Source organism: Miscanthus floridulus, chromosome 9 (assembly GCF_019320115.1).
Source record: "Miscanthus floridulus cultivar M001 chromosome 9, ASM1932011v1, whole genome shotgun sequence".
NCBI lineage: Eukaryota > Viridiplantae > Streptophyta > Magnoliopsida > Poales > Poaceae > Miscanthus > Miscanthus floridulus.
Genome location: NC_089588.1, coordinates 1,457,832 through 1,529,920, shown reverse-complemented (window position 1 = coordinate 1,529,920; position 72,089 = coordinate 1,457,832). Strand labels below are relative to the sequence as shown.

At 46.8% G+C, this 72,089-nt stretch overlaps 1 long non-coding RNA gene and 2 pseudogenes across 1 annotated transcript; 2 read left to right on the top strand and 1 right to left on the bottom strand.

Annotated features, from left to right (window-relative positions):
• The first annotated feature begins 24,656 nt into the window (after positions 1 to 24,656).
• LOC136483266 (uncharacterized) lies at positions 24,657 to 51,590 on the top strand. Its single transcript, XR_010765388.1, has 3 exons — positions 24,657 to 24,826; positions 24,937 to 25,023; positions 51,406 to 51,590. It is a non-coding gene; the product is annotated as an uncharacterized lncRNA (long non-coding RNA).
• Positions 38,345 to 38,812, bottom strand: LOC136483265 (secreted RxLR effector protein 161-like; annotated as a pseudogene).
• Positions 51,591 to 53,260: 1,670 nt separating the features above from the next.
• LOC136483264 (soluble inorganic pyrophosphatase-like) lies at positions 53,261 to 57,334 on the top strand (annotated as a pseudogene).
• The last annotated feature ends 14,755 nt before the right edge of the window (positions 57,335 to 72,089 follow it).

Here is a 72,089-nt window from a genome sequence, read left to right as displayed (position 1 = left end):
GAGTACATATTCAAAAAAGAAAGAACGATCACTACAAGCTGAACTGCAGTAAAATTAGCAAGAGATGATGTAACACATGACAGCAAGTGAAGGCAACTTGAGTAACGATGAGTGACACAGCCCAGGTCTAACCACAAATTGATGACTTGACACAGCCCATATGATGGTCATGGGCACAAATTGTTTAGCCCAAAACGAACCAAACTTTGTTTTTGGTCTTGGTCCAAAAAATTCTCAGGTCTAGAACGGAGAGTATAGAATATTCAATAAAAAGTACATCCACAAGCATACCTGATGACACAATTACGATAAAGGACCACCACACTAACCACACAATTCAGCACTAGCCCCACAATAATGCTCGAACCACCTAAACCACATGCTGCTGGGCCAACGGCATGGAGGCACAGGCTCCAAAAAGCCCTCGCCACTAAACGAAAAAAAGAAACAAGAACAGAGGTCCCATCCAAGGAAAACATGCAGTAGATATGTTTTCACCTAGGTCACTAAGAATCAGAGCAAACATTTCGGCACAAAGGCTCACACATTTTCCCCGTTAAGATCAGAAACTAGTCTAGTAGTGATGAGGCTAAGTGTTTTTGCTGAACCTGCTCCAAAGAACTAGTTCATTGTGACAACATACAAAAGTTATAGCAAATGTGTTTCACCTTGGTTACTGAAAATGAGACCAAACATTTCAGAACAAAGGCTCACACATTTTTCCCTATTAAGAAACTAGTCTAGTAGTGATTAGCCTAACAGTTTTTGCTAAAACTGGACTCTTAGCAAGGTCCCTAAACTTTGAAAACACACCCTTTCTCAACAGAACTCTTTGTATAATCTTAGAAGTAAGCACAATGACTTGACGTAAAACTTCTATCTACCTTGTATTCACTTATACTTATTATATGATATATTTGTAGTCTGCTGGTCTTCCATGGGCTTTGGCTAAAGGACAGGACACATTTACTCCAATTAGCGCAGTGGTAAGCAATAGTTTTTCTCATGTTCTGTGAAATCGAATTAAGCATTGTTGAGACATTAACAGATATTTTTCTTATTTGTAATATTACATACATGTTTCGTATTGACCACCACAACCATCCGTGCTCGCAAACATATGGGGGAAAACAAGCAATGGCCATCACACGGTGAAATAGAACTGAAGACAAGAAGAAGGTTAAGGGACGGAACAAACCTGAGCCGAGGGCCGGCACGCGGGGGAGGACGCCGGGGGCCGGGCGCGGGACGCCGGGGGTCGGCACGACGCGTGGGGGCGGGCGTCGGGGACCGGGTGCGGGTGTCGGCGTGCGAGGGCGGGCGTCGGGGGCCGAGCGCGGGACGCCGGGGGTCGGCGCGCGGGAGAGGGCGCCGGGGGCCGGGCGCGGGACGCCGGGGGTCGGCGCGCGGGGGAGGGCGCCGGGGGCCGGGCGCGGGACGCGCGGGGGTCGGCACGCGGGGGAGGGCGCCGGGGGCCGGGCGCGGGACGCCGAGGGTCGGCGCGCGGGGGCAGGCGCCGGGGACCGGGTGCGGGTGTCGGCGGGCACGGGACCAGCGGCGGAAACCCTAGGCAGCCTGACGGCGTCGGAGGAAGAAGACAGCGCCCAGACGATGACTCCCGTGCGCTTCCCTCCTATTTATACTAGGTACCATTTGTAGGGGCGGTTCCTGATCCAGCCGCCCCTACAAATGAATTTTTAGGGGCGGTTCCTGATCCAACCGCCCCTACAAATATTTTTTTTAAAAATTATAAATTCTATATTTTTTTATATCATAAAAACACAAAGTAATATAAAAAAATTGTGTATATACACAAATATAATATTTTTTTATTATTCTATATATGAAGAAATATATATATAAACAATTGTAGTCAAAACAATATAGAAAACAAAAAAAAACAAAAATTAAAAATTTGAATTTTAAAACTTCGAATACAATTTTATGATGTTAAATGAAATAAAATGAAAACATTGTAAATATAAAAGTTGTATAACTCATCAACATGTACAACTTTTATTTTGGTCATCTTGTCATGTGACTTTGTTTGAACGATTCAAATTTTGAAATTCAAATAATTTCAACTTGAAACAATATTTTGAAAGAGTAAATGATTTCACATGAAAAACTCATGAATACCAAAGTTGTAGAACTCATCAATATGTACAACTTTTATTTTGATCATATTTTCATTTGACAAAATTTGAACAGTTCAACAACTAGCTAGCCCGCTGTAACGACTTTCCCTTTGACACCTTTTCGTTCCCATGGCATTATGTCTTTGGGGAGGTTCTTTTCCACAACACTGATCTTCTTAGGAAAGTCTGTGAATAGTGGCATCTCATCGTATTTATTGTAAGCTTCAACATCATCCACGCCATCAACTCCAATAATGTGTTGTTTTCCGGAGGCAACCACGTGCTTTGTCTTCTTCTTCGGGGGGAGGTTACTTTGTGGGTCAGACATATAGAAAACTTGTGCGACACGTGAAGCGAGCACCCAAGGGTCATCTTGGTAGCCTAGATTCTCGAGGTCCAGGACTCTCAATCCTTGTACTTCATATGTTTGCTTGCATGGCATAAGTTCCATATGTATAATATGCTAGTTGTAGATTTGAATGATGAAATGCAAACTAGCATGTATAGGATATCTAGTGATTTCACTTCCAAATATTTCTTAGTAGTATTGAGCTAATCATGATGCTAAGGATGGTATATTGGTGCACTCCTATTGGTATCACGCTTCAAAGGTCCATCTTTTATACCTTAGCATCATATGGTAGACATTGACTCCTACATTTCCTATCTAAGCATATGTGCAAGCTTCAATCCAAACTCTTAGCACATATGTAGGGGGAACAATTGCTACCACCTAGGGTTCATGAAACTTGTCCATATCCCTTTACACATAGTAAATATGCTTGGGCAAGTAACATGGATTCAATTGAATTTCAATTCATATCTTTGTATAAGGGTTGTCATCAATTACCAAAAAGGGGGAGATTGAAAGCTCTAGTTTGGTTTAGGTGAATTGATGAAACCCTAAGTGCTAACCTAGTTTATCAAGTGATCATGACATAGGTAGCACACTTCAAGTAGAAGAAGCTAATGAAGATCATAGCATGACAATGGTGAAGGCATGGCGATGATCAAGGGCTTAAACTTGAAATGAAGAAAGAGAAACAAAAAGCTCAAGGCAAAGGTATAAACCATAGGAGCTATTTTGTTTTAAGTGATCAAGACACTTAGAGAGTGTGATCACATTTAGGTTTGATAGCCATACTATTAAGAGGGGTGAAACTCGTATCGGAATGCGGTTATCAAAGTGCCACTAGATGCTCTAACTCATTGCATATGCATTTAGGATCTAGTGGAGTGCTAACACCCTTGAAAATATTTGTGAAAATATGCTAACACATGTGCACAAGGTGTTTGCAGGGTTGAGATGGGTTTGGGTCCCTCTCTCCCCCGCCCCTCAGCTTCGCCTCTATCGTCTCCCCCACCCGACAAAGAATTTCCTCATCGGAAAGGGCGGAGGAGGACATCCGGGTGCCCTCAATGGGCTCACCCAGCTTCATCTCGAACAGCCGCCGCCGCCGAGCCATCAGCAGCAGCACCCTCCGGCGGTGGAAGGCGGCCACGACCACAGCCACGGTGAGGCCATGGCCCCGCAGCCTCGCTAGCCCCTCTAGGAGCGACTCCAGCTTGGGCTGGTCGACCTTCGGGACACCCCACTTCCATTTCTCCGGGCAACTCCCCACAATCCGCCTAGTGTAGGGGGGAAGCCTTCCGTCGTCGTTGCGGCGGTAAAACCAACTCGTGTACCACCGGCGGTTGGAGGACGCGAGTTGGGCTAGGATGTAGAGGTGCAGGCGGTCCTGACGCACTTGGAGAGTGCAGCCTCCGGCCCTGAAAGGTCCTAATGGCTAGAGGGGGGGTGAATAGCCTAATAAAATTTCTACAACAACACTTAACAAAGTGGTTAGACAATTATGAGGCGAAGCGAGTGTTGCGCTAGCCTACTTAAAATGCGAGCCACCTACCACAATTCTGGTTTAGATAGTGTCAATTCACACAATAGCAAAGACACTATTCTATGTTAGTGTGCTCTCAAAGACTAACTAAAGAGCCACACCAACCAAGCAAGCAAGCTCTCACAACTAGCTACACTAAAGAGCTTGTCAACTAGTTTGCGACAAAGTAAAGAGAGTGATTAGGATAGTTATACCGCCGTGTAGATGAAGTACCAATCAATCACAAAGATGAATAACAATGATGACCAATCACCTCGGAATCAATGATGAACACAATGATTTTTACCGAGGTTCACTTGCTTGCCAGCAAGCTAGTCCTCGTTGTGGCGATTCACTCACTTGGAGGTTCATGCGCTAATTGGCTTCACACGCCAAACCCTCAATAGCGTGCCGCACAACCAACACAAGATGAGGATCACACAAGCCACGAGCAATCCACTAGAGTACCTTTTGGCGCTCCGCCGGGGAAAGGTCAAGAACCCCTCACAATCACCATGATCGGAGCCGGAGACAATCACCACCTCCGCTCGACGATCCTCGCTGCTCCAAGCCGTCTAGGTGGCGGCAACCACCAAGAGTAACAAGCGAAACCCGCAGCGAAACACGATCACTAAGTGCCTCTAGATGCAATCACTCAAGCAATGCACTTGGATCACTCCCAATCTCACTATGATGATGAATCAATGATGTAGATGAGTGGGAGGGCTTTGGCTTAGCTCACAAGGTTGCTATGTCAATGAAAATGGCTAAAGATGTGAGCCACAGCCGGCCATTGGGCCATAAATAGAGCCCCAATCAAATAGAGCCGTTATACCCCTTCACTGGGCAAAACGCGCTCTGACCGGACGCTCCGGTCATACTGACCGGACGCTGGCCCTCAACGTCCGATCGCCCGATGGACGCCACGCGTCACCAGCTTCAAACGCTGTTCGTCAGATTCCAACGGCTACGAAGCTGACCAGACGCTCCGGTCAAAACTGACCGGACGCTGAAGCCCCAGCGTCCGGTCGTTTCCAGTAAGCTCCTCGAGGCATGTTTTTTCGACCGGACGCGTCCGGTCCACCTTGACCGGACGCAGACTAGCGTCCGGTGCTCAACCCTACCCACTGTGCCGTCTGACAGCTCGACCGGACGCAGCCTTTCAGCGTCCGGTCGCTGAGTGACCCAGCGTCCGGTCAGTAGACCGACGCTAGCATCATTTCGACCAACTCCATTTCAACTCTAACTTCTTCACCCTTGCTCAAATGTGCCAATCACCAAGAATTTTGCATCTGGCGCAATAGAAAATAGACATTTCATTTTTCCAAAAGCGTCGGTGGGATTCGGCGCTTTTGGAAAAATGAAATGTCTATTTTCTATTGCGCCGGATGCAAAATTCTTGGTGATTGGCACATTTGAGCAAGGGTGAAGAAGTTAGAGTTGAAATAGAGTTGGTCGAAATGATGCTGGCGTCGGTCTACTGACCGGACGCTGGGTCACTCAGCGACCGGACGCTGAAAGGCTGCGTCCGGTCGAGCTGTCAGACGGCACAGTGGGTAGGGTTGAGCACCGGACGCTGGTCTGCGTCCGGTCAAGGTGGACCGGACGCGTCCGGTCGAAAAAACATGCCTCGGGAAGCTTACTGGAAACGACCGGACGCTGGGGCTTCAGCGTCCGGTCAGTTTTGACCGGAGCGTCCGGTCAGCTTCGTAGCCGTTGGAATCTGACGAACAGCGTTTGAAGCTGGTGACGCGTGGTGTCCATCGGGCGATCGGACGTTGAGGGCCAGCGTCCGGTCAGTATGACCGGAGCGTCCGGTCAGAGCGCGTTTTGCCCAGTGAAGGGGTATAACGGCTCTATTTGATTGGGGCTCTATTTATGGCCCAATGGCCGGCTGTGGCTCACATCTTTAGCCATTTTCATTGACATAGCAACCTTGTGAGCTAAGCCAAAGCCCTCCCACTCATCTACATCATTGATTCATCATCATAGTGAGATTGGGAGTGATCCAAGTGCATTGCTTGAGTGATTGCATCTAGAGGCACTTAGTGATCGTGTTTCGCTGCGGGTTTCGCTTGTTACTCTTGGTGGTTGCCGCCACCTAGACGGCTTGGAGCAGCGAGGATCGTCGAGCGGAGGTGGTGATTGTCTCCGGCTCCGATCATGGTGATTGTGAGGGGTTCTTGACCTTTCCCCGGCGGAGCGCCAAAAGGTACTCTAGTGGATTGCTCGTGGCTTGTGTGATCCTCATCTTGTGTTGGTTGTGCGGCACGCTATTGAGGGTTTGGCGTGTGAAGCCAATTAGCGCATGAACCTCCAAGTGAGTGAATCGCCACAACGAGGACTAGCTTGCTGGCAAGCAAGTGAACCTCGGTAAAAATCATTGTGTTCATCATTGATTCCGAGGTGATTGGTCATCATTGTTATTCATCTTTGTGATTGATTGGTACTTCATCTACACGGCGGTATAACTATCCTAATCACTCTCTTTACTTTGTCGCAAACTAGTTGACAAGCTCTTTAGTGTAGCTAGTTGTGAGAGCTTGCTTGCTTGGTTGGTGTGGCTCTTTAGTTAGTCTTTGAGAGCACACTAACATAGAATAGTGTCTTTGCTATTGTGTGAATTGACACTATCTAAACCAGAATTGTGGTAGGTGGCTCGCATTTTAAGTAGGCTAGCGCAACACTCGCTTCGCCTCATAATTGTCTAACCACTTTGTTAAGTGTTGTTGTAGAAATTTTATTAGGCTATTCACCCCCCCTCTAGCCATTAGGACCTTTCAGGGCCGGAGGCTGCACTCTCCAAGTGCGTCAGGACCGCCTGCACCTCTACATCCCAGCCCAACTCGCGTCCTCCAACCACCGGTGGTACACGAGTTGGTTTTACCTCCGCAACGACGACGGAGGGCTTCCCCCCTACACTAGGCGGATTGTGGGGAGTTGCCCGGAGAAATGGAAGTGGGGTGTCCCGAAGGTCGACCAGCCCAAGCTGGAGTCGCTCCTGGAGGGGCTAGCGAGGCTACGGGGCCATGGCCTCACCGTGGCTGTGGTCGTGGCCGCCTTCCACCGCCGGAGGGTGCTGCCGCTGATGGCTCGGCGGCGGCGGCTGTTCGAGATGAAGCTGGGTGAGCCCATTGAGGGCACCCGGATGTCCTCCTCCACCCTTTCCGACGAGGAAATTCTTCGTCGAGTGGGGGAGACGGTAGAGGCGAAGCTGAGGGGCGGCAACTTGACCCCTATCGCGATGCGGCCGTCGCGGGGGTTCCTATCGCTGGTAAGTCGTGTGCCGCTGTAGCCTCTGAGCCTCCTCGGTCTCCCCTTACCCCTTGTTTCCTTATGTGCGTTTGTTGTTCCTTCAGGGGATGAGGGACGTGCGCTCCTCTCCGCCGCCCGTTCCCGAGGACGCGGGGCGGCGGGCGATCAACCGCGCTCACGCCGATGCGCAGAAGAGGCGAAAGGACGCCAAGGCGGCGAAGCGCATGAAGCACATCCTCACGCGTGAGGAGCTAGATAAGCGCCGCCGTCAACAACGGAAGGATGGTCTCCCGTTGGAGGAATCCCCGTCGATGTCGTTGTCGACGGAGGCCTCGGACAGGAACGACAAGGGCGAGGTCCCCTGGACCACCTTCCTGACGTTGGGGAGGTGGCGCCCGGGGTGTCGGCAAGCAACCCGGCACCCCCGGGAGGGGGAGGAGAAGCGGACCCGGGGCCGGCGGTTGCCCGCTCCAGGGCCGAGGCCGACACGCCCGAGGCGCGGGCGTTAGGCAAACGCGCCGTCAGCCCGGTAGGCTCGGCGGTCGTGGTGGAGCAGGTGGCGGTGGAGGCGATGCCACCGCCCCTGCAGAGGACCGAAGGGGCGCCGGGGTCCGCTGAGGACCGACTGGCGCTGATGGATGCGGAGGCAACGCCTCTGCCGCCGCCTCCGCCGTTGCGGATGAGGTTTGCCGTGGCGAAGCGGTTGCCGCCCCGTTCAAAGTAAGTGTATTTTTGGCAGGGTCATAGTGCCTTCCATTCGCTTTTTTGGTCTCGCGCTGACCCTATAGGTTAATTTTCCTTAGTGGGAAGCGGCCTACGGACGACCTTCCCTTGGCGCCCCTTAAGGCGCTTAAGGCGAGCCCCGACTCCTCCGCCCACTGGGTGGCGGAGTCACAAGCCGCCATCCACCGCGGCGCGGCATCGGCGAGGGTCGACCTGAAAGGACCGGCCGCCCAAGGAGGGGCTGCCGAGGCGGCCCCTACACCGATGAGAGAGGGATCGCTCCCATCCCGTGGGGGCGAGGCTCACGAGTCGGATGGGGCCAGCGTGCCCTTGGTTGCCGAGGCCCCCGGGGTCTCTGAGGCTAAGGCGACGGAGGGCAGGGCGCCCCAGACTACCGAGACCGCAGTGGCCGCGGCCGGTGTCTCTGCGTCCTCCGAGGCCACGGTGGCGGAGGCTGGAGCCCCCGAGGCCGTCGAGGCCATAATTACGGAGGCCGGAGCCCCCGAGATCACCAAGGCCGTCGTAATGGCGGCAGGGCCGTCCGTCCAGGAGGTGGAGATGAAGGCGGCGGAGGCCTCGGTGGCGCCCTTGGCTCAGGGGCCGCCGTTGTTGCGAGAGAGTGCCCGGGAGGCGGAGGTCTACCCGATCTCTTCCGACGATACCTCCCGGGCGCGGGAGGTGGTCGACGCCGAGGATGCTAGTGCCGTGGAACAGCCAACGCCGATCTTAGACGAGGGAAGTTCGGCCCTCGTGCGGGCGTGACCCGAGCCTTGCGGGTGGGACCACCCGCGGGTACTGTGGCTGAGCCGGGACGACCCTGAGGGGGAGCCTCTGTTCGCCCTCGAGGACGCAGCCGAGGGCTGGCGCTGGGGCACCTTCGAGCAATACCGCCAGCTAGCGGAGCGGTTGCTACGGACGGCCTTGTCCGTGGTGGCCGACGAACTGCCCGGAGTCGCCCAAGTTCGCGTTTTCCTTTCTCGCGTGACGTCATTCTTTTCTCGGTTTTGTCGCAATCGACGACCTCTGTTCTGTTTCCTCAGGAGCTCGAGACCCGGTCCCTCGGGAAGTTAGTCTTTCTCCGGCGGGAGAGAGGCATCTGGGACCAGCTTCAGCGGCAGAAGGGCCTTCTTGCCGATGCTAACGAGCTTCTGTCGGCGCGAAGCGCGGAGGTGGAGGACCTCTGCCTTCGCTGTGCCGACGCGAAGGTCGAGGCGGCCACGGCCCAGACGCAGCTCGCCCCTTTGGCAGCGCGGGTCAAGGAGCTGGAGGAGGAGCTCACCCGCGCGGTCAGTGATCGGGATGCCTTTAGGTCCTGGGCCGAAGAAGCGATGGCCTCAGGCAAGGCCCTTGCCGGGCAGCTGGGGGCAGAGGAGAGTGCACACCGGCTAACAAAAAGCGCTCTGAATGAGGCCCTTGCTGCGGTTGAGGCCTCGCAAATCGAGGCTGTGGTTTTGAAGGGGACGGTCGAGGGTGAGTTCCAGTCCCCTTGTTTTGTTTCCTTTTCCTCATGTTCGCTCCCTGACTTCCTTGTATGACGCAGAGCTGGGAAGTGAAGCTTCCAGGGCGGCCGAGGCCTCTCGGGTCGAGGCCCAGTGGTTGAAGGAGAAGGGCGAGGCCTGTTAGGCCGAGACCCAACGCTAGGAGCAGAAGGCCAAGGGTGAGTTCCGTGGGCTTCCGTCCCTAACTTAGGTTGTTCTTTCTCTCGCTCGACCTCATTCCATTTTCCATGGTGCAGAGTCAGAGGCAGAGATTATTCGGGCCGCCGAGGCTTCCAGCGTGGTGCAGACGGTGCTCGAGACCGAGATCGGGGAGCACGAGGCGCTGAAACGTGCTGCCCTTTCCGCCTGCGAGGCCTTGGAGGTCGAGGGGGTTCAGTCAGGCAGCTCCCTTGGGAGCCGCTTGATTGCGCTGAGCAGCCAGATGCGCGAGCGGCTCCGAGGGGCGCTGCACATGGGTGTCAAGCGAGCGTTGGCCGTCATCTCCTCTCACTACCTTGGCGTCGACCTCCCGGCCATCAGTGATGGCTATGTTCTGCCTAATGATGACGACGAGGCCGACGCGGCGGTCACAAAGCTGATGGAGGCGGCGGAAGGCCCTGGCACGGCGCTGGCGACGCTCTTCGAAGAGGAGGTGGTTCCTCCCCTACCATCTGCCGGTGCCAAAGGCCCTGAGCCTTGATCTGGGCCCCGGGGGCTATGTAAAAATAGAATAGGGGTTATTTTTTGTATCGTAACGCTTGTGGCCATCGAGGCCTTTATTTTTGAAGTATCTGTGTTTCTTAGTTGTTTTTCTTATGTTTTCGAGCCTCTGCCCTCTGTTGCTCCTGATCGGGTTTCGTTTGCAAAACACCCCCTTGGGGCCTAAGCCGTCCCTTGAGCGAGAGGTAGTGAGGGAGTGCCGTAGCCCGGAGGCGTAGGCCGTCTCGCGACTCTACCGGCCTCTTGCTTAGGAAACAGACCTTGGTCCGAGGAGTTTTTACAACTGATTCGTCAGAGCCTGCTAGGGACTTAGCGTAGGAATTTTTGCGAAAAACAACTGAAGAATGGTGCGTGGGACCTAGGGGACACCTAGGGGGGTCCCCTATCTAGCCCCCAAGGGAGGCTTGGTTCTGCCGAGGCAGAACCGAGTCTCTCTTGCTGTGTTACTGTATTGCTGAGGCCTACGATGGGCTCGGGGGGTTTCTCGAAAAGTTAGATCAACTAAAGAACGCTTTTATTGTATTTCGAGAAATGACATATACAATGCTTGGAAATTTAGGGATAAAAGCGACGTAGCTGTTCTATGTTCCCAGCGTTGGTGAAGACTTCGCCTTCTCGTTGGCCAGCTTGTAGGTCCCGGGCTTCAGCACTTGGGCGATGATGTACGGTCCTTCCCATGGCGGGGTCAGCTTGTGGTGACCCTTGTTGCCCTATGCTAGCCTCAACACCAGGTCGCCTACCTTCAAGTCTTGGCCTCGGACGCGTCGGGCCTGATAGCGCTACAGGCTCTGCTGGTATTTGGCCGAGTGTAGTAGCGCGACGTCTCGGGCTTCCTCCAGTTGATCAAGGGCATCCTCTCGGGTGGTGCGGTTACTTTGTTCGTTATAGGCTTGTAGCCTCGGGGAACTATATTCCAAGTCGGTGGGGAGGATGGCCTCGGCCCCATAGACTAGGAAGAAAGGCGTGAATCCCGTGGCTCGGCTTGGAGTGTTCCTCAGGCTCTAGATGACCAACGGGAGTTCGGCGAGCCATTTCTTGCCAAACTTTTTCAACCGGTTGTGAATCCTTGGCTTGAGGCCTTGTAGCATCATGCCGTTGGCACGCTCTACTTGGCCGTTGGTCCTTGGGTGTCCTACGGCCGACCAGGCCACACGGATGTGGTGGTCGTCGCAAAACGTCAGGAACTTTTTGCTGGTGAACTGCGTCCCATTGTCGGTGATGATGGTGTTGGGGACCCCAAACCTGTGTATAATGTCAGTGAAGAACAGCACCGCCTGCTCGAATTTGATTCGATTGATCGGACGAGCCTTGATCCATTTGGAGAACTTGTCAATTGATACCAATAGATGGGTGAAGCCCCCGGGGGCCTTCTGCAGAGGCCCGACCATGTCGAGCCCCCACACGGTGAACAGCCACGTGATGGGGATGGTTTGCAGGGCCAGGGCCGGGAGATGTGTCTGCCGGGCATAGTACTGGCATCCTTCGCAAGAGCGTACTAGCTTGGTAGCGTCGGCGACTGCCGTCGGCCAGTAGAACCCCTGGTGGAAAGCGTTCCCTACGAGCGTCCGAGGCGCCGCATGGTGCCCGCAGGCGCCTGCGTGTAAGTCCAAAAGCAGGGCTTGGCCCGCCTCGGCACTGATACACTATTGGAGGACACCTGAGGGACTTCACCTGTACAATTCATCATTGTAGAGGGCATAGGTCTTGGCTCGGCGCACAAGCCGTCGCGCTTCGGTTCTGTCGTCAGGAAGCTCCCCCCGATCAAGCCAATCGAGGAACGGGACTCGCCAATCCGCGTCCTGATCAGTCTGCGAAGGCTCGGCGTTGACTTCCATGACCTCGGGCTCGGTCGAGGGGGTCTCGGCAGTAGAGGGGGCGTCGAGCTTTGCCGTGGGTTCCACAGGTGGGCCCTCCTCTGTTGCCGAGGCATAGCCAATGGAAGGTTTGTGGAGGTCTCTGGCGAAGACGTTCGGGGGGACCGGGGCCCGCGCCGAGGCCATCTTTGCCAGCTCATCGGTGGCCTCGTTGTATTTCCGCGTGACGTGGTTTAGTTTGAGGCCGTCGAACTTGTCTTCTAGGCGACGTACCAATTTGCAGTAAGCCTCCATTTTGGGGTCGAGACAATTTGACTCCTTCATCACCTGATCTATGACGAGCCTCGAATCGCCTCGGACGTCAAGGCGCCGTGCCCCAAGTTCGATGGCGACTTGCAAGCCGTTGATGAGGGCCTCGTACTCTGCCGCGTTGTTGGAGGCGGCGAAATGGAGCCGCACCATGTAGCGCATGTGTACTCCGAGGGGCGAGATGAAGAGCAAACCCGCGCCTGCCCCGGTCTTCATCAGGGATCCGTCGAAGTACATGGTCCAGCACTCCGTCTGAATTTGAGTAGGTGGCAGTTGGGTATCTGTCCATTCAGCCATGAAATCGACCAAGACCTGAGACTTGATCGCTTTTCGTGGCGCAAAGGTCTAGGTTTCCCCCATAAGCTCGACAGCCCATTTGGCTATCCTGCCCGAGGCCTCCCGGTTATGAACTATCTCGCCCAGGGGGAAAGATGATACCACAGTCACTGGGTGCGACTCGAAGTAGTGACGCAGTTTGCGCCGGGCCAGGACCACGGCGTAGACCAGCTTCTGGATGTGGGGGTAGCGTGCTTTGGTCTCGGAGAGCACCTCGCTGATGAAATAAACAGGTCGTTGGGTGGGCAGAGTGTGCCCCTCTTCCTGCCTCTCTACCACTACGGCAGCGCTGACCACTTGGGTCGTTGCGGCGACGTAGAGTAAGAGGGTCTCGTCCATGGCCGGGGGTATTAGGACGGGAGGATTCGTGAGCAGTGCTTTGAGTCTGTCGAGGGCTTCTTCGGCCTCGGGAGTCCAAGAAAAACGCTCGGATTTTCTCAAGAGTCGGTACAGAGGCAAACCTTTTTCGCCGAGGCGCGAGATGAAGCGGCTCAGGGCCGCAAGGCATCCCATGACCCTCTATACTCCCTTGAGGTCCCTGATTGGTCCCATGCCGGTTATGGCCGAGACCTTCTCTGGGTTGGCTTCAATGCCGCGTTTTGAGACTATGAATCCTAAGAGCATGCCTCGGGAGACCCCGAACACACACTTCTCGGGATTGAGCTTGATGCCCTTCTCTCTAAGGCATTTGAAGGTTATCCTCAAGTCATCGACGAGACCCTCGGCCTTTCTGGTCTTGACCATGATGTCGTCTACGTAGGCCTCGACGGTCCGTCCCAATGTTGTCGCCAAAGACCTGGGTCATGCACCGCTGGTACGTGGCACCTGCGTTTCTGAGGCCGAAAGGGCATCGTCACGTAGCAGTACATGCCGAATGGTGTGATGAAAGAAGTCGCGAGCTGGTCGGACTCTTTCATCTTAATTTGATGGTAACCAGAATACGCATCAAGGAAAGACAGGGTCTCGCACCCTGCAGTGGAATCAACTGATTTGATCGATTCAAGGTAATGGAAAGGGGACTTTGGACAGGCTTTGTTCAAACCGGTGTAGTCTACGCACATCCTCCATTTCCCATTTTTCTTCTTGACTAACACTGGGGTTAGCCAACCACTCTGGGTGGGACACTTCCTTGATGAACCCGGCCGCCAAGAGTTTCTGTATCTCCTCACCGATGGCCCTACGCTTTTCCTCGTCGAAGCGGCGCAGGCGTTGCTTCGCAGGTCTAGATCCAGGCCCGGATGTCCAGGGCATGCTCGGTGACCTCCCTTGGTATGCCCGGCATGTCCGAGGGACTCTATGCGAATATGTCGGCGTTCGCACGGAGAAAGTCGACGAGCACGGCTTCCTATTTGAGGTCGAGGGTGGCGCTGATCCTCATCGCTCGGTCATCGGGGCAGGCGGGGTCGACCGGGATGAGTTTGATGGTTTCCACGGGCTCGAACGCCCCCGCACGACGCTTGGAGTCAGGCACCTCGCCACTGAGTTGGTCGAGGTGGGCGATGAGGGTCTCGGCCTCCGCAAGAGCCTCGGCGTACTCGATGCATTCAACGTCGCAGTCGTATGCATGTTCGTACGTGGACTCAATCGTGATGACACCGCTAGGGCCTGGCATCTTGAGCTTGAGGTAGGTATAGTTGGGCACTGCCATGAACTTGGCATAGCACGGCCGCCCCAGGATGGCGTGGTAGGCTCCCCCGAACCCGACTACCTCGAAGGTGAGGACTTCCTTGCGGTAGTTGGAGGGGGTGCCGAAGCAGACAGGAAGGTCGATGCGCCCGAGGGGTCGCGTGCGCTTCCCTGGCACGATGCCGTGGAAGGGTGCGACGTCGCCTCAGAGCCTCGACCGGTTGATCTCCAAGAGCTCTAGGGTGTTGGCGTAGAGGATGTTGAGGCCGCTGCCTCCGTCCATCAACACCTTGGAGAGTCGGGTGTTGCCGATGATCGGGTCGACAACCAGTGGGTACTGCCCGGGATTCGGAACATGGTCAGGGTGGTCATCTCGATTGAAGGTGATCGCCTCTCGAGACCAGTCGAGGTACTGGGGGGTGGCCACCTTGACCGAGAAGACTTCTCGGCGTTCCCTCTTGCGCTGCCGCGCCGTAAGGCATGCCGAGGGCCCACCGAAGATCATGAAGGCGTTACGTACCTCGAGGAACCCGTCGTCCTTGTCCTCGTCCCGGTCGTCGGCGCCCTTCTGCTTGGCGTCGTCGTCGGGGAGCCCGAGCCTGGCGTAGTAACGCCGCAACATGGTGCAATCCTCGAGAGCGTGCTTGACCGGGCCCTGGTGGTAAGGGCAGGATTTCTTGAGCATGTCGTCGAAGGGCCTAGGGCCTTTGAAGCCTTGGGGGTTCTTGCATTCTGCGGCCGTAACCAGATCAGCCTCCAGGACCTCCTGCTTCCCTAGGTGCCCCTTTTTCTTTCTCTTGGGGAGGTGGGAGGCTGAGGCCTCGGGGGCCTCATCCCTCCGCTTACCCTTGGTGTCGGTGTCGAGGAAGATGGCTCCAACAGCCTCTTCACCCGAGGCGAGGCTGGTGGCAATGTCGAGGAGCGCGGCACGTTCTGACCTAACTCTCGAACCAAGTCTCGACAAGTGGTGCCGGAGAGGAAAGCCTGGACGATCTCCGAGTCGCCGACACTGGGCAACTCGGTGCACTATTTGGAGAAGCGCCGGATGAAGTCTCGGAGAGACTCGTCCGGCTTCTGGCGACAGCTCTTAAGATCCCAGGAGTTCCCAGGGCGCACGTATGTGCCCAGGAAGTTCCCGACGAAGACCCTAACCAAGTCGCGCCAGTCGTGGATTTGCGAGGGAGGAAGGTGCTCGAGCCAGGCTCGCGCTGAGTCTAACAAGAGTAAGGGGATGTTGCGGATGATGAGCAGGTCATCGTCCGCGCCACCTAACTGACAGGCCAGGCGGTAATCGGCAAGCCAGAGTTCAGGGTTGGTCTCACCGCTGTACTTCGCGAGATTAGCTGGTTGCCGAAACTGGGCGGGGAAAAGAGCAGCGCGGATGGCCCTGCTGAAGACCCGAGGGCCTGGCGGTTCAGGGGAAGGACTGCGGTCCTCCCCGCTGTCGTAGCGACCGCCTCGGTGTGGGTGGTAGCCCCGAGCGGGCCCCTCATTGTCGTGGCGTCATCGCCTGCTGACCACCTCATGGTCTCCCTGTACCTCGCGTCGATTGCCGAGGCGGTCCAGAAGCATGGGGACCCTGTGGGCTATCGGCGCTCGGTCGGGCTCGGGACGAGCTGGGGCTTCCCTGTCTTGCCGAGGCGGTGCCGTGGGCAGGTTCAAGGCGGTGCCGTGGGCAGGTTCGAGGCGCCCCCGTGTCATCTGGAGGCGGAACTCTCGGCCTGCTGAACCGCGGCGGCCTCTAGGAGATCCCGGAGCTCGCCGCGGACCCGCCGCCCCTCCGTAGTAGAAGGCTCGGGCATTGCGCGGACCAGCATTGCCACAGCCGCGACGTTCTGGCTTGCGCGATTGAAGACTGGGGGTTGCTCACTCCCTTCGTCATCATGGATGCGGTGATGCACATCGCGGGCCCTCCGTCGGGCTCCCCCGCCTTCGCCATGACCTCGCTGTTCCTGTTCGAGAGAGTCTCGAAGCTGCTGCAGAAGGAGTTGGTCTTGTTCGACCTTGGCCTGGAGCTCACGGAGCTGTTCTAGGTCTGGGCGCTGAGGTCGCGCAAGAGCGACGTTCTCATTTCGTGCGACCGGCAGGACGGCGCGTGGAGGTGTGGTGGCGCCCGCACCTAGGCGGAGCAGGGAACGGCTATCTGCCCCCTCGTCCTCTTCGCCCGCCCTCGGCATCCCGAGCCCGACGTGAAAACACTCGCGAGTGGGGTCGTAGGTGCCTTCGTCGTCGGAGTCAGAGTAGCCGAAGCAGTAGTCGCTTGCGACTAAGAACTGGCGCAAAGCCCCAGGGTCGTGGAGTCCGGAGAAATCCACTCCGGGCCATGCCTCGTCCTCATCCGAGGAGTCGGCGTGGGTTCTCAGGTCGAGAGCGAAGCGCTGGCGGCATTCCGAGGGATGCTCATGAGCGGCAGTGTAAGCATAGGCGTAAGAGGCGGCGGCATTTCTCAACCCAAAGGGGTATGGGGATGGTGCCATTGCCAGATTCTGCTCCATCGGGGTCAGTTCTTCAGGGAGTGGTGGAGCGGAGCTTGACGACTGGGCATCGCCGCGTGCCACCGGCGATTTTCCTTTGTCCAAGCTCAGGCTAGATAGGTCCCCAGCCAGGGACCCTGTGCCTACAGCTGGTCGTAGGATATCAGCGGGGGGTGGCGTGCCGCCCTGGATTCGCATAGCGTCGGGGTGGCCTTGCTCATGTCGTGCCTGGCGAGCGCGGCGAGAGCGGCCGCCCGGGTGCCGCCTATGCCTGGGCTGCCGGTGCGTAACTTCATCGTCGGACGATGGGGCTCGAGGAGTGAGGAGTACCATGCCGTATTCATGCCCTAGAGACATGAACTCTAGGCTCCCGAACCAAACCACAGTGCCGAGACGCAATGGTCGTACGGGGTCTGCCATCCGGAACCTGCTGGGATGATGAAACTGACACGTAGAGACCCCTACCTGGCACGCCAACTGTCGGTGTTTCGGACCGGGGGGTCCTCAACCAACTAGTGAATTTATTCTACGTGCTCCCAATTCCGGATGGTGATGCAAAGAGACACAAGGTTTATACTGGTTCAGACAATCGAGGCCCTACGTCCAGTCTGAAAGGTCGATCTTGTATTCCTTGCACCGAAGTGCTCGTAGTAGGGGGTTACAAGCTACGGGAGAGAGGGAGCTGGTCCCAGGTCTCGGCAGGGTGTCGCGCGGGCCGCTTGAGGTGTTGCTCTCAGGCGGCAGGGATGTGCGTGTGTGTGTGTGTGTTACCAGGTGTTCTCCTTTTTTCCCTAAAACGGCCCAAGTCCTCTCCTTTTATAGCCTGAAGGGAGGACAAGGACGGTACATGAGCTAACTATACGGTGTCGTGTGAACAGAGGCGGCGTGTCCGGGCCCTGTAGCCTGTTCCTGTGGCGGCGTGGTCGTCGGAGTGGTCCGTCCTTGGAGTACTGGGGCGGCGTGGTCGTCCCATCAGATCCTGTGCGTCGTGGGAGCCCCGGGACTGCCTCGGAGTGGGTGCGGCGGTGAACGTGCAAGCACTGTGGGCGGACTGTGCGCGAGGCCGAGACTTGGTCGGTGCCGAGGCTGCACCGCGGTGGAGGGGTCTCGGCAGGCGCGAACCCCAAGATAGCCGAGACCTTGGTGTACAGTGCCGAGGCCTCGAGTGGGCGGCTGATCGTGGGCACAGCGTTAGGACACAGTGGCCGGTACTCCCCGCCGTACCCTGTCCCAGCCGGTATGGCGCTGATCGTGGACACAACGTCAGGACACAGTGGCCGGTAATCCCCGCCGTGCCCTGTCCCGGTCGGTATGGCGCTGATGCGACCTCGGGTCCCGTCGGCCATTCTGTGGCATTGAGCCATTGTCCGGCTGAGATTGCGGGAGTGGTTGAAGCATTTAATGAGACATGACGCGCTGTCTGGAGGGTCGGTCGAGGCGGGGGGTGACGGGCCGCAGACGACCCGGCCTCGAGCGACACGGAGAATGAGGCCTCGCGCAAGACGGAGATCGGGCTCCTTGCCGAGGCCTCGTGCGAGACGCCTCGCGCGATACGGAGACTGCACCCCCTGCCGAGGCCTTCCGTGGAGAGCCTCGGGCGAGGCGGAGACGGCATTCCCTGCCGAGGCCTTCCCTGGAGAGCCTCGCGTGAGGCAGAGTTTGTGTCAGAATGCCGAGACCTCCTACTCGAGGCTCGAGGCGAGGAGGAGGAGGACCCAGTGGGCTCGGTCGTGGCAGGTGAGGGGCCCACAGCTTACCTTCTAGCTTTATTTTTTAGATGGGACTTTAGCGACCCGTTTGATGTTTGCTTGGGGTACCCCGTTCTAAGGTACCCGACATCAACATACGCATATAACATGCTGATATTAAAGGAGAGCAAATTCTCTCTCGGCTCTACGTTGCTGATTTTCCAATTTCGTATTAGGTATGAGAAGAATTAGATGAACAATATTTGGAATTATGCATAGGTGCATTTACAGGTATGCAGATTTGCATTTACAGATATCAGCGGCTGTGGTTTTTGTCATTCGTATTATGCTAATTAAACTCTTGTCAATTCCATCCACTTTTCAGAGAACAAGCTTCTGTTGAAATATTTCTCGAGGCATATGGGTTCTTGGAGTGTGCTATCCAACATGATCTTCCTCGGATATCTCCAGGAAATAGGTGAGTTTAGGACTTTGTTTAGGGACTTAGTCACTTTGCATCGGTGAGTACAGGACTGCAGGTACCATCTTAATCCATGTGAATGGTTTATACAGGATGCTTATTACCTTTTCTGTCTCATGTGTTACTGAAGGTGCCTAATTCTTATTTAGTCCATGATGATTTTCATCTCCTTGTCTTCAAACTGTCATGGCTGAATGTCTTCAGCTTGACCTGCCACTTTTTCAAGAGAAATATTAAAATTGTATGTCGTGGAGCAATATCGTTATTGTTGATTGTTCACTGGTTTATTTCACCAAGAGAACTATTAGTATTTTTCCCAAATTAGTTACTGAGATGGCTTTTTATGTGGATGGTGTGTCTGCTCCGTATTTAGAATTAAGATTTTTTATTGCTAAGAAGCAAATAGATTCTATATACACATTCTGGAGTTTAAATATAATATTGTTTTTTTCCATCAGTCCATCTGTGATGCCATTATTTTCAAAGCCCTATGTGTTCAAACCTTGCCATACCTGAATGGCTTGCTTTTTAATTAGTTACTGAAACCGAAATGATGCCAATAGTTGATTTTAAATGGAAACTCTGACTGTAGTCTGTGATGTGTATTTTTTTCTCTTACATGATTTTTTATTGCTGTTTTGATCTGTCCAGAATTGAGGTACCATGCACAGATGTATATGCACTTTCTAGAGTCTAGAACGCATCTAAATTTTATGTGCTGAAGTTCAATCAATAGAATTGCAGGATCGTTAGCTGGATACTTCCTGGTTTCTTATACGTAAGAGCATCATTACCATCTTGCTTTGTACCTATATAGCGTCTGTTCGTTGCTACGTTCAGGTCCAGGCCTACCGAATATGTACCCTTCTATTAAGCCACCTAGGTGACTACTGTGCTCTTTTGGTGTGTGGCCAAAAATTAGGCCTTTCTGTCTGTCCCCTCACCGGACCTATGTGTAATACTGGGTACGAGGCTTCCCTTCCTTCCTCTTCGTTGTGGCATGAGTGAGCTCTCTGCGCTGCGTGCGCTGGGAAAGACCTTTTTCTCTAGTTCGTGCTCTCCTTGCAAGCGCTAGGCCTGGTCACGTGTGTGGATCTGGCTCGCTGGCCTTCATCACTGGAGGAGCCCCACACCGGTGCATCTGGCCTGTTGTGCATGGCGGAGGTGCACTCTCTCCCCTTCTCCCCGTCCCCTTCCCTCAGCTCCTTCCTCACTGTGAGGATCTTGGCCCCACCCCTAGGAGGCCGTCGGCTCCTGCCACTTTAATGTTTTCAAATGCACGGACCATGTGCAGAACTGATATCCTAAATTATACAATGATGATTAGTTGTTTCATTCTCCATGTTATTTACTGAGCTTTTTGGGTTGTGGGATGATGCATGAACTTTTTTTAGACGGAGACAATGGAATTGTGCAATGATGATTAGTTCTTTCAATCTTCTATGAGCCTTGTTGTTTGCATTAGTTTTGTGATGACAATGTCATTATATCTTAGCAATTCGCTTTTGCATGTGTTGTTTCGTTTTCGTTACTCGCTACATTTTGTGCGTTTGTCACTGAGCATAAGTCCATTGTCAGTGATGTCTTCACATGATTTGTTGGCTGTTCTATTACTGACCACACCCCATAGCCAATGATGTATTTATTTCTATCCATCTCAGTCCACTTTCTTGCAAAATCCACTTTCTTGCAGGTCTGAAACAACTGGAACTAAGGTCCTGTGGATCAGCTAGATTGGAAAGTGAACTGGTGAGTTCATTTGCTTTTATAGACTGCTATAAGCAAATTCCTATTCCATTAAATGAGTTCCTGTGGATCAGCTACCCCATTAAATGATTCATTGAGGAAATATTATGTAGGCTGCTATAGGCAAATTTCTATTCTGCAACACGCTTAAGCTGCTTTAGTTACAGGTTTGCAGCTGGGTTGGTATCTATTTACAGTAGGAATTGTTTTGCTATTTTTTATTGCAGGAAAGAACATCAGTTTACCTCTCACGCTTAAGCATAGTTACTAAGCCTCAAATCTATTTGTTGTACCTGATTACCTACTATGCAAATCAATAGGATGGTACCCTTGTGTATAGTTTTAGTTTGTGGCTTTCGTGGTACCTATCTTTATATGACAAGTCTGTAGCCACTGTATCGATGAGTAGAATAGCACTTTGCAGAATAGTGTAGACATGTGTGTGGCTTGCCCAACTGCTTAAATTAAAAATAAAATTTTCGTTCCAGTAGTCCAACTACGACACCCTTGCTTCGTCCACGGTCGCGTGCATTTTGTTATAAGAAAGTTTTCGTCCACGGTAGCAGAATTAATCTGCGTTGTTCGATTGTTTTCGTCATGGGCGCTCACACTTTATTATAAGAAAGTTTTCGTCCATGGTAGCAGAATCAATTTGCATCGTTCAATTGTCTTTCTAGGACAAGCATGACAAAAACTTTCTTATAACAAAGAAAGTAATTTTTTAATTCCAGTAGTACAACTACAACAGCCTTGCTTCATATTTTGCTACCACAAGTTTACGAGATACATACCAATCGCTATGATCTTGGGTCTGTTTCCCAGTTATCCTCTGCTAAATAAACCTGCATTATTAAAAACACTATATGCAGCGGCCTTAATTGTTTATTGTCCCATTGCAGGTTCCAGTTCCTCAGCTCTTCAACAAAGAAGAGTGATTTTCAGGACCTGGAAGGACTCAAAGTTTCGATTTCTGTACTATGCTTTTCTTATGTGCTGCTCATTACCTTTGACACAGTTAGAGTGATTTTATATCTCCACCTATACAATTAGATTGGCTACATTTGTATCAGCTACAGGTACACACACGGGCTCATATATATCCTTATGAATATTTATGTCCATCTTTCTTCCATTATTGAATCATGGTTTTGTAATGATTTGCTTATTTTCACAGCTTCACTTGCCTATTAAAATTGTTGTAACTTCTAAGACAAAAGATACAACGATATGTTTACAAAGTGTATTCAACCTGATATGAAGCCAACGCACAGCTGCAGTATTTCTGATGTACAAAGCATCCTCATGGATGCTCAGTAGTATCCTCATGCTGATTTGACATTCATCTGCTGCAGGAATTTTAGTGCAGTATTTAATTCAGTTCCTACCAGTTTGATAGCCATTTGCACTCAATTATGTGTGCGTGCAACTGCTTTTCTCAGATTGTCCTGCCATTACTTCATAGACCTACTTATAGCTGTGTTTGCTCTGTATTCCACTAAACCCTCTTGTTGGGTTTACTTTTCAGCCCGTATATGTACAACGTGAACGCCAATGCAGCCGGCTAACTTGGACTCTCCACTATCCAAATTATGCATGTCTATTTAGTGTAGAGACTAATTTCTTTGGCCTTGCCGTGTAGCGATGAAGCAGTAATTTCCTACCGATTCAGTCATCACCTAGGATTCCGAAACGATCTGTTGTTTTGGCGAGAGCCTTTTTTTAACATTTTGCTTTACATTTCAATTCATGCATCTATGGCATTTATTTCTACTCGTGTTAACCTCTTCTACCATATCAGGTTACTGCCTGTTTTTAGACTGCTTTTACTTGCCTTCTCAATGCACACATCATGCCTCCAGGATCTGGTAAATTTCCGAATTCTCAAACTGAATCTCCTTATCTTATGCCTGGCAAACCACAGAGAGCTAACAAAAGCAAATCTGCATACAGATTCATCCACCTGGGAAGCTTCTGTCTCCACGGACAGTAACCTCTAAGACCGAGAAGCGAGATGCTAACAAGGTCATCACCGAGTGCTTGACCTACAATGTTTAATTACCGGGACCTGTCACTGTGTGTATAAACTATGTGTCATCATATCATCACTGCCATTGCTACCTAGCATCAACCCTAATGTATAAAGCTTGCAAGTGTTGTCAACTGTTATGTTACCTCTACAGACCGGACCTGTGCATCTAAGGTGGACCATTACCGCGCTTATCACATCTATCTATGTAAAATATATGTACATACCATCCTCATGCTACGACCCTGAGTATTTGTTATGTCAGTTGCTAAAGATTAGATGATTGTTCAATCATGCGCTGCATCTTTGGTTGGATAACCGACGTGCACAATGGCGTGCGCAACATACTAGTGTATATTAAATTCTAGCCTATAGCAACGCAGCCACATGTGCCATCCCAGCCTTCCATCGCCTAAATGCAATATCTATCTGAACCAGAACACACGAAACCTGTACATCAAAGTAACCCTTATTGATCTAGGCATAGCCCCCATTGCATTTGCAGGGCCTGGTATTTTCAGTTTTTAGTTTCTGGTTGTGAATTTCTGCATATTCTCTTCACAATCCAGATCTTTGTAAATCAATCATAGGAACTATCACAAAACAGTGTAATCATTTTTAGCAAAAAAAAACCTTGTATACAGGTTTCAACTCTGCCAAGATGCCATAGGTATTTCAAATAAAAATTTACAATGTGCATACATCTTATGCCATTTGTACGGCAACTCTTACAAAGCAAATTCAGAACAAAAGCCATTGTCTAAGCTAGACTGAAATTTTGTACACTGATCTACTTGCGTCCTTCGCAACATCTGACCTCTGCGAGATACCCGTCAACAAAAATCCTGCACATATGTCCACACTTTAGCAAAATCTTGGCTTTAGTAGCTTCAAGAGGAACCTGCATGAAACTGAATCTACTCGGATGGCAACAGGAATGTGATGGTAGGTAGCATTGCCATGGATCATTGATACAGCCTTTTTTAACCAAATACAACAATAGTATTTCCAGCTCTGAATATTTTCACTACTAGTTGGGAACAACTTCTGAAAGCTAGCACACTTGGATAATTGTATAGGACTGCAAACTGCATGATTGGGAAATATAAATGTGAATAACAGTGGTAAATTTGCACACTCAAGTGATTGTGCAATGCATAATGTGCACCTAGAAATTAATTAAGTCACTGGAAATTGGAATGTAATGCCCGAAATAACAACAATCAAATGACATATTTAGCAGTTTTCCCTTTTTTACAGGGACTGCTTAGGAAGCTGAACATTGGCACACCACTAACACAGAGACCCATCTATAACATGCTTAATCACGGATCAGCAAAGCAGAGGTTACTAGCTCAAGGCAGTACGGAAGTGCTTTTGACATGGATGGAGAGAAATCAGTGGCAGAATCGATCACTAACCAGTTGGACGACTGATCAGGCTTGCACGGAGATCCAATTCCAAAGCTGCTGCCTTCAGAACCTGAGAAGAATGGGGCTCGCTTTCATCGTGCGTTGACGCGGTGGGTATGGACTACTATGGTCTATGGAGGAGCCATCCAGGGGGGAGGCAAATTCTGAGAGACTCTCCCCTTCCTTCTTCTAAAGAGACCTCCCTCCTTTGCTTGCACGTGGCATACACCAATCTCAAAGCAACCTGTGGGCCTTCCCATTTTATCCTAGCTAGTGACGCCGTTAGCACAGCACAGGTAGGGGGCGGGCAGCTGCAGACCTGCAGTTGTCTTCCAGAGAAAGCCACCGACAGAACTAACGTCCCTTTCAGTGGAAGCTTCGCAGCTGCTTCAAGTGCCCTATTCGTTGGCTGGATAAGGCATGGCTAAAAGTATTGGCTGATTTATTATGAGAGCAAAATACTATTCGTTTGCTAAAAAAGTACAACTTATAAACCAAGCGAACAGGGCAAAGATAGGCTGGAGAACCAAAATTAAAAAGAAAAGGAAGTAGAGGTCAGCAGCTTATCCATCTTCATGCTCGCTGCTAAGTCTCGACAGATCGCCGCTTGCCCCTATGTTGACGCCAACTGTGGGTGAAATCTCTTGCCACAGCTTTGAGGATGGTGGTGGAGATCTCAACTACGATGATGAGAAATCTGAAGAAATTGCTTCAGCAGATCCGGAGGTCAGTCATACATATTTCTATGAAAAAGTAATTCATAAGTAATTTGCTACAAAGGATGCTCTCGGTAGAAGTAATTATTGATATGCGATATTTGGTTTTGATGTATGTAGGGTAATGACCAAAGTCGGGAATATCTCATTTGACAATCATGCTTCCAAGTCTTCATCAGTTACCCACTACAAACTGTGAACGAATTGGTTAGTTTTCAAATTCCTTGTCAGCAATTTCATATCCAAGCTACAGTTTAAACAATTTCGAGCATGTTCGCTTGAACTTATCAGGCGGCTTATCAGTTATGATACATTGTTTTTCTCTCACAACAAATCAGTCGTACAAATCAGAACGAGCGGCTTATAGAACAGCTAAATAGAGCCGAAGATTACATCGAGTAACAAAAAGAAATGGAACAAAAAATTATATTTGACCATAAATTTCTTCCCTGAAAAACGAGATCAAGTTTCTAGTTAAGGGGTTGTCTTTTATCACAGCTCCTATCTCAAGGTCAGGTCGTTTTTTGCCTACTAACTGTACATATGTCACCAGCTCCTATCTCAAATTTCCGGAAAGCTTTTTTCTCACTGAAAAATATGCAATTGCAGCCCATATAAAGGAAAACAAACTATTGTAGCAATGTGTATCACATAGTCTATATACCATAGAATAGTTTATATATCACAGTGCCAATTGAAGAGAATGGTACAGTAACAACTCTACATAAAGTCACACTATTAATCAACAGCATGCACCTTCCTCAAACTATTTATACAAAATGTGTCCACGGCACACAAATACCTTGATTAGGTGCTGAGAGGCTTGCATGCAGCTCTGGTTATCAAAGAAAGACCAAAGACAACTTGACAGACCATACAACAGTAGTATACAAGCACGTCATACCTTGACATTGGTCATCTTGATATTGCCTTCTGTGCAGCTCGCGTGCCCAGTACTCTTCCATCATGTAGACATGTACAACATCAAAGAAATGAATTTTTGAGTTAAGAACACAAGCAAACTCAGTGACTGAAACTGCATAAAACTGCAGGGATCGGTTACAAGCTAAAAGCACACATGGTTCAGCGGTTCACGAAACTAAATAGGAACACATGGTTACAAGTCAAGGGAATTGCAACGGAGACTACACAATGACGTCACAACAGGAACAACGAATCGCAAAGCAAAACCTAACCCTAGATCCACGATTTGCAGCACCTAAACAAGACATGCACAAATGCATTGAGGTGAGGAGCTCACCACGACGATACATGCCCGATCTGGAACTACAGTGCTCGCATGGCAGCGAGGGAAAGGGGGCAGCGTGGATGACATCACAGTCCGACCAAGGGCGTGGCCAGCAGCAGCCGGCGATGGCGGAGGCCGTGTAGCTCAGTCCGCCTGGCCAAAGCGGCGGCGCGGCAACCAGCCGCTCGGCTTGGGCAGCAGCCCTGCGGCCTACCAGCCTGGCCTGCGCGGCGGCGCTGCTCCTAGCCCGCTTAGAGCATCTCCAACAGCTCTCCTATAATTCATCCACAATAGAGGGATATTGGTGATCACCAATATTACTTTCTGACATACTGGGGGAAATACTCCAACAGATCACCAATAATTATCCCCAATACATGGGATCCACACGTCAGATCGTAATTTATTTATTTTCTCTATTTTTTCTTTCCTTTTCTCTCTATCTCATCCGCCCGTCCCGAGTGCTACTCCTACCGAGTGCAACCATGCCGCAGCTCCTTCCCCGTCATCGAGTCTCCGGCTCCTACCGAGTGCGTTGCAACTCCAGCAGCACACGGCCACGCCCGATTCACTCCTCACCTCCTTTCTACCTCCTAGCCGCCTACGTCGATTCGCTCCGGCCACCGCAATGCCCGGCCGCTGCCCCCGCCGTGCCTAGCTCCGGCCATGCCCCAGCCGTGCCTAGCTCCGGCTGCGGGCCTAACCCCGGTCGCAGCCCTCGCCGAGCCCAGCTCTAGCCGCGACGCCCGCTTCGGCCATTGCCCCCGCCGCGCCCAGCCTCGGTCGTGCCCACCGGTGGGGAAGAAGGTGACAGTTGGGGTGGGCTCCATCTTACTGGGGTAGATGCAACTCCCCTGAGGGGAGATGGAGGAGATATTGGTAATCACCGTAAAAAGGATGGTAAAGGGGAGCTGTTCGAGGATCGAATTTAACTTATCTACCCCAATATGATAGGTTTATGGGGATGGGGAACGGTAAAGGGGAGCTGTTGGAGATGCTCTTAGCTGGGGGCGGCTTCGTAGCCCCCGAGGCGTGTGGAGCAGAAGCGTAGAGCATCTGTCAGCAACCCGGCTGAAAGGTCTTAATATGGCTAGAGGGGGGTGAATAGCCTATTTAAAAATCTACAAACCAACTAGAGCAATTTGATTAGTATAACAAATAGTGAAATGCAAACTTGCTCTAGCTCTACAAAGGTTGCAAGCCACCTATCCAACAATTCTAGTTACTATGATCACTAGACACACAATTTGCTAAGTCACTACTCACTAAGAGCTCTCACACTTGCTACACTAAAGAGCTCCACTAGATGAACTCAAACTACAAAGCAAGCTCTCAATTCTAGCTACACTAAAGAGCTTGCTACAACTAGTTTGCAAGAATATAAATGAGTGAGTAGGGTAATTATACCGCCGTGTAGAGGAGTGAACCAATCACAAGATGAATGCTAAATCAATCACCGGGAGAATACCAAAGGGCAAGAGAACCAATTTTCTCCTGAGGTTCACGTGCTTGCCAACACGCTACGTCTCCGTTGTGTCGACCAACACTTGGTGGTTCGGCGGCTAAGAGGTGTTGTACGAACCTCATCCACACAATTGGACATCGCAAGAACCTACCCACAAGTGAGGTAACTCAATGACACGAGCAATCCACTAGGGTTACCTTTCGGCACTCCGCCGGGGAAGGTACAAGTTCCCTCACAATCACCGGAGATGGCCATGAACAATCACCAACTCATGCCAATCCTCCTCCACTGCACCAAGCCATCTAGGTGGTGGCAACCACCAAGAGCAACAAGCGAATCCGGCAGTGAAACACAAACACCAAGTGCCTCTAGATGCAACCACTCAAGCAATGCACTTGGATTCTCTCCCAATCTCACAAAGATGATGAATCAATGATGAGGATGAGTGGGAGGGCTTTGGCTAAGCTCACAAGGTTTCTATGTCAATGCAAATGGCCAAGAGAGTGAGCTTGAGCCGGCCATGGGGCTTAAATAGAGAGCTCCCACGAATAGAGCCGTTGGCTCTCTGTTCTCTGAAAAGTCAGGGTGACCGAACGTAGGACCCCAGCGTCCGGTCGCGCAATACATGCCACGTGTCCCTTGCTTCAAACGCTGATCGCTCGATCTCAATGGCCATCAGTACATTTAAGTTATGACTGGACGCGCTGCTCAAAGTGACCGAACGCGCTGCTTAGTGACCGAACGCAGGACCCCAGCGTCCAGTCATTTCCAGTAAGGTTCCACTCGTGATCGGACGCATCCAGTCACCACCGACCGAACTCACCCAGCGTCCGGTCACTCACTGTCTCCTCTGTGCGCCGCCACATCAGCAAGACCAGATGCTAAATAGTGTTCAGCCTGCGTTCGGTCAAGAGACCGAGGGTGGCCTTCACTGCACGCCACTGATGGAACGCAGGACCAGCGTCTGGTCACTGTGTAACCAGTATCCAGTGCACTCTGTGAAACCCTGTCTTTTCTATACAGGACGCCGGTGGCACCGTCGGACTGTCCACACTCTACGGGCGGACACTCCACCGGTGAAGTTTCGAACCCTTGCTCCCAAGTGCTAAACACAATGCGTATCACCTTTGTGCATGTGTTAGCATAATTTCACAATCATTTTCCATGGGTGTTAGCTTTCCACTAGATCCTAAATGCATATGCAATGAGTTAGAGCATCTAGTGGCACTTTGATAACCGTATTTCGATACGAGTTTCACCCCTCTTAATAGTATGGTTATCGATCCTAAATGTGATCACACTCTCTAAGTGTCTTGATCACTAAACCGAAAAGCTCCTAACAATTTCACCTTTGCCTTGAGCTTTTCGTTTTTCTTTCTTCTTTTCCAAGTCCAAGCATTTGATCATCACCATGCCATCATCATCATGTCATGATCTTCATTTGCTTCATCACTTGGAGTAGTGCTACCTATCTCATAACCACTTTGATAAACTAGGTTAGAACTTAGGGTTTCATCAATTCACCAAAACCAAACTAGAGCTTTCACTAGCCTCGCCTGTAGTTGCCTCCACTTCGACCCTGGCCTCCACTACCGCTCCACCCAGGGCCTGGCCCAGAAGGATTAGGAAGCCCAACTCCTACTACACTGGCCCAACCTAGAGCAAGTAGCTGATAGACTATATGAGAGAGGAGAGAAGCTTGACCACGGCATGAACAAAATTGTATCGAATACTCCTATATAATCCAAATCATTCCTCCAAACTCAATTCCATGCTGTTCTTCCCCTGCACTTCCTTTTCCTCTTCCCCAAGCTGTGCTTCCAACAATTGTGAAAGGATCTTACAATGCCTAGAGGGGGGGGTGAATAGGCGTATCTAAAAATTTACAACAAAAACTAAAGTTCACTTTGTCAGCAACTGTCGGAAGTCCCGATAGTTTGGGCCCGAACATCCGACGGGTCGGGAGTTTCGATGCAAACTGGCCGAGGGTTCCGACTCCTACGTGAAACTACTAAATAGTGTTAAAATGAACTTTGCTAGTAAATTTTCTTACAACCCCACTTCCTAGTGGTAAGATGAAGATGTAGGGTCACTTCCTTGATGTCGAAATGCCACCTCTCCGTAGATCGAGTCCAAACCTTAAGAAATGGCTAGAGAGAGAGGGAGACAACAAAATACAAGTAATATCGAGCAAATCACAACAACAACAAGCACGTGGGAGATAAGAATTTATCCTGAGGTTCGGCAACCCCACAAAGGAGCTCCTACATCCTCGTTGTTGAGGTGACCACTAAGGTCGAAGTTTGTTCCACCTCCTTGCCTCACTCAAGGAAACCACAAAGGTCACTTGAGTTTCTTCACTAGAAATCAAGGGTAATACAAACTTCCCAAGGCTCTTCCACAAGATGGAAGCTCTTGGGCGATGCCTAGCCGGCTAGAGGAAAATCCCCAAGAGTAACAAATGGAAATCCAACCGTCTTGATGAAGAAATCAAGTGCTCAAGCTTGCTTAGATGATTCTCTCACACAATCCACTCTCTCTTCACTCAAATCCTTAGAGGAATCAAAGTTTGGAGCAAAGGGGAGAAGAGAGGGGAGCCTTGAATGTGCTAGAGCTCTTTTGGATGAAGGTTGGTTACTAATGAATGAATGGTTAACGGTTAGAAGAGAGGAGAGTGGTATTTATACTCCAAGGCAAAATCTATCCGTTCAGATCTGCGTCGGAAGTCTCGACACAGATCGCCGGAACTTTCGGTGCCTAGGCAACGAAGAGCTTCAAAAACAGCAACTGTCGGAACTCCCGATGGGCTGAGCACGTAGGGTGGCTAAGTCTGCAATCGCCGGGACTTTAGGTAATTGCTGGGACTTCCGACTGTCGGAACTCCTAACTAACGTTGGGACTTCCGACTATCAAAAATCCCAAAAACAATCTAAGTGTTCGTGAAGTGATAGAGTGTCTCTCTCTTTTGATTTTAAGTTTATACTTGAGCACTCTATCTTCCTCAAACCACCTAAACTTGCATCCCTCTTTATAGTATGGCAAACCTAAACTCAAAACATAGGATAAAAACTTTGAAGAGCGTTTGAGTTCGTTCGCCTTTTATACTTCAATTATTGAGGGACACCATTTCATGTATAAACACCTCTTTAATTATTTCATGGGACTAAAGCTGCAATAAATATCTCATAGATGCTCATTAGTCCCTAATTTGGATGTCATCAATACACCAAAACCCACAACGGGGGCAAATGCACTTTCAATCTCCCACTTTTTGGTAATTGATGACAACCAACTTAGGCTTACATTGGGTTTGAAAGAATTTAAAGCTTTTGAACCCCAAAATTTAGAAAGAGCCCCCCCCTTAACATATGCATTGGATTTGAATTCCAAGCGAGACTATTAATCATTATTTGCATATGTTGAGAGAAAGAAGCTCCCCCTAGATTTTGCAATTCGTGGGGTGCCTAACAAGTGTGTGAAGACATATATACAAAGGTGTGATGCAATATGATAGGATATACTCACAAACAACTAAAAGAAATGAATGGCCATGATCAAAGATAGATACTTGACAACAAAGTGCCATCCAAAAATTAACAATCACCATCACAAGTAGAGACAAGCATAAAAGCTAATAAGATAAATAGATAAGCATTAAACTTGTCCTACAATCATCCTTCACACACATATATATATGTCCATCACATAGTACCACCACATGACATAAGATAATAAAATGTCTCGAACTCAAACCAGGTAGCTTATTACAAGGAGTTTTCAAATCAAAGCCTAACACTCCCCCTTTGGCATCAAATGCCAAAAAGGGTAGGCCACATGAAAGAAACAACTACTCCTCATAGTCCACATCATCGACGTCGTCATCACCATCATCGTCGCCATAGAACTCCGCGCAAGCCTCCTCGTCCTCCTCATCCTCGGGGTGCTCCTTGTCGACAGGTTGCTTGCCCTTGCCAAGAGGATTAGAAGAGGACTCACCATAGAACTCCGCACAAGCCACCTCATAAAAGCTCGAACGGGTCATGAAGTGGTACCAAAGGCGAAGGGGGCTGTGACTGAATGCCAAAATGCTACTCCAAGCGATATTGCCTCTCAAGCATGTCTTGCTCACGCTGAGCGCTAGCACAACAAGCTCCAAACATGTACTTCATGAAGAACTTGAACTTGTTTGGAGGCCTCTTACCAGACGTGGAAGAAGGAGCCTCCTCACTAGAAGCATGGAGAGAGCGCGAAGCAGGCGGAGGAGAAGAGCGAGAGCGAGAGTGAGTGCGAGAGCGAGAGCCCGAAGCACCACTAGCTCCCTTCTTCAAGGCATTCTTGGCCTACAGGGACATCTTGTTGGAGATTTTTAGCATGGTGTGAGGAGCATCCGTGGGGAATTTGAGGCCAGATACTTGCTCAATGATATGCATAATATAGGACGCATACGGAAAGTGCTTCATTGTATCCTCACTGGCCTGGAAGATCTTGTCCCATATGTAGTGCCCAATGGAGAACTTAGTGAACTCATCACCAAAGCAATCAAGCACAACCAGGGAGTCATCCCGAACAAAAGTGGAGTCACCAATCTTTAGATACAGGGTTTAGCGAAGAATGTTGTTGAGGACATAGAAGTAAGGCTTCAACCAAACCGTCTGACCATCTGCCACATGACCCTCTTGGTACATGTATTGGTACTCTGAGGCAACAAGAGGTTGCATATCTGAAATCCTAGGAGCTTGACGATCCTTGCGTCCCAAACCAAGAAGACAAGAGAAGGTGAGGGCATGAACCTTATAGTGCACACCTTTAGTGGTCCAATGTTTGGTATTGTTGGCGTTGTCAAGGTAGTAGGAAGCATAAAACTAACAAATCACCTCATTGTTCCAGGGCTTGCAGAAGCTGAGCAAAGCAAAGAGGCCCATAGAGCACAAATCTCTGGAAACTGACCAAGATGATACATATCAATGGACTTCATCTAAATCACTAGAGGTTCATTCTTCTTGGTATACTTGAGAAACACCACATGATGATAGAAATCAAAGTGAAACGGATGCCAAAAACGGGTCTCAAGACAAATGTCATTAGGCTCATCATAGAGGGGCTTGGCCTGCTGCTCCTAAAGCTATGTCACCTTGTGCCAATAGTCAATCATCAAATGTGGCTGATATCCTTGTACATGAGAAGGAGTGAAGCGAGGATGCTAAACAGTGAGTTGTTTGTCACCTTGTGTCGCACCCGGTTTTCTATAGAATACCAAGCGCTAACTATATATGTGCCCAGGATGTCCACATGACACATATATCGACAAATATGGGGATTATCAAAGACAATGCTTTATTACATATCGAAACATAGTTACAGCAAGACTTACACCTATTACAAAACATAGCAGAAACTACTCTTAATCTTCTCATTGGGTCTCCATACTCTATAGGGACGGTTGACTAGGGGAAACACTCGCTTAGTACTCATGGACTCCAGAAGAAACTCTTTACTTGATCCACCATCTGGTACCCATCCGGGATTTTTGTTGATTGTAAAGCAAGTGTGAGCGTACCATACTCAACAAGTATAACATGAGGGGATGCAAGGCTCAAAAGGCTAGACATGGCTGAACTATGGTAAGCACTTTTATTTGGTCATATTTTATTTGTTGAACCTATGTTGCTAGGTTATGCTTAAACTCCCAAGGTGAAAGTATATTTAACATCACAGTTGATCATATCCCAAACCATCTATAGAACCATCTATCTCAAAAAGGATCCAGGGCGCTCGTGTCCGTGAGCACGACTGATATATCAGTTTTATACTCTGCAGAGTTTGTACACTTTCACCACGAGCCGTGATTGCCCTTTGCCCAAGGTGATCAGCCTCTTGACTCACTTCTAAGGTAAGTCAGCAGGGATCACTACGAAGCATTTCACTAGTCGTTCTAATAAGTAGCAGCTGCTAAGGTTTCAGCCATCTAGCCGTATGCAGCCCTCCTCCAGGAGTGGCACTCATGGTCGCGGCATAGTACACACCCTGGCAGGAAAAGAAACATACCAACTAGTGCCCCCCTCTTGCCCTTTCAGTAAACTACTGATGAACTAGAACAGATCAAGTTACTAGCCTAAGACCAGAGCCATTTAGTTCTTGTGGCTGTACGGTAAGTCCTGGGTTGCTGCTTTAAGATTTAGTCCTTACGGAGGGCAGACTAGAGCACCAAAAGAGGCCCAATGCTCTAGCCCCCTTCTGTCCATGTTTCTAAAAAGCATCATTTTAACATTGATTCCATAATCCATTAGTCAAGATTAACATTATATAGTTTGGTGATTGTAGACTAAGCAACTATCCATATGCATAAACCCAAAGGTAATCAACGAATACAGGGTACAATAGTTCTAGGTAAAGTCCTTAAGGGTTCATCAAATTAGACACATGCACATGAAATGTGAATATAAGGTTATTAGGTAACAAGGGTACTCATGTTACACTTGCCTTCCAAAACACATGCCGATGGTTCCACTTCTCAAATATGCTCCTCATGTAGCTCCATTTCTATCGTCAGCAAACAACCGGTACAAGCATCATAAGAACCTATAAACAGTACACAAATCATTACAAAAGCATACTATAAAGATAACTAACATGTACTACTCGTCGTTACGAACTCGTGAGCGTAAGAATCTACTAAAACGGAGCTACGGTTATAAAGTTATAAGCTTTTGAAGTTTTGAAGATTTATTTATAATAACTAAAAGTACTTAGTTGTAATTAGTTTTCAAAGATAGGGTCGAAAGTGTATATATTTGGACCACAAACCATATTTTATAAATGCTAAAAATGTCTTTTGTCATTTTTAGAATTATTTTATCGATTAAAACACATTAATGACACCACAAATAAAATATTATGGCATCATTAACAATTTTATAAAAACTAAGTACATAAATTGTATTATAGTAATTTTATAAAGGCAAAACAGATTAAAACATTTTGTAATTGTTTTCACAAAACAAAAGACATTTAAAAATTTCTTAAGTTTTATAAATAAATAACACATATTAACACGTTTGTAAGCATTTATATACATTTCTCACAAATAATTTTAGTAAAGGCAAATATATTAAAACATCTTTATAAACATTTTTACACCCTTAAAGGCACTTATGATATCAGCAAATAAAATAGTTACATATGCATATATCATTTTGTAAGAAAAACACTACTGTTAGGGCCGAAACGGAATTATGGGTAGATTACAAGAGCTAGGTCGGGAAGATATACAAGACTCAACGAATAGTAGAAGGATTCCACGAAACTGCATGGGGGTAGAATGAATAAAGGTGCTCACTAAGTTTATTGACTGGTCAGCTAACGACGTGGCATGCGGTGATTAGATGGAGGGCGATGACATGGCACATGGTTGACTTGCCGACCTGGGGTCAACATGCCATCTGAGCCGTCCAGTTCGGATCGGGCGGTGGAGAAGGCATCTCCCTCCTCAGGCTGCCGCTCGAGGGGTGGGCACGGGCACGACACGGACTCGTGGGCCGTGGCCGGGATCCATGCTCCGGTGACTGTGGGGCACCGGCCGGCGGTAGAGAAGGAAGAGAGGCCCACGGCGAACTCGCCGGTGAGGCCCATGATGCCGGGAAGGGTGCTAGTCGCGGCGGTTGCCGTGCGTTGCGCCTCTGTGCCCGTCGATGATGGAGCAGGGGCAGCGACCGGGCATCGGGGCTTGCCAGGGACGACGCTCCGGTGGCCGGGGAACTCCGACGAGTGGCGTCACAGGATGAGGTGGCCACGGAGATCACGCCAGTGGTGTTCGTCGGCGGCGGGGGGAGCTGGGGCGGCTGCCCGCGTGAGGACAGAGAGCGGCGGTGAGCTTCGGCGAGCACGGGTAGACGGCGACGGGATGCGGATTGACGGCGAGGAGCAGTGGAGTGATCTCGCGGTGTGTCTGCTATTCCGGAGAGGGAGAAATCGAGGCCGGAGGTGGCTCAGGCAGGGAGATCGAAGAGCTCCACCTCGGCTCGGCCATGGCGACGGATGTGGTGGTCAGCGGCGCTGGTGTGGCTGGGGAGGGCGAGAGGCCAAGCGGAGAGGCTAAGTGGTGGAGGCGTCCGCGTGCGAGGCCACAGACCTGCTTTTATAGGGCGGAGACCGGAGCAGAAGGCCTGGGATGGAGCTCGGTAAATGCCATCAATGGCGCACGGTTACTGGAGCAATTGAGAGGAGTTATTGTGCGAGTGAAGAGGGGTAACGGAGGGGAAGTGATGGAGGCTGTTACTACTGGCGACTTGATGGCGCATTCTCGAGGGAGAGCAGGAGAGGGAACGGTCAGAGCAGCCATGGCCGGGCGTGCTCAGGGCTCGGCTTCTGCACCTGCAGTCTGCACAAAGAGGAACGCAGGAGCTGAAGGTGGGAGATGACGTGTGGGGCCAGGTTGCAAGTGAGATGGATAGAGGAGCTCGCGTGGGCTGGCCTGCTGGGCTGCTGTGGACCAGATTAAAGAAAACAAATATAAGAAGGTAGGAGTAGAGTTATTGGTCAACTTGCTAATTTGATACGTGATGACATATGGCGTGGCTATTTCTTTCATGCATCGATTAAAACACGTGAAAAGGGAAAGAGGCTCAAGGGGAAAAAAGGAAAGAAAGGACAAAAGGCCAAGGATTTTCTTGTAAAGAAAAAAAATATTGGGTTAGATTTGATGATCTTTATTACAAATAGAATAAAGATTGGGCAATGAAGAGATTTGATGCAAAACGAAATTTAAAGTTTTTGTTATCATAAATAAATGAGTGTTTTGAAACTTGATTTGACAAAAATAAGTTTGAAATTTATTTTAAAATTTTGTAAATAGGACAAAACTTATTCGAGGCTTAATCAAATTTTCTAACTCATTTTTCACTCAAGTAAATCAATACAACCAGCATGAATGCAACACCCATATGGAAATTTTAATTAGGAAGAGTTTTATAAATCTATTTTTATTTAACAAAATAATAACAGACTTTCTAAATCTTAGTTAATTTCAGGAAAAATTATTAAATCATTTATTTTGTTTAGTGTTTTCCAATCACATCCAAAAATGGAAATTTTGGGGTGTGACACCTTGAAATGGAGCGAGGCGACCGATGGGAAAGAAGCTGGGACCGAAAGGGGGTGTGCGAGGACACACATCAGGAGCTATGGTCCGGCCTTCTTGCTGAAGAGCCTCTTCTGCTACAAGGACCACCGGCACATTGCCAATGCCGGGGACGAACTCAGTGCCAGCAGCACCAACGAGAGGAGGATCAGCACCTTGTCCACGACCACGTGCGCCTCTGCCACGGGCACGATCACCTCCAAGGCGGAGAACTGCCTTGGTTCAGCCAGAGGGTTGAGAAGAGCCAGCAGGGTCTTGAGTCCTTTTGGAGCACTTCACTTGGCACCGAGGAGGACTGTCATCACCACTGGACGCCATCGCTGCCGAAGACACAGAGTAGGGCTAAGAAACGTGATAAACAAAGGAGAACGGAAACGCAGAAGTGAAGAAACAGGAGGGGGAAATCAACCAAGGGGTCGGGAGTTCTGGCCGAAGCCGGGACTTCCGACGGCCGGGAGTTCCGGCGATCTCCCGCCGGGACTTTTGGCTCTCAAGGTTGAAATCCCATTCATGGGACTCCAGTTCGACGCATCCATTCACACAAGAAAGGAACACAAGGGTAGAGGGAAGAGAAACAAGGACAAGAGATAAGGTACATTGGCAGTTAGGTTTTGGGCAAAAGTAGTACCTTGAGAACAAGAAAAGATGGAGGAAGAAGATTGGATCCTCAGCTACAGAGTTGTCCACGAGCAGATCCACCACCTCCACCACAAGAGAGGGCCTCCAATCCGGGGTCGAGAAGATGCGACGCCAAAGAACATTGGGGAGGGTCCGTGAAGTAGAGGTGCCGGGGGGAGGGAGGGAGAATGGCGCCGGGAGGGAGGCAAGAAGACCCACCGGGAGTTCCGGTGGGGCTGGGCGGCGGGGCTGCCGGCGGGGGCGAGGCGAAGCACGGTCGGGAAAGCGCGTGGAGAGGCGACGGCTGCGGTGCGGGGGAGAGAGAGAGAGAGAGAGAGAGAGAGAGAGAGAGAGAGAGAGAGAGAGAGGAGGCGGCTGCATGAAATGGTGAAAGGGTTTTAACCCAGGGATAGACAGCCGGGCGTGGTTAAAAGGTAACAGATCGAACCGATGTCAGGAGTTCCAGCACGATCCGAGACTTTCGGTAGTCAGAAGTTCCGGTGGGAAGCCGGGACTTCCGACCATCGGGAGTTCCAACACAAGTCAGGACTTCCGACGTAGGAAAGATCTGAAACAAAGAAGGTTGAAGCCTGCCACTAAGTATGGAACTAAAATATGATGGGCATAGTCATTTTCAGTTGTGACTAGATTTCGAGCAAACATTACAAGACAATAGTCACACATGAAGATGACAAAAATAGATTTTTAAAATTAACAATGATTTTACAATCTGTTTCTCCTACCTATATCAAACAATGTGTGTGCAAGGCATCAAACCATGTTACGAGAATCAATGACATTTAGCTCACTCCTCAAAGTACAAAATCTTGACTCATTTAGGGGCTTTGTAAAGATATTGGCTAGTTGCTTTTTGGTGCTCACATGGCGTAAAGCGATATCTCCTTTGGCTTCATGGTCTCTCAAAAAGTGATGCCGGATGTCTATGTGCTTTGTTCGAGAGTGGTTTACAGGATTGTTTGCCAACTTAATGGCACTCTCGTTGTGACACAAAAGGGGAATCTTGTTTAGCTCAACCAAAGTCTTTGAGAGTTTGCTTCATCTAGAGTAGTTGGGCACAGCATGCACCGGCCGCCACATACTCGGCTTCAGCTGTGGACAAGGCAACAGAGTTTTGCTTCTTAGAGCTCCAAGACACCAAAGACCGACCAATAAATTAGCAAGTCCCGGTGGTACTCTTTCGATCTACCCTGCAACCGGCATAGTCCAAATCGGAATAGCCAAGTAAATCAAAAGTGGAACCCTTAGGATACCACAAGCCAAGATTAGGAGTGTGTACTAAATATCTAAGAATTCTCTTAACAGCCACTAAGTGACATTCTTTTGGATTAGCATGAAATCTTGCACACATGCACACACTAAGCATAATGTTGGGCCTAGATGCACAAAGGTAAAGCAAAGATCTAATCATGGAGCGATGTACCTTTTGATCGACGTCCGTTCCTTCCTCATTGAGATCAAGATGTCCATTTGTTGGCATAGGCGTTTTGATGGGTTTGGCCTTGTCCATGTCAAACTTCTTCAACATATCATTAGTGTACTTGGTTTGACTGATGAACGCACCATCCTTGAGTTGCTTGATTTGGAATCTAAGGAAGAACTTCAACTCTCCCATCATGGACATCTTGAACCTATTTGTCATGATCCTACTAAACTCCTCACAAAAAGCCACATTAGTACTATAAAATATTATGTCATCGACATATATTTGGCAAACAAAGATATCATTATTGACTTTACGAGTAAACAAAGTAGAATCGGCCTTTCCTATCTCAAACCCTTGTTTGAGTATAAAATCCTTTAGACAATCATACCAAGCTCTAGGGGCTTGTTTGAGCCCATAGAGTGCCTTGTCAAGCTTGTAGACAAGGTTGGGAAACTTTGGATCTTCAAAACCCGGTGGTTGCTCCACATACACCAACTCAGATAGGGGGCCGTTGAGAAATGCACTTTTCACGTCCATTTGATATAGCTTGAAATCATGTTGAGTAGCATAGGCAAGTAATATACGAAATGACTCAAGCCTAGCTATGAGTGCATAAGTTTCACCGAAATCCAAACCTTCAATTTGGGTGAAACCTTGAGCTACCAACTGTGCCTTGTTTCTTGTGACCACGCCATGCTCATCTTGCTTGTTGCGGAAGACCCATTTGGTTCCAATCACATTTTGCTTGGGTCTTTCCACCAAGGACCAGACTTCATTCCAGGTGAAGTTGTTCAACTCCTCTTGCATGGCCATCACCCAATTCAGATCATCAAGTGCTTCTTCCACCCTAAGAGGTTCCAAAGGAGAGACAAACGAGTAATGTTCACAAAAACTTGCTAAATGGGAACGTGTGGTTACCCCTCGTCGAATGCTCCCCAATATGTTGTCAACGAGATGATCCCGTTGAATGGTATGATGCACTCTTGGATGTGTCACTTGAACCCTTCTTTGGATAGGACCATCATCTTCATCATCATGGCCTTGATTGATTGGAGAACCAAAACCATGGTCTTGTAGAGAGTTGTCTTCACTTTTTTCTTGACCATTTAGTTGATCTTGAGCTTGTTCATCAACATTGATAACTTCATCTACTTGTGATTGACCTTGCGCATCATTTGACCTCCCATCATGATTGTATCTTGATGCAAAAGTTTCACCATGTGCATTGGAAGTCACATGATGAGTAGTTGAATCATGATGGAGGGGCACAATTGTGTCTTCATCTTCATCTTGACTTTCGATGGGCTTCACATCACCAATGGCAAGCTTCTTGATAGCTTGATGTGGAGCTTCTTCTTTACCTACAATTTCAACATTGACTTGCTCCTTTTGAGAGCCATCGGTTTCATCAAAAGTCACGTCTACCGCTATTTCAACATTACCGGTGGTTTTGTTGAAAACACGATAGCCATGTTCGTTAGTACCATAACCAAGTAGGAAACCTTCATCAACCTTTGGTGCAAACTTTGAGCTTTTGGATTTCTTGTTAAGTATGAAACACTTACTACCAAAAACTCTAAAGTAATGCACCTTAGGTTTGTTACCGGTTAGGAGCTCGTAGGCGGTCTTCTCCTTGATCTTGTGAAGATATAAGCGGTTGATAGCATGACATGCCGTGTTGACCGCTTCCGCCCAATAGATATCTGGAGTCTTGTATTCATCCAACATTGCTCTAGCGGCTTCTATGAGCGTTCGGTTATTCCTCTCCACAACACCATTTTGTTGAGGAGTGTAAGGAACCGAAAACTCATGCTTGATCCCTTCATCATTAAGGAAAACTTCAATGTTGGTGTTCCTAAACTCTGTTCCGTTGTCGCTTCTAACTCTCTTGATCTTGACGTCAAACTCATTTTGGGCTCTTCTTGCAAACTTCTTAAAGATGGCTTGTGTTTCACTTTTATCTACCAAGAAGAATACCCAAGTGTATCTAGAGTAGTCATCAATAATCACGAAACCATATTTGTTCCCGCCAATGCTCACATAAGCAATGGGTCCAAATAGGTCCATGTGAAGCAATTCCAATGGTCGTTTAGTTGACACAACATTCTTGATTGGATGTTTTGCTCCTACTTGCTTTTCGGCTTGGCATGCACTACAAATTCTATCTTTCTCAAAAGAAACATTTGTTAGTCCAAGGATGTGTTCGCCTTTTTGAAGTTTGGCCAAGTTCCTCATCCCAGCATGGGTAAGTCAGCGATGCCATAGCCAACCCATGCTAGATTTTGCCACTAAACAAGTCTTGGGCTTCACTTTATTAGATGTGAAATCAACTAGATAGAGCTTGCCCTTCAAACGACCCATAAATGCAATAGAAGAATCATCCCTTCTAAAAACTTCCACACCCTTATCTGTAAAGAGACAATTGTAACCCATCTCACAAAGTTCCGAAATGGATAACAAATTATACCTCAATGAATTCACAAGTAAAACATTAGAAATGGAATTGTCATTTGAGATAGCAATTTTACCCAAACCTAGAACTTCTCCTTTTCCATTGTCACCAAACACAATGTTCTCACTTAGGTCATGATTTGGTTGGAAGGATGTGAACATATTCTTCTCTCTGGTCATATGATTGGTGCATCCACTATCCAACACCCAACTTGTTCCACCGAAGGAATAGTCCTACAAAACAAATCAAGTTCTTGTTTTAGGTACCCAAATAGATTTGGGTCCTAAGGGGTTAATCATATAATACTTTGGCACCCAAACACTCCTCATAATCTCCTTCCTCTTTTGGGCACCAACATATCTCACTACTATCTTGACATCCTTGCCCCAACAACAAACATAGTCACTAGCATAGCTTCTTGGAGTAGATGCTTGTTGCTTGGGGCCCTCCATTTGCTTCAACTTGTTTGTCTTGTCACTTGTGGGTGCAATCTTGGGAATATAAATGTTGTTTGCCTTGCACATGAGCTCATTAAGAGCAACCCCTTTGTTGAACTTCACACAAGGCACACCATTGATTATGTTCCTTCCATTGGCCTTCCCATCATACCTATTGTAGCCAATGCCATCCTTGATTAATGGGTGCCTTGATGACTTGTATATGGTCTTGTCGGATTTAACTTGACATTTGCAACCATTCTTCAAGGTCATCTTCAACCTATGAATCTCCTTGTCTTTCTTCTCTATCTCAACAAGGTTAGTTGCATATGCATTTACATCAATTTTATAACATCTTTTACAACCATTGCTAGTGGAGACATTAGAGTCATCGGTTGCCTTAGGAGAAGTTGAAGTGCTAGTCCAAAGAGTGTTGAAGTTTAGCTCAAGATCTTGGTACTTTTGTTCCATGCGTGTAAGGCATTCTTGAGCTACACTTTTCTCATTTTTGAGACTATCTATTTGATCATTAACCGAGGAATGTTCTTTAGTCATTCTCCCAATGGTGTCATTGGCTAAAGACAATTCTACGGTTAACGTTTCAACCTTCATTCTTTCCTCGGCAATAGATGCTTCGAGTGCAAGGTTTTTATCTCTTTCTTGAGTGATTATATCTCCTTGCATCTCTAAGCATCTATCCCTCTTCTCTAATTTCTTCACTAGTGTCTTTATTTTAGTGTAGGCCTTTTTACCAAATTTTCTTATCATGCTTTCTTCTATTTCTTCCATGTTCTCATGATAACTATCATATTCATCACTAGAAGGAGTAGGTGAGTCATGTACCTTCTCCCCCTTAGCCATGAGACAAGTTGGAGTGTAGTAGTCATTGTCGATGAGGTTGGAGAAGAACCTTGGTGATGAAGCTAGGTTGGGGAAGAGCTTTGGTGATGAAGCCATGTTGGAGAAGAGTGTGGTTGATGATGAAGAATCATGGATAACAATATTTGTGGCTCCTTTCTTCTTCTCTTTCTTCTCTTCATCACTTGAGTCATCACTATCATCATTTGATTCCCATTCTTCACCAATATGAGCTTCACCCCTATTCTTCTTGTCATCATCCTTGTTGTACTTGCCTTTCTTCTTCTCTTTTGGACAATCGGCAATAAAGTGACCAATATCACCACAACCATAGCAAAATCTTTTCTTGAACCTCTTCTTGCCATCACCATAGGTCTTTCGGTTGCTCTTCTTCTTTATGAATCTTCTAAGGTTTCTAATGACGAGAGCAACCTCTTCATCGGACTCTTCTTCTTCACTTGAGGAATCAATCTTCACTTTCTTCTTCTTCTCTTGACTTGAGCTTTTGCTTTCATGTTGTTGAGTAGTATTTAAGGCTGCACTTTTGTTGTATCCCATTGCACTAGGACTTTGATTATGAGCATTGATAGCATCATCATCAAGAAACTCATGATGCTTGATCTTTGCAAGAAGTTCTTGGGGTGTCATCTCATCATAACCGGGTTTCTCCATGACCACGGAGGCAAGCATGTTGTTCTTGGCTCTATATGTTCTCAACATCTTTCTAGCAACTCTATTGTCATCCCATTCTTTACTACCAAGAGCTCTTATATGATTGACCAATGCCATGAGCCTATCAAACATAGCTTGAGTTGTCTCACCTTGCAAGAACACAAATCTTTCCAATTCACGTTGGAGTAGCTCAATGTTGCCTTTCCTCACACTACTATCTCCTTTAAAAGATACTTTCAAAATGTCCCAAATTGCCTTGGCACTTTCAACTCCATTTACTTTGTTGAACTCATCTTGACCTAAGCTTGAAACAAGCAAGGACACAACTTGTGCATTTTGATGAAGATTGTAGGCTTCTTTCGGAGTTATCTCTCTATCTTCGTCGGTGGGAATGAGCATACCAACATCCACAATTTCCCAAAGTCTTGCGGCAATAAGACGCATCTTCATTTTGTAAGCCCAATCCATATATCTTGTTCTGTCAAAGTGAGGTGGCTTGCCTTGATTGATGGTGGGAAAGTGTACAGCAGGACCTTTGGTGAGTTGAGCATAGTCAAAGCCCGTATTGGAATAAACGCCTCTTCCATGAAGGATTTCCTTGTCACCTCCTGCATCACTCATGTTATCTTTGGCTCCATTACCCTTGCTTGTGCCACTTATAACATCTTCAACCTTCTTGCTCAACTCTTCCTTCATCTTGCTCATCTCATCTTGCATCTTCTTCATTTCTTCTTGAAAGAACTTTGTTTGCTCTGACATTAACTCGCTTGCAATCTGCTTGGCAAGTTCAGCTGCCTCAGCCTTCATCTTTTTGGTTTCTGACATTGTTTCTTCTCATGCGGTGAAGCGTTGAATGAGAACCTTGCTCTGATACCAGTTGAAAGGATCTTGCAATGCCTAGAGGGGGTGAATAGGCGTATCTAAAAATTTACAACAAAAACTAAAGTTCACTTTGTCAGCAACTGTCGAAAGTCCCGATAGTTTGGGCCAGAACTTCCGACGGGTCGGGAGTTCTGACGCTAACTGGCCGGGGGTTCTGACTCCTACGTGAAACTACTAAACAGTGTTAAATGAACTTTGCTAGTAATTTTTCTTACAACCCCACTTCCTAGTGGTAAGATGAAGACGTAGGGTCACTTCCTTGACGTCAAAATGCCACCACTCCGTAGATCGAGTCCAAACCCTAAGAAATGGCTAGAGAGAGAGGGAGACAACAAAATACATGTAATATCAAGCAAATCACAACAACAAGCACGTGGGAGACAATAATTTATCTTGAGGTTTGGCAACCCCACAAAGGAGCTCCTATGTCCTCGTTGTTGAGGTGACCACTAAGGTCGGAGTCTCTTCCACCTCCTTGCCTCACTCAAGGAAACCACAAAGGTCACTTGAGTTTCTTCAATAGAAATTAAGGGTAATACAAACTTCCCAAGGCCCTTCTACAAGATGGAATATCTTGGGTGACGCCTAGCCAGCTAGGGGAAAATCTCCAAGAGTAACAAATGCAAATCCAACCGGCTTGACGAAGAAATCAGGTGCTCAAGCTTGCTTAGATGATTCTATCACTCAATCCACTCTCTCTTCACTCAAATCCTTAGAGGAATAGAAGTTTGGAGCAAAGGGGAGAAGAGAGGGGAGCCTTGAATGTGCTAGAGCTCTTTTGGACGAAGGTTGGTCAGCAATGAATGAGTGGTTAACGGTTAGAAGAGAGGAGAGTGGTATTTATACTCCAAGGCAAAATCTAACCATTCAGATCTACGTCGGAAGTCCCGACACAGATCGCTGGAACATCCAGCGCCTAGGCAACGGAGAGCTTCAAACACAGCAACTGTCGGAACTCCCGATGTCTGCTGGGACTTCCAGTAGTTGGGGCTCCCGATGGGCTGAGCATGTAGGGCGGCTAAGTCTGCAATCGCCGGGACTTTTGGTAATTGCCGGGACTTCTGGTTGTCGGAACTTTTCCAACATTCTAACCCATTGTACTTTACCATGCATTTCATCGATGGTCTAAAGCCTAAAATCAAGGCCATTGTGCTTGTTCAATGTCCAAAAACATTCAATACTGCTTGTGCCTTGGCGTTGTTGTAGGAAGAGGTGGCCGGCCCAATGATAGCCAAGCCAACGCATGGTGGTGATTGGTATTAGGCTTACGAGCCTTCTTCATCAGCACGGATGCCTCTACCACTTCCTCCACCATGGCCGTGCCCCGAGAAGCCAGCCCCAGCAACCACTACTTCGCCTACTTCCATGGCATCATCGGCAGATGCCAAGCTGGCCGCTCTTAAGACCTATCACTGTGCACTCGGCCTTTGCTACAAGTGTGGCAACAAGTGGAGCAAAGATCATCGCTGCCCTCCTGAGGTCTTGCAACCAGTTGATGCATTATGGGATTCATTCTCTTCAGAGGACTTGTTGGTAGATTCCTCGCCGGATTCCAGCCCCTCTGAACATTTGATGATGGCTTTGTCTAAGTTAGCTGCTTCTGGTATTCCCACAGCACGTACCGTGAGATTGATGGGTATGCTTCAGCAGGTGCTAGTACAAATTCTGATTGACTCGGGTAGTTCATCCTCTTTCATCAATCAGTCACTGGCCCCTTAGCTTACTGATCTCCAAATATCCAGTGTGTCTAGTTCGGTCCAGGTCGCTGGGGGCGGCATGCTGATCAGTGACTCCATTCTACGCAGTGTTCAATGGACAGTCGATGGCTGCCACTTCTTCTCTGATTTCAGAACTCTACACTGGCTAATTTCGATGTTGTGATCGGCATGGATTGGTTGAAAGCCCACAGTCTGATGCAAGTTGATTAGCGCAACAAATGGCTTGCCCTTCCATATGATGGCCAGGTCCGGGTGCTTCAAGGCCTCGCACTAGCAGCACCGCACCAGATGTTGCTTCACATTGAGGCATTGCCGGCTCAAACGCCTGAAGACAGTACACCGACTCTAGTTCCTGCTCCTGTTCAGCAATTGTTGCAAGAGTTTTAGGACTTATTCTCAGAACCAACATTGCTACCTCCTTCTTAGGCCATGAGATTCCCTTGGTCCCTGGCACCCAGCCTGTGTTCATCAGGCCATACCGGTACCTGCCCAAGTTGAAGGATGAAATAGAACACTAAGTGCAAGATATGATGAACCATGGTCTGATTCAGCACAGTAGCAGTGCCTTTTCCCTGCAGTGCTGCTAGTTAAGAAGAAAGATGGGACATAGATTTTGTGTGGACTTTCGCCATCTGAATGCTCTGACTTAGAAGTCCAAATTTCTAGTATTGGTTTTCGATCAGCTCATGGACGAACTCCACAACGCCCGCTAGTTTTCTACCTAGGATCTTCGAGCCGGCTTCCATCAGATACTACTCCATGCTGGTGAGGAGCATAAGACATCGTGTTAGACACACCTCAGGCGAGTGATGGCCTTTGGCCTTACTGGAGCGCCAAGCACATTTCAAGGTGCGTAGAACGCTACTCTAGCTCTGGGTCTGCGGAAGTTTGTCCTCATATTTTTTTATGATATTTTGGTGTATAGTCAATCATTGGAGGAACACATTGATCATCTCCGCCAAGTTTTTCAGTGGTTGCGAGCAGATAAATGGAAATTGAAGATGTCTAAGTGCAAATTCACCCATGAATCTATTTCTTACCTGGGGCACATTGTTTCAGCCGCCGGAGTCTCTATTGACCCATCCAAGGTTCAAGCAATCGTTGACTAGCCAACCCCATCCTCTGCAAGGAACTACGGGGCTTTCTGGGGCTTGCGGGTTACTACCGCAAGTTCATTCACCACTTTGGGATCCTGACTAAACCACTTAAAGATTTACTCAAGAAGGATCAACCCTTTGTGTGGGCTCAGTCTCATGCCATGGCCTTTCAATTGTTAAAGGAAGCTCTCTGTACTGCCCCTATCTTGGCATTACTAGATTTCTCTGAGCCATTTCACCTGGACACCGATGCGTCGGGCACTGGCGTGGGCGCTGTCCTCCACCAAAATGGCCACCCCTTGGCCTTCATCAGTAAGCCTCTCAGCCCATGGAACCAGGGCCTCATAGTGTATGAGAAGGAGTACTTGGCAATCTTAATGGCTATCAATCACTGGCGCCACTACCTCCTGCAGGCTGAATTTGTAATTCATACGGATCATCAAAGCTTAACTCATCTGAATGAGCAGCGTCTCCATACCACTTGGCAACAAAAGGTTTTTGCCCGTTTGCAAGGCTTGCAGTATCGCATCCACTATCGCAAGGGCACCGAGAACGGCGCAGCAAACACCATGTCTCCCCATAGCCATCCGGCACAACTATTGGCCATCTCCTTAGTGAAACATCAATGACTGAATGAAGTGGTAAGCTCATATCAATCGGACCCGGTTGCCATCGACTTGCTTGCCTACCTGGCAGTCTCCCCGAACTCTATACCTCCATTCTCTCTGTCCCAGGGGATCATCCGTCATAAGAATCGTGTGTGGTTGGGCTCGTCCAAGGTACTTCAGCAGCCGATCTTACATGCCTTACACTCTAGTCCCGTAGGCGGACACTCTGGTGCTCCAAGTCACCTACAGCCGCATCAAACGATTCTTCTATTGGCAGGGTACGAAAGCAGCTGTTTGGTCATTTGTTCAGTCATGTTCTACCTATCTTTAGGCTAAACCTAAACAGGAATGCTATATGACACACATGTGTTTTGTTGTTTGTTGGCACATGATTTTTGTGCTCGTTGGATGGGCATCGTGTGCTTGTGCTTGCCACCACCATTTGTTTCTCTGTGTTGTGGGTCCCAATTATCAGTGCTACTATTTGAGTTTCCTGGGGACTCCGTGCCTGATTTTGTGTCATCCGTTTCCTCCTTTCCCCATTCTCATTTCGTTTCAGCTTCCTCCCGTCGACTCCTGGCTTGGTCGATGGCCTACGGCACGCTCAACGCCCGCTACGAGGCCACACGTGCCCGCGTGTAGGGCGTCCGGTTCGCGTAGGTGGGTGTGGCCCTGGCCAGCCCCGACGGTGGCCTGGCGCTGGTCCGAGTGTGGCGGTTCCACCTAGGCGATCGGCTAGACTCGAAGGGCGCGCGCTTCCTCACGGCCGTCGGCGTGGATCCCTGCACAACGCGCCGACCCTGGTCGCCTGTGCAGGGCGCTCAGGGCCTGGTGCCGCTCCCCGGCACGGTGAGCTGCGGTTTCTAGGGTTTTGCGAGCTAAGTTCTTCCTGTCCCCTTCTTTGTGATATGTTCCATCGATGCTTGGGTTTGTTTGTTGCGTTATTCAATTTGTGTGTTCATGTTTAATGCCTTTGTCCTCGTTTCAGATCTGGTTTGTGTATCCGCTCGTATGCGATTTTTGTGTTGTGTTGTTTGTTGTCTAGGGTTTTCCCCTTAGGTGATGCGGGATCCAGTTTCCCGTGTTCTTCAGTTTGTGCTTAGGTTTTTTGCCCCATTTTTTGATTCGTTGGAGGATGGTGTTGTCTCTGCAGGGTAGTCTGTATAGCTTTTAGGAGTTGACGATTGTTTGTTGGTTCATTGTCCTATGATTGTTGTTCACATGCTTTGTGGTTTGAATGGTTCTAGGGATTTGAATGGTTCGATTGATGCAGAGGTAGATGATACGTTATTGTTGTTGATTGTATCTTTGTTTTTTTCGATGCAGATTGGTATTTATAATTGTTTTTGGATAGTGGAAATGTGGTGTTGATTTTTAAGGCAGTTTAATTTGTGAGAAGAGCTCGGTTCTACAAAATTAATTATGAGTTTGTGACTGTGTCCCGCTGTAATGCTCATTACAGAATAATTTTTGTAGTAGACATTTTTTAGCTGCATGTCGTTTTTCTATGATGATAATTGCCTCTTATCCCTTTATGTGATTTTAGTTTTATTGTTCATTTTTAGTTAATTTTTCAGTGCTCATTTATTTTCAGTTATAGTGTTCAATAAGTTTTTTTGTTGTTGTCTCAAGTATCAAGATGTCCCTTGCACAATCTGTGGTAGTGCTCACTACAATAGCCACTTCTTTATATAGAGAAAGTTTCTCCCATTATATCTTGTGATGATTTCAGATCTGTTAGGACCATTCTAATTTTCTCAATTTCATTGATAATAAATTGGCATCATTGTGTGTTCTGTCATATGGTTTACGTTATTATTAGATCTTGTTGCATGTTGTTTCCTCAAATGTGACATCTATTTTTGTGCAAGCGCAACGAGAATAATCGGTAGTTTTCTGGAATATGCACTTGCTGAATCCCCATCCTATTGTTCTATCTCTAGAAGTAGTACATCTATCTTTCTCTATTCTTAAGTATGCATGACCTTCAAATCGCCTTCAATCAATAGCACAAAGTACACAATCATCCATGAACTAGTTCGATAATCTAATTTGCAGGTCCGTATAGATATATAAATACAGGAATACACTGCTCTTTTAATTTGCAGCTCCACATCTCCAATCCAACCAACCATTGCAAAGCAATATACTTTAACAATGGGCTACTCGAAGCTCATTGCAGCAGTACTTGCCCCCGGCTCTTGTAGCCCTCCATGCCGTCCATGTCCTAATGGGTTATAGTTTCTGTGTGCAATATTTTTTAAGGTCATCAATGGTGTTTCCTTTGGATCTGTAGATCTGGTTTTGCATGCAGTGCTTGTTCATGTTTTAGTTTGACATTGGGATGCGACTGTGCTTATTTTTTTACTTGAAGTTGGAGCCTGCACCGCTTATGGTGTTTGTAGGTTCCACATGTTGTGGCTGAGGCTGCTTTTTTAGCATATGCAATTTGTGTTGGCTATTGTAAAAACATTCAGATAATTAATTATAAATAGGAATAATGTAAATTGCAGGTATACAACACTGCAATTGTAGTTCTGAGTATATGCAATTTGGTTGTATGAGCTTGTTATATTATTTATTTCTCGATTTAGCCTGAAAAACATTAGGTGATTCCCTGTAGGTTGTTTTCAGGTGCTGTTGATAATTATTCCTAAGTGTTAACTTGCTTCTCTTGCTCTTAGGACTCCTGCAAATGGCAGCCTAGGTCAGGAATTATTAGAGCACACTGAGGATGCAATTGGAATGATCGACATTATTCTAACAAATCACTTAGCCAAGCAGTATGTAATCGTTTCATGTTATTCAGAAGGCATATTATACAAATATATTTCTGTATATTGTTGACAGTGGTTGGAGCGTAGCCATTCTCTTTGTTTGTAACTGTGTCGCATTTTGTTATTCGGTTTGTTCTTATCATCTACAAGCCCTTTGCTTTTTTCTTGGTGTATTTTTTCTGTTTGTTTTTTGTTTTCCAAGAACCGAGGCAATACTGGTTACAATGGGTCAAAACTAGATATGTTTGTTTTCCAGATTTATTTACATGGGAAGTTGTGATTTGTACCACTCCTTTTTTCAAACTTTGAGCTACTAAGTAGTGGGTTTTGCCCTCTTTTTTCCACAGTGTGTAGTGTTTGCCCACTTTCCTGTATTGTTTAAGAGCTCTAATCTAGTGTTGGCCTTGCCCCTTTTGTTATTGCTCATGTCTTTTCATATTTGTCTCTAGACATGGACACATGGTCTTGGCCTTGCGATTTTTTGGACATTTTTTCTTTGTTAGCTGAGTTATGCATCACGGTATTTCTTGGGAGGATAAGGTCAAACAAGAAGTTCTTAGGGGTGTGTCTATAGAAATTATTTTAAAATCTTTTGCAACGTTCAACATTTGGTGGTGAAATCGAAATGGTGGTACTACTGAGATGGGAAAGTAGAAGAGGGAGCCATAAGTGTGAAATTTATAGGACTGCTCTCTTCTTTAACCGAAGGACGGGCCTGGTGCAAGCGGTAGAGTCTTACCGCCTATGATCGGAAGGTCCCGGGTTTGAGTCGCGGTCTCCTTGCATTGCACAAGCGAGGGTAAGGCTTGCCACTGACACCCTTCCCTAAACACCGCACAGAGCGGGAGCTGTCTGCACTGGGTACGCCCTCTCTTCTTTAACCCCAATAAATTGTTGGTGGCCACAGTAGGTCCAACCAACTGGTAGGTGCTACAGCAAGGCATACTTAAAAATCTAGTAGGCCAACTAACTATTCTAGATTGCAAAGAGTGAGATTGTTGATTCTTAAATGCATGTATATTGACACCCCAACTCACAAATGTGCTTTGTGAATGTGTTAATCTATAGTCTGTAAAGTTTATATTTGCATTTGTGTTCATTCTCTTGTATCTACGATTCAGAGTTCATGTTTTGCAACCAAACATGATGCTCACTCCAAGTTTGTTGATTGGCCAGGTACCAAAGGCTTACCAAGCACTCCATCGTGATTGATGGATCCCGGATGTCACCATTGGGCTGTAGTGGTCTGCCATCGGCAATCGGCATCCTCATCGTGGCACCGCTCCTCACTTAGACTGCTCTATCTCGACCATGGCTATTATAATCGCTAATCCTCATTGCTGCTCATCTCCCTATGACAATATAACCTACAATTATTTGCATTCATCATTACAATAAACTTGTAATGTTTTGTTAGTGCCCACATATTTTTGATAAATGAGGTATGAATTTTGAATCTCACATTCATTCCATGTGTTTGTTGTTCTTGTCCGTAGCAGTTGTAGTTCACTACTGTTGTTGAACTCTCCTGTTCATGAAAACATACAAATAAAACACAAATTTCATTAGTTGCAATCAGGAATAGTGTAAATTGCGAGTATGTAGCACCACAATTTTAGTTGTCATAATATGCAATATGTGAAATTTTGATTTACCTCATGAGTATAACTGGCATTACATTGTTTGAATACAATTTGTAATAACTATCAATATTCATTTCCACATCTTGTCCTTTGTTTTTGTGATTTGTGCCAGCACACGCCACATTTTTGTCCTTGTCCTTCCATAGAAAAAAAAATATTTTTTGTGATTTGTGCCAACACACACCAAATTTTTGTCCTTGTCTTTTCATAGAAAAAATTATTTCTTGTGATTTGTGCTAACATACCTTGTCCTTTGTTTATTGTGATTTGTGCTAGTGCACACCACATTTTTGTCCTTGTCTTCCTCTAGAAGAAATTGTTACTTGTGATTTGTGCCGACACATTTTAGATATTTATGCTAGAACACACTGCATTTTTGTGATTTTGTTTTATTGTAATTTATGCAAATAAAGACCCCTAGAAGCTAAGCTCGTCTTTGTGTCTCTCTCTGTGTTTGTCTCTCTCTTTTTATGTGTGTGTGCGTCTCTCTCTCTCTCTGTGTCTCTGTCTCTCTCTCTGTCTTTTTCTGGGTGTGTGTCTCTACTTGTGGGTGTGTGTCTTTACTTGTGGGTGTGTGTTGTATTTTTCTTGATTCTGTATTTGTAGCTGATTTTTGTTTTTTAGTAGATCTGCATTTTTTTGACCCGCTGCTGCCATTTTTTCTGCTTTTTGGAGCTGTTGCTTCCTTTTTTTGTTTTTTGGTGCTGCTTGCTGCTTTTGGCTGCTGCTACTGATGCTTGCTGCTACTGATGTTTGCTGATGTCTCTCTCTCTCTGTGTGGTAGTGGTTGTGTATTTGACTGCTGCTGCTTGATGCTACTACTGATTAAGTCTGATGCTACTGTTGCTGTTGTAGCTGCATGCTGCTTGCTGCTGAATAAGCTTCTTGTTTTTTTGGCCTTTTGAGTGCCTTTGTGTGTGTTGCTTTTATTGGAAAGAGAGTGAGTGTGTGTGTGTGTGTTTCTCTCTCTTTCTCTGTGATGTCAGGCTAGTTTAAGTTGTTGGTTCATGGGGTGATTGGTTTTTGAGTGGTTGATGCATCATTAGGCAATTCTTTTTGAATTTTGGTCCCCATTCATCATGTTTATACTATGTGCAAAAGAATCCATAAACCAAACTTGCTGAACTCATAGCCTGTTCAGTTTTGGCTTTGGCTTTGTCAATCGAGATTTGTTTAACTCCTTGTCCAGTTGACTTGTTTTAGAGCATCTTTTACAGTTAAATTTTTCAGTTGCATTCCTGCATTTGTGATGGCCAATGATTGCTTTTGGGAGGAAGTTGAGAAGTTTTGCTTCTACTTTGCCAATAGGTGGAGTTCTGCTCCTAGAGAATGTTAGATTATACAAGAAGGAAGAGAAGAACGACACTGAGTTTTGCTAAGAAGCTAGCATCTGTTGCTGACCTTTTTTTTTGTTAATGATGCATTTTTCAGCACGGCACACAGAGCTCATGCTTCAACTGAAGGAGTTACCAAGTATTTTTTTGAAGGCTGCTGTGTGCTGGCTTCCTCATGCAGAAGGTAATAAAATGTCATCCTTGCTTATGATCTTTTAAGTATATTTAGGTACTTTTTGAGTAGGATGGGGGTAAAATGGCTTTGTGTCTTATCTATCTTTTTTTTATATATCATTGTTTTTAGACAATTTGTGTTTCTTTAGGCTATTTTGCTAAGAAGCTGGCTGAGTTTACAACCACAAAGGGTGTCACCACCATCATCGGCAGTGGTGATTTTGTTGCTGCTGTTGAGAAGGCTGGGCTTGCTGACAAGATGAGCCACATTTTTTACCAGGTGTCCTTTGCCTCGATGAGGCCTAAGGTACTTGGTTCCGCCAGCTCATGTGCCATTTTTTGTTTCGGATCTGTGTGTGTGATGAGTGGATGTGTGTGTGTCATTTTACAAACTGCATCATATGTCTAATGTTAGGTTGCTAAGTAGTTTTCATTTCCCAGACCTTTTCTTTTTACATTACCAGTTTGTAATGATTGTGCCACTTCTGCAATTTTTGTTGTATAATAGCTCTGCATGATGTGTGCCCTGAAGATCAACTAGTATCCTAACATAAATATTTGTGCAGTTTAATATGTTTTTTACTCACCAAAATGGCTTTTAGAGATATTCTTTGTGATGTCAGGTTAGTTTAAGTTGTTGGTTCATGGGGTGATTGGTTTTTGATTGGTTGATGCATCATTAGGCAATTGTCTGTAGACTGAGGAATCCAGCAATGTCATCTGCATCCTGGACAGCTGCTTCGGCAGGTGACGCCCAGCACCAGTCGGTTCATGCTGCCGGGAGCTCCAGTAGAAGCCAGTTGGTGCACCGAAGGCATGGTGGTTCTCCAAGGGCATCTCCAGTGATTGACCTCAACGAGGCCTATGAGCCGGTACAAAATTGCGATAAACCTCATTACACTTGCTGCAATAGCTCTCAAGTTGTCAGTTATCTCAACTGGTTTCTCTCATTTTAGGGTTATGAGGAGATGGAAATCGAAGAGCACCATGGTTATAGGGCCCCTCTAGGCTTCAACAAGTCAAAGAGGTATCTAATGGAAGGTGATGTGCTGCCGGCCCAAGCCAGGTGAGAATGCCTGTGTTCTGGGATGTCCAGAACCCAACAGGGCAATTTGGGAAGAGGAAGATCTCATGGCAGCATCAGTTGGCCCTAAGAGTATAGGTATCTCTTTTTGTGTGCCCTTTTTCTGTGATATTCTTTGTGTTCTGGCGATGTGTGGATCTGTGTTTGCTTAGATCGGGCATTCGACACCCCGTCGATGTTTTTTATGCAGATCTAGGGTGGAGTTTAGTTAACTCATATTCAGGTTCTAGGCTGTATGTCAGTTCTAGGCTCAATCTCAGATTTGATGTTGTAGGTCAGGTGATGTGAGATCTGAGCTCCCTTGTCTTAGGTTTTTGATCATTTTTTTGATTCCGTGTTGGTTGTTGTTGTTGTTGTTGTTGTTGTTGTTTTGCGGGGTCCTGCCTTCGCTCGGTGGAGCAATCGTTGTCACATCCATCATCTCGTGGTCCGATCACCGCCTCTGTGGCCCTGTTGCCTCTAGCCATAGGAGGAGGGTGGGGTGGACTGGTGTCCAGTGGAGTAGAGTAACCTAGTCCGATTCAGCTAGCGCATAGCAAAGCCGCTGCCTATGCACTTGCCTATCATGGCGGCTATCCCAGTGGCTAGTGCTGCTACTCCTATGATTGGACGATGCCTTGTAGCAGGAGTAGTCGATCTTTCGGTATTTCTAGCCTTCCTCCTGCGGTCCTGACTGCCTTCGCTTCCTTTGCTGCACACAGTGTTGCGCTGAGCACGGCATGGAGCTGTCGTCCCGGTCACCAACCCTATGGCCTTCTGCCCTGTCAAACCATACCAAATCTGTAGGAGGGTACTAGGCTGTACTCCATTGTAGCCCTTGTACTAGAATGCTGCAGCGAGCAGAAGCAGCTGCCAGCTGGGGGATTTTCGGATTCATGAGAGACATGCCACTATGCACTGGGGGTATATTAGTAATTGACCTTCTTCCTCCTCCGTTGCCGCTCGCTATTTGCTCCAGGGCCTCCCTCTCCGCGCTCATCCGCTCGCTCTGACCTGATGCTGTCATGTCCTTTTGAGTGTATTGTATTTTACGTCGTTCTTAGTCAAAATTAGTAGACTAAAACCAGAACTTGTATCCAATAATAGGCTGCAGGCTCAACTCTTAGACATACTCCTATAGAATCCATAATAGTTCTTGTCCATAATAGTTCTTTTGAGTGGCATTTATTGTTCTTGTCCATAATAGTCGCAGTGCTCTGTTCCTATTAATCTGTTCTATTCACAAAAAAAAACAAATAAAACATTCAGTTACTTAATAATTGCAACCAGCAATGCTGTAAATTGCAATTATTGAGCACTGCAATTTTAGCGTTGAGAATATGCAATATGTCCCTTTTTACTTTTAGGGGTTGACTATTAGTAAGGAAATCATTCTTCCATGAGAATCCTTCCAACTTTTTTGATCTGGGTTTTGTGTAGTGGGTTGTACATGGTATAGTTGAACTGAGCGGTTTGGGATTCATAGTTTGTCTGTTTTACACATTTTCTACAATCGTGTAATGTCTTACTGGGCCACAACTTTTTCTTTGTTTATTGTGATTTGTGCTAGCCCACACCATAGTTAAATTAGTAATAATACTAGTACTTTTCTAATAGCCAGAGGCAAATCATTTCTCCCTTTCATTACTGAAGCTGCACTTGCACGGCAATGCTCAGTATTTAGCTCTTCAAAGTTGATAGCAGAGGCAGAAGTGTCCTTCAGTATTGCTGTTGTTGTGTCGTTTAAGTTCTGTAGCCGTATGCAAAGCTAACCTGCGCTTTACATATAGTTTACTACCATGTTTTAGAGATTTCAGGCTACATCCCTCAATAATAATTTAACTAATTCTTGGTAGGAGGCTGTTAGAGATTTCAGACATTTATCTTTAGTGCTTGTCATAGATCTGCTAGATTTCTAGATATTTATCTTCCTATAGAAAAAAAATTGTTAGTTGTGATTTGTCCCGACACATTTTAGAAATTTGCAAGTACAGGATGATTGAGTCCTGCACTGATGAAATGTAATAGTTTAATTTATTTTTCTTTCTTTCTGACATGTGCTATAATTTGGTAGGTTGATCGAGTCCTGTACTCATCAGTTGTATACCCTCGCAATTATGGTTTCATTCCGAGGACTCTTTGTGAAGACAATGACCCAATGGAAGTGTTGGTTCTGATGCAGGTTAGTCTTCCTTCTTCCACTTGTCTTTGTCTTATGGGGGCATTTGTGAAGAATGTAGAGTATTCACTCTTTGGATTACAAGGTCCTTGTTTCTGTTCAAGGATAGCTAACATTAGTTCTTTTGTAGACACATTCTCAGACAGTCAGACTGACTAGCTGCTCTATAGTTGAGTCAATTGCAGTTATTTGTGAACGAATTTTGTGATATCATACGAGGAGTGTCATGACCTTGTGATGATTTATCTCATGCAGGAGCCTGTTATTCCTGGTTCGTTCCTCTCCGAGGAAGAGCAATTGGCCTTATGCCCATGATTGACCAGGTATTTCACGTTAGACACTATTTGAGGTAGAGGGAAAAGAACAACCCTGCTTTTACTTATTTTCTAACTATGGGTATCTGTTGGGCGTTGTCAGGGTGAAAAATATGACAAGATAATAGCAGACTGCTGATGATCCTGAATACCATCACTACAACTATATCAGTGAGCTGTCTCCTCACCGCCTACAAGAGATCAAGCGCTTTTTTGAAGACTGTATCCTGCTTAATTCATCTACTGTCGTCTTACTACACATGCTCAATTATATTTGGTACAATCATATCTACATGTATAAGCTTCCTTTGCGATATATCCTAGACAACAAAAATGAGAACAAAGAGGTTGTTGTTGATGCATTCTTGCCTACGACCACAGCTCGAGAGGCCATTTAGTACTCCATGTAAGCTCAGCACTTTCCCTACTAATTTTCCATTAGTACTTAGGGAATCCTCACGACTTATTGATTTGTACTAATTAAACTATGGTCTTTTCATTGGTGATGTGATCATTCTTAGGGCCCACATTGATAAGCAAGTTGGATTAGTGGTGTAGATGTCGTCCAAGCTATTTAGTTACCTAGTGATTTGTTGAGGTGGATTATGTATTTATATACATATACAGTATAATTGCAATAACAATATGTAGTATTTGCACTATTTGAAATGTGCAATTTTTGCATTCTTGTTTTGTAATATTTGAAGATGATATTCATTGTGCATTTTTTCACCGAGAACATCTCATTATGTTTGAGTAAATATTTTGTGTCAGTAGTAATTTCATCAATATAATGTAGTACACTTAATTTGCATATAAGATTGTGCAAAATCTAGCAGCATCTGAAATATTAATTGGGTGCTCTGAGTTAATTTTGATTTGTGGCAGAGTTTCTTTCTGCAGTGGCAGAGTTGTTATTTTGTCAATAAGTTGTACGTGTGTTTACTAGGCCAATAGTTCAATTCTAGCCCAAATGAGCAAAATTTCAGTTAGTGGGTATCGGTTTGTCCGCCCGTTAAGCTTTGGCAGGCCCGGTAAGGTTTGACGGGTTTGATTCGCGGACCCGTTAACACTGCCTGCGTACAAAAAAACAACTAAAACAGAATTTGGGTGTTGGATCCAGATCTGATGGTCCACCGAATCTATGTGCTAGCTTTTGGTAAAACACATGTTTTTTTATCTGTTACAACTCGTGTGTTCTGTAGCCAGCAAATATCTATGTGCTAGCTTTTGCTAAAACACATGGTTGTTGACTAGACAGACTCAAACCTGAACGCACTCGCTACCCCGGGCTGCTACCCTGGGTAGCTGTTTGGTCGTTTGTTCAGTCATGTTCTACCTGCCTTTAGGCTAACCTATCCCCGTGCCATCAACATCCTGGGAAGTTATCACCATGGATTTTATCGAAGGTCTGCCTCAGTCTGGAGCCACCAATGCAATTCTCGTTGTGGTCGATAAGTTTCCAAATTCGCACACTTCATACCGCTGAAACACCCGTTCACGAGTCACGACTACGGTGGTTGCCAAGCTGTTCATGGACACTGTCTTCCACTTGCACGGCCTACCCAAGTTCATCATCTCTGACCGCGACAGAATTTTCACAAGTATGTTTTGGCAGCTCCTTTTCCGCTCTGCTGGTTCTGAACTCCGCCTCAGCTCCTCCTACCACCCTCAAACCAACGGGCAGACAAAGCATGTAAATTAGTGCCTCGAAACTTACCTTTGTTGTTTCGTGCATGCCTGTTCGTCTCAATGGAGCCGCTAGTTATCTCTGGCTGAGTTTTGGTATAACTCATCCACTCACTCTGCATTGGGCCGCTCTACCTTTGAAGTTATGTACGGATACCCCCACATCACTTTGTCCTGGACATCAGTTCTCTGGCGGACGTTCCTGATTTGCAGACATGGATGCAGAATCATGAATTGATGCATGGACTTGTCAAATAGCACCTCCTCAGAGCACAAGCTCGGATGAAACGACAAGCTGACAAGGGGCGATCAGAGTGCACATTTGTAGTTGGCGACATGGTATTTCTAAAGTTACAACCGTATGTTCAGACAACCGTTACGCGCCGCTCCAACAACAAGCTGCCATTCAAATTCTTTGGGCCCTTCAAGATCTTGCAGCGCATTGGCGCAGTGGCGTACAAGCTGGAGTTGCCGGCCTCCGCAGCAATCCACGACATCTTCCATGTGTCGCAATTGAAGCTGTCCCCTAGAGCTCAGCAGGTCTCACCCTCACTTCCTAATGATTTGCAGCAGTTTTAGGTACCATTGCGTGTACTTCAACGACGCTGGACTGCTGGTGATCGACCAGTTGAACAAGGTCTCATCCAGTGGTCGCACTCCCCACCGAAGCTTGCTACCTAGGAACCTCTTCTTCCACTACGGCAGCAGTTTCCACGTGCAGCGGCCTGGGGACACGCCGGTTCTCAAGAGGAGGAGGATGTCAGCAACCCAGCCTCACCCAAGGTTTTCATTTTCGGAAATTAAAATTTATCGGGGGTCACAGATAAAGAGGATAAACATGATATATCGGAAATATCGGACCAAATTCAAATAAAATTTAATTTGAATTTAAGTAAATTTAAATAAATTTAAACAAAATTTGTACGAAAAAGATAGATATTTTCTTATCGGCACCTACGGATAAAAAGGATATATCGAAAATATCAGGATATTTCGGCCGATAAATTTTTCCCTGGCCTCACCTGCAGCTGCCTCTACTTTGACCCGGCCTCCACTACCGCTCCGCCCGGGGCCTGCCCCAGAAGGATCAGGAAGCCCAGCTCCCGCTACACCGGTCCAACCTGGAGCAAGTAGCTGATAGACTATCTGAGAGAGGAGAGAAGCTTGAGCACGGCATGAACAAAATTGTATCCAATACTCGTATCTAATTCAAATCATTCCTCCGAACTCAATTCTGTGTTGTTCTTCCCCTGCTCTTCCTTTCCCCTTCCCCAAGCTGTGCTTCTCACAGCATCGGCTTGGGGAGGAGCAGGGGAGGAGGATGCGGAGGGAGCCGGCGTCGATGCTGGGGAGGACCGAGGGAGAAGAGCTCGTGCGTGGATAAGACGAGGGAGAGAGAGAGACCGTAGGGGAGGAGATAAGGTTAGGTCGCCTTTTGGGGAGTCTAGGGGATGGGTGGTGTGCGTGCATTCTTCTATTTCCCCCTTTTTTCTTTTTTTTTTTAATTTTAATATAAACATATATAGAACAAATAAATATAAATATATATTATTAATATCTTTTTGCTAGGCATCTACCAGAAGCACTAAAACAATATACCGGCATGATTTGGTTGACATGCTTGATTAAGTTAATAATATTTTTCTCAGACCTTTCGTTGAAACCGGTTAAAGTTCGATATCAGAAAAAACATTTAAACTAAGGTTCATTATCTCCTGCAAGCTGCAACTGATGCACACGACCAAATAAACACACTGATGCGTGAGAAGCTATATTTTTTCGCACGAGAAAGGGTTAGGTGAGGTATAAGGTCAGAGTAAGGGTTAAATGGGACAGGTTTTCTCTAGAGACAGGTGGAGAGTAGGGTCCTGGGGTGTTTATTCAAGGACAGGTGCTCTTCTGGAAATAACTAAATTTGATAAAAAGGCGCTCTTCTAGAAAAATAATTTATGCCGCAAAAGCTTGGCCATAGATTTATGGCATCAAGAAATTGGTCTTTATGGCATAGCAAAATGTCACATAATGGAATTGGACTAGCTTGATGATGTTTTTTATGACACAAACTTCTTTTAGTCACTAAGATTGCATGCCTCCAGAAAAAAATGTCATAAACTGATTGATTTAGTGACTTTTTGATCAAATGTCATGCCATAAACGTCATAAACCGACGCATTTCTTGTAGTGTGCTAGGTAGTAAACACAAGAGAAATGCTAAATGACTCTTGGTTGTTTTTTAGGAATTCAACACTTGATTTTTAAGGCGTCGATTGAGCACCCCCAATTGAAGCTTTTCTCGTCTGATTGCATTGGTTCTAGTTTGGGTGATCTCTCCCTTATTTGTTCTTCAACTCTGGTGGCCTTAGAAGGAAATTTTGGGGGAGGAAGGCCAAACCTACGGTGGTGGTGGGCGTAGGAACGAGAAGGTGAAAGGTCCTAAATGGTTAGAGGGGGTGAATAGCCTAATTAAAAATTCTACAAAGCACTAGAGCAAAGTGTTAGACACAAATAAGGTGATAAGCAATTTTGCTCTAGCTCTACAAAGAGGTTGCAAGCCACCTACCAAAGCTAATTTCTATGATCTCTAAATCACACAACAAGAGCTAGGTTGCTATTCTACCACTAGTGAGCTAGCAAGAAACAAGCTACAACTAGTTACTACAAGCTAGAACTAACAAGCTACTACTACACAAGTGTAACAAGAAAACTAAAGCACAAGTGAGGAAGCTTTTACCGAACCCAGCAAGTGTCCAAATAGAATTCCAATGAGACAAGAGACACAATATTTAACCAGAGGTTCAATTGCTTGCCGGCAATCTATGCCCTGCCCAAGCCACTCGTGCGTCGCCACGTGTCCCAGTAAAAAATCCGGCCATTGCCGCGCTCCAACGGCTAACTGCCGCGTGCCGTCGGACGACCGTCGAACTGCTACAGTGCGGGCGTCGGACCAACGTTGACATGGTCCGACGCCCACCAAAGAGGTTCTAGAGAGGGCAAAACCATCGGACTCCGGTCCGACGCCTACCGTCGGACCAAGCAACAGGGTCTGATGCTGTAACACCCTGTGTTTTGCATCATTATAAAATCCACTAAAAATTTGAGCTTTTTAAAACTTTACAACAAATTAAAACTTGACTAGCTTAGTTTGTACAAAACCCTTTTAAAAAAACCTTTTTCCAAAAGCCTTGCATCAAAACACATCATGTGCACTTAGGTTCGAAATGTTTGGAATGCTTGTTTGAAGGTGTGTATGATTTGTTTGCCCTAGAATTTATTATTAGCACCAAGTAAATTCTCCTTGACTTTTTCCCCAAAACTCCTTGAACTTTACTTGGAAACTATCCTAGAAAAATCCCTTGAACTACCAAAACCCTCCACCATACCAATCTCCCTTGAATTCAATTGAAAACCAATTCAAATAACCCTAGTTTAAATTCTGGGAAATGAAAAGCATTTCTTAAATAGAAAGTAGACCACGGGCTCAAACCCCTCCCCCCTCTCCCTTTCTGGCCCACGCCATGGCCACCTCCTCCTCCCACTTGGGCCGCCCCTAGCCCAACCCACGCGCGCTCGCCTCTTTCCCTCTCCCGCTTGGGCCGGCCTAGCCACCCGGCCCCACACCAGCACGCGCGTAGCCCTTCACCCTCTCCCTCTTGCACTCATCGATAGACGGGACCCGTGCATTAGGTCCGTCATCTCCAGTGAGCTGACGACATGAATACCGCGTCGTCTACCTTGGTCCCGACCCCGCTGCCTCGCCCAGTGCCCAAACGGATAAGGATCAAGGATGCCATGGACCCCATGAAGCTTCACGACCTCGCACGCTCCCCCTCCTCCTCTCTTCTCTCCCCGCCAGGCGGCCACACACGGCTACTCGACCGTTTCTGCTGCCATGGCCACACCTTGGTCCTCGCTTCCCCCGGTCGAGTTCGGACAAGCATTGGCAAGAGCAGTAGGCCAGCTCCTCGCCAAGCGACAATGGATCATGTGTGCATGAAGAAAAGATCTGAGGGTGGTGAAAATATCGGCCGCCGCGGCAACCGCCATGGCCGGCCTATAAATTGGCCTAGCCGGTGAGCCCCGGCGTCAACCATCTTGATAGCGAGCTCCACCTAGACTAGGAACACCCCATCTCCCACCTAGTTCCTCTTCTCGCCAAGCTCTAGCTCGATTCTGCACAAATTAGGACACCCTGTTCGCCATGAGAGTGAGCTCCGAGCTCTCCCTCTCTAGTCCACCATAGGTTGATAGGGTTAGTAGGCGAGCTCCTAGGCCCCTCTCCAACCCCCTCCACTGGTTACTAGCTCCCTAATCTCTCTGTGTCGCCCTGCCGCCGAAAGCATATCACCGTCGAGCCATCGTAGGAGTTGCTCGTCGCCGACAAGGCATGACAAAGCGAGGTGACACCTTCTGCACGGCCGTGCATCCATTGTGACCACGCACCATCACCTCTTGTTCGCTAGAACGCACCGCTAGAACGACTACTCGTCACCGCGCTACCGAAATCCCTCCGGCGAGCCGCCACAGCTACGTGAGCACCTGCTGTCTTTGGGGACCACTCCAACCGCTGCGAGATCACATCCCGAGCAACGGCCACTGAGTAGAATCGAGCTCCAGCCACCACCACGGCCGGCGTAACCCGCCCTGGCGAGTGCAGTGGCTCCCCTCTATTTCCCGACAAGCCAACGTCGTCTTTCCAACTCCGTCTCTCCTCCATGCCCCTCTCCCTCTCTGACTGTGGGCCAGGCGCCATGCCAGCGTCCCCCTCCGCCTTTGTCCGTTAAAGAAAAGGCAGGACGTGGCCCGCGTGTCTGTGGACACGGTCCACATGAACCCAGAGGAGGAGCTGATAGTCCACGGCACAGTGAAAACTGGGCGTTCAGCATAGTGCCGGCAGGCTGACCCGCCCGCGCTAGCCCGTGTGTCAACTACACAGTCAAGAAGGAAATTGCGAGGTACACCCCAAGAGTGTACACAGAGAGGTGAAAAACCACTTTCCATGCATAGAAAAATTCCCACAAAAATCCTAAATAAACTAGGTACACCCAAGAACCTACCCAATCTTTTCCATCCTATTTCCGTTACCCAAATTTCCAGAAAATTTTCCCAAAGTATATTCCAAATACCTTTCTCCTATTAAAACTTTGATAAATCATATCTCCTTCGTCTTTAATCCAAATCACTTGATTCTTCCACCAAAAATCTTCTAAAATCAAGCTCTATCTACCCATATCCATCATCCCACTATTTGGTGCCCATTTAAATTCTAGTTTGTTTGCTTTTCATTTCTTTAAATTAACCACCGACGTATATTCACGTAAATGTAAAACATATACATACTCGAATACACTTAAGATAAATGCATAAAAATACCCCATACATAGGACATATATACACCCAGGTATACACCTAGGTATAGCTAATTATACCTAAATAAATAATGGGCACATACATGAGCGTATGTGTCACTAACTTTAGCCACCACTTTAACTACAACCAAACCCTACCCAACACCATTCCTATACATGCAAAAATATATATGCGTGTATCTAACAAGCCAAACCTCTCTCATATAGATACGTAAAAATGAACCCACCTGAATAGCCCAAACCCGGGTGGACCTGTAGAAGCCAACTAAGTCACTTATGATGACTTGGTCAGGCTTTCTCTTTCAGGTTTACATAATAGTAAAACCTAATAATGTGGTTTAATTTTCCATCAGGAAACCTAGCCACCCTAACATAACCACCAACCGAGTCATTCACAATGACTTGGTCAACCTTCCCCATTCAGGATTACCTAATAGTGACCCCTACTAATGTGGTCTGGTTTTCCATCGGATGACCAAACCATTTCCACTTAACCTATAGAAAGCCACATCTTGATAGATGAAAACTCTTCATCTAACTCTTACTTCAAATTGACATAGTAATGATAATATTAGAAGTAAACCTACCAACAGTCATGACCCAGCTACATAGGACCTCCCCTTTCTAAATTGCTTGATTATGCATGTATTTCTTTCCTTGCTCGGTATTTCCTTGCTTGTCGACGCTAGGACGCGTAGGATAGGAGACGATGAAACCCAGCTACAAGGATGGGAAGATCATGAATCGGGACTACGGGATAAGGATGCAAACATCAGCGAGTGGAGGCAAGTCTTGACACCCACCTACCCTCCATGCAAAATACCATCCCTAAACCATCTTCCCCCATATATTACACCCATCTATCCCAACCTCACCTTTCCACCATTACCATATTTCACCACTTCCACCATATACCCTCCCACATCTGACTTTCCATTGATTACTTAATAAACACAATTTATATTATTCAAGCTCTTATGAGAATCAATGTTGTGAGCATATATGATGAATATTTGTAATCTTTATTATGAACTTTATGAAATGGATGAGCAAAGAATATGAACCGTGATACTAAATGGATATAATCTGGTAAACCAAAACTCATTTCCGATGGGAGCGAGTGGGGGTATTTCACGTGGTGTGGATTACCTTGGTAGGATCGCCTAGTGAGGGTTCCTATTGGGAGATACTCGCTTCGGTCATAAAAGGACTGGTTCATTTGCCATCTCGCCTAGCTAGAATTCTGCATAGCCACATGTCTATATGGGTAGACTTGATCTCACACCCCGTTAGATAGAAGTATATATTCTACTAGGAGACCGAAGTGGCAACAGACTATCAGGAGATGACACGGATGCTGGGTGATCTTCAATGGTCTTGGCATGGATGCTAAGTGATCTTCCATGTAAAATTCTTGATTTGGCCATGTTTGAGCCCCTTTTACTATTAACCAGATGATGTGGTATCATCCGGATTATTGAATTAGATGATGTGGTATCATCCAAAGCTTTGTGTGTTGCAACCCCTAAGAATCTATGTTAGAATTATATGGACATCTAAGGTCGCGTACTTTTGGGTACGGGGTCTCATTAGACCTATCTAAGCCATGACGATGGTGTCGAAATGTGTCTATTATGTGGGGAAATGTGTACAACCTCTGTAGGTTGTATTGAATCTATTCGAATAGCCACGTCCTTGGAATGGGCAACCTCTAGGATGAGGTCACAAATGATTAGACTCTTTTATGTGTAATGAAACTGTGATACTCTGGTAAGTTGCAATCAATTAAGCTAGTAAGTGATAACATATGAACCCCGGGAACTGGCGAGAAGGATTAATACTCTCCTAGGGCCCAAACTCCCCTTTATAAACATATAACTCCCCATGAACCCCCTTCCACCACCATTAACCACCTCTGCAACCAAGCCTCTGCCATCCACCATTCCCTTACCCCAAAGTTAGGGCTGTTGAGTACTTTATGTACTCAATCCCCTCCATTCTATATTTTTAGGAGTAAAGCTATAGGAACGCATGCGAAGATGGAGCCATCAAGGACTATAGGGAGTGTACAGCAGGAATATCCCTAAAGACGAAGCCCTACGACTACATAAAGGGCTATGCTAGGATTACCACGATTAAGATATAGAACTGAGATTAGGGATAGGGTTTACGTCCGCACTCCAACTTGCCTGTAGGAATGGAGCCACGACATCTTAGGACCGCTGTAATAGAACTCCGATATTTAAAATAAGGCCAAAGGCCCACTCTATGTAAATACAAACTATGTAACATATTTTCCCTGCTAGTAATAAAAGTATGGTTTTTGATATCAATCTTATTCAATTGTGCGTATCAGCTACTGATCTAGGGACTGATACACGATGCACAGAGGACCCTAAACTAGGGGCCCTACAGATGCCCCTGCTATCGCACATACTGTTCACTAGGGTTAGCTGTCAGACTCAGAGCCAAAGGGCCGACGCCCTGGCTAGCCTAGGTCTGACGCTCTTGCTGAAGCACTGTGCTGCTAGGGTTGATCGTTGAACCAGCAACACATGGTCCGATGCCCATGCTGCTAGGGTCCGACGCCCCTGCAACTCCTCCTTTCAACTCTTTTTTCGCACCCTTGCTTCCATGTGCTAACACCAAAGTGTACCAAACATTTGTGTACGTGTGTTAGCATTTTTCAAAGCATTTTCAAGGGCGCAGTTAGCTCATTAGGATCAAAATGCACATGCAATGAGTTAGAACTCCTAGTGACACTTGATAACCGCAATTGCCATGATTTTCCCTCTTCATAGTATGGCTATCTATCATAAATCCAATCACGCACTTTATTGCGTCTCGATTGGCAAAACAAAATGGCCCTATCAAATATACCTTTGCCTTGAGCCCATTTTCTTTTTTTCTTTTTTCTTTTCCAAGTTGGAGCACTTGATCAACACCTTTTTGGCTATCTCCATCACTTGAGTGCCATCTAGCTCCATCACTTGGACTTGGACCAACCTATCTCAATCACACACTTAGACATAGGGTTAGTCCAATAGGTTTCATCAATTAGCCAAAACCAAACTAGGGCTTCCAGAAGGCAAGTCGGTAGTGGTGCTACCAGTTGGAGAGTGGTGGAATGTGATTGGGTAGTGCAAGGGACAAGGATGTTGCAGTGATACTCCGGTGAAGTCGGATTAGCTTGAGTGTGGGGGTGGTGACGGCGGATCTGGCGGTAGAGAGAGCCGACGGAGACGAGGTAGGCGAGTGGAGTGGGAGCTTCTCGTGGGAGACGCCATGAAGGACCATAGGAAGAAAAAATCGGGTCTATAGCTGCATTAAAACACTCGAGAACTTTGTGGACTGATCCAAATACAATTGGTATCATGTGTCACCTCTTGAAAAAGTGCCCTACAAATAAATTATTTCAAATAAAGTTAGATGAAGACAAACTTTATATAGCAATTGTAGAGCCAGACGAGATTGAAAACTTTGTAGTTTATGACTTTTTATGTAAGATCATTTAGGAGGCCTATACATACGTTTTAAGTTCTTTTATATGAAATTCAAACTTTCAATTCTTTTCAAATGACCTCGAATGGAGACATGCTCCTAGCAAACTTGCAGTGTTTGATGAGATCTAAAACTTTTTAGTTGATATTTTTTGTTTGAGATCATTTATTGATCCAAATATTTAATAAAATATTTTTACATGCTAATACAGAATACGGAGGGGTCACGTGAGCTGGCCATAAGTTATGGGTTTGAATCCTCATAAAGACATCCTTGTGTTTTTCAAGAAATGTTAAAAAATAGTGTGACTTGTGGCCTAAAAAATATCTATATTTTTGTGCATGTTGACAGCGAGACATTAATAGTAACTTCTACAGCCTATCAGCCATCACTTTCACCATCTGTTTTGCTTGGTGGCGGTGAAAACGGGCGGTAAAACTCGAGGTGATCACTGTCAGCTTGCAAACCAGCAATGAATACTGAATACAAAATAAATAAAAAATCTACGCTAGCACTGCCGTAGACGTCCTCGCCCATGTGTCTGCCGTCCTCATCCGCATCTCATTTCTCCTCCTCCACGGCCGCCGTTTGGGCTCAGTGCCGCTTGGGAGGCCGTCGAGGGGAGGGGGAAGGGGGTCATGCCACCGGGAGGCCTCTGGGGTCTCTAGTGGAAAGATGTGGGTCGCCTTCCCACTGGGGCGCTACATTGCCGGAAGTTCACCGGGTGTGCCGCACAGCCAATAGGTCACCACAGGTAGATCTAGGCTGCCTTCCCAATAGGAGGATGTTGGGGGTGATGCACCGCTAGGAGCCCGCCAGTGGGCGGGGGGTTCCACACACCACTGGGAATCCATCATGCCATCGGGTGCTCACCGTGGGGGGCTCCGCCACTAGGTGCCGTTGGTGAGGGAGAAAGGGACGGGAGGGAGAGTGGTTGAGGGAGAGAGATGGGGCTAGGAGGGAGAGAGGGAGTGAGGTGAGGTGTCGGCCGGGTGAGAGAGTGGGGGCTAGGGTTTGGGACTTTCTTTTATACTCGTGATACTTTTCACTGCCGGGTTGTTTCTTGAACCGGTGGTGAAAAGCATTATCACCGCCAGTACCATTATAAACTAGTGGTGAAAATGTACTATCAACACTGGTTCTATTACAAACCGACAGCGGACGTGTATCACCGCCAGTTTTAATAGAACCGACGAAGATATTAGTGTTGCAAAAATAATACTTTCTGTTGTAGTGCATGACCCACCATATTACAAGTCCTATTACTAACTTAAAGCTACCACACGACAAACCTATACACCCACAAGCAAAGTTATGATTTGAGCACATCATACTCCCTCTATCCCTGAATAAATAGATTCCTAGAGTTGTCTTGAGTTAAAATTTTTAAACTTTGACCAAATTTTTAGAAAAAAACTTTAAGATTTATGTAATCAAATTAGTATTATTAGATTTACTATAGAATGTATTTTCATAAGGTGCTCATTTCATGTCATAGATGTTGTTACTCTTTTCTATAAACTTAGTCAAACTTAAAAAAGTTTGACTGGCATGGATTCTAGGAATTGATCTATTTGGGGACAAAGGGAGTATAGACGTCGCTTCCTTGCTATAGGTGTGATTCCTCCAACTTGAGTTAAACAATTAATGGTACCAATTACATGGTATCCCCTCCGAATAAATTAATTCTTTGAGTTATCTTAGGTTAAACTTACGTGGTTAATTTTTTTTGAGTATACGGAGAAATCACAGAATCTGTAGCTAACCTAGCTGGTAGAGAAGACCGAGAGGCTTTGCACCCAGATTCATCCCTAGCTGCTGCCTTCAGACTAGCCAATCATTGATGTGGTGCGTACAGAGGAGCCATCCAGGTGTATATCTATTGCCCTGTTTGCTTGGGTGATAAGCCATGGCTGAAAGTACTGTTGGCTGATTTGCTGTGAGAGAAAAATACTGTTTGTTGGCTGAAAAAGTACGGCTTATAAGCCAAGCGAACAGGGCGTATGTGGATAAAGCCAAGGATTGATCTTGATTTTTGCATAATCTATGTGGAGGGTGGCCTGACCCGCGCGTGGTGGACAAGGGAAGACCCATCTGAGTTTACTGCCTCTTACCATACGGGTCAATGCATCGCAATTCATTGGGCCGTTACTAGGGATGGCCGGCCGGGAATGCATGCAAGCAGTTTGATAATTTATGGGCTGTAGATTTAGATAGCCCTGCCCTCAATCAAAGAAACCGAGGCAATGAAAAGAAATTTGGCAAATTGCGATGTATAGTCGGCAACGTGTCATGCTTAAAAGCTTTCATCGACGATCCTTTGGAGGATACTCCATAAGTGTTGGGATCATACGTGTAGAAAGGGGTTGGATTGGTTGATTGTGTGTGAGGGGTCTACTTTTGCAACAAATTTGTACTTTGCTTCCTACTAAACGAAACGGCTGAACAACTGCCGTTTATGCTTAAATAAAAGAAAAAACTTTCCTCTCTTATTCAATTTAGTGGCTGACATTTTTACTAGGATGCTTATTAAAGCAGCTAGAAGTAATTTGGTCTCTGGTCTGATGCCTCAAGTTTGTTGAGGGTGGTATCATCAGTTTGCAGTATGCAGATGATACACTCCTGTTTCTGGAAAATGACATAGAAAAAGCTAATAATTTGAAGTGGCTTCTTCTTTTTATGAACAAATGACTGGGATGAAGATCAACTATGATAAGAGTGATCTTCTAACTATCGGTACTGATGAGGAGAGAGTTAATGAGTTTGCAAGAATTTTCTATTGTAAAACAGGAGAATTCCCACTTAAGTACTTAGGTGTCCCATTGCATTTCACAAAGTTAAGGAGAGAGGACCTTCAGCCTATTATTGATAACATTATTAAAAGGATAGCTCGGTGGAAAGGTAGATTACTGTCCTATGCAGGACGTCTGACTTTACTGAAAGCTTGTCTTGTGCTAGCATTTCCATTTATCTGATGTCCATTATTAAATTTCCTAGATGGGCGATTGATATGATTAATTCTCATATGGCTCGGTTCCTATGGAACAATAGTGAGGATAAGCATAAATATCATCTTACCAACTGGCAATTGGTTGCCCAAAAAAAAGAGTTAGGTGGTTTAGGTACTCCTGATCTTAGGAACCTAAATTTGTCTCTTCTTAGTTCATGGATTTTTAGATATAGCCTACGTTCTCATTCCATTTGGACTAAGATCATAGACCACAAGTATAGAACTGATAATCCTAATATTTGTTGTTGTTTAGATAGCCAAGCATATCCTTTATGGAAAGGTGTTGTTTGGGCCTTACAGGCTACTCAAATGGGCATCATGTGGAATATGGGTAAGGGTAAAAGATTAGGGTGTGGGAAGATCATTGGCTGGGTAATTCTAGCCTGGCAATTCAATTTTGGCCCTTATATGTGATCAATGAACAGTAGGGGAAGACCATTGATCAGGTTTGAGATGGGGAAACTTTGAAACTCTCCTTTAGGAGAACTGTTTCTGATATATTAATGGAGATGTGGTTTGAGCTGTTAGGAATTGTAGAATAAGTTCATTTCACTGGTAGAGAACAGAGCTTTACTCCCGGTGGGGAACCCCTCTAGTCCCGGTTCCCCACCCGGGAGCAAGCATCCAGGACTAAAGGGGGGTCCTTTAGTCCCGGGTCAGGAACCGGGACTAAAGGAGGACCTTTAGTCTCGGTTCGTATTACCAACCGGGACTAAAGGTGCCTCCTGACATGCCACGATGGCCGGCACCTTTAGTCCCGGTTGGTAATACGAACCGGGACTAAAGGTTTTATTCCTTTTTTCTTTTCTTTTCAAAATAGGTTTTCGAAGTCGTATTGTACGCTGCTAATTATACATTTATACACGCGTATAGTATGTTTCGGTTCAAGCACAATGAACGTATTAAATCACACAATTCAAGCATAGAATATATATATATATATATATATATATATATATATATATATATATATATATATATATGCATGCATGCATCATATATATATTTACATGCTTGCATGCATATGTGTATTTTACATTATATTATTTCATGTGCATATATTACAAAAAGATTGCATTACAGTTATTGTGATATAACAAGTTTCCTCTCATCCTCTAGCTTGGCTTTCATGGCAGTGTTGGGTCAAAGTAGAACTCGCCCTTGGAATCGATGACCTGCTCATTAAAAAATCCGGTTATAGACTCTTGAATTGCTTTGATTTGGTCTTGCCGTATGACCTTTTCCTCCAACCATCGAGTCTACAGGTTTGAATTAAAGGAAAATAAATTAATATATATAAAGACATAGTAACACAATCAATAATAATAATTAAATGAATATATAGTGTATTTTTAACATACTTTGAGTCTCTCTGTAGGAGTTCTTTGAGAGACTACCTTGATAAACTTGCAAACATAGTAACCACAGTAGTTGTTCCCCTATTCCTGCCTCAGACACCACTTTACGAGAAAAAGATTTGTCATCCAATCTGGTGATCCGGTGAAAGCTATATGTTTAATTAATAAAGATGATGCGATTCAGGGGACTTACTTTCAAAGGGATTACATTCAGTGGCGCTTTGCATTT